The sequence below is a fragment of the Hemiscyllium ocellatum genome, assembly GCF_020745735.1.
Source record: "Hemiscyllium ocellatum isolate sHemOce1 chromosome 27 unlocalized genomic scaffold, sHemOce1.pat.X.cur. SUPER_27_unloc_8, whole genome shotgun sequence".
Taxonomy (NCBI): domain Eukaryota; kingdom Metazoa; phylum Chordata; class Chondrichthyes; order Orectolobiformes; family Hemiscylliidae; genus Hemiscyllium; species Hemiscyllium ocellatum.
The window spans coordinates 337317-409405 of record NW_026867517.1 but is presented as its reverse complement, the minus strand read 5'-3'; the positions used below and the strand labels follow the sequence as shown (position 1 = coordinate 409405).

The window sequence follows — 72089 nt, the reverse complement described above, 5'->3', positions numbered from 1 at the left end:
TTAATATTAGATTAGATTAAATTCCCTACAGTGCGGAACCAGACTCTTTGGCCCAACCAGTCCACACCGACCCTCCGAAGAGTAACCCACCCAGACCCATTTCCCTCTGACTAATGCACCTAACACTATGGGCAATTTAGCATAGCCAATTCACCTTACCTGCACATCTTTGGGCTGTGGGAGGAAACTGGAGCACCCAGAGGAAACCCATGCAGACACGAGGATTGGAATTCAGTATTTTGGGGCAAGATTTAAATCTATTGGCCAATATTGAGTATGTTTTTGTCTCCAGGCAACACAGATACCTAGCTGTTCAAACAAATGTTAAATTGTTACCTTGTTCAGAACGCTTGGTGCTATTTCAGAGTTGGTGCTACTCGCTTTTCAACTCTCTTAAAAGGTAGAATACACCTCTACACCTTCCAACAGAACCAATTTTTCAAGACTAGGAATCGGCCACTCACCCCTAATAGGTGAAAGTGAGTACTGCAGATGCTGGAGATTAGAGTCAAGAGTGTGGTGCTGGAAAATCACAGCAGGTCAGGCAGCATCCGAGGAGCAGGAAAATTGACATTTCGGGCAATAGCCTCATTCACTCCGAACAGCCTGTCCTCAACTGCACATAGTTCAAAGCAAGTTTGAGAAAGATGGCTGCAGCTTTGTCTTAATATAAAATTGAACATGCGTTCAAACCTTAATGCTGTTTCTGAATATATTATTTTAGCTATTCTCAATTTGAAAGATTAGTCATTTCTTGTGCACCCCCATCTCCCAGGCAGTGACATCACCAACCATTCTCTCTCTCTCTTCTGAGAAGAGCTTGATACAGCGATCAGAGAGAGCTCGAGGCATGAGAAAGTTTAGTGGGGGTTGGAAGAGAGACAGAATGGACAGGGTGACAGAGTGTGGGGGCCATTGAGAGACTGGGGGGAACAGAGGGTGGTGGGGGCAGAAAGGAAAGACTCGGGGGTCAAAGGATGGAGGAAGAGAATGAGGGAGAGAGAGAAAAATGAGGGGCAGAGAGTTGCAGGGCGAGAGAGAATGGATCGGTGCAGAGAGTGGGGAGAGAGACAGCACAATTCCCACCTTCCCCAGGACTGGGACAGTGTCCCATGAACTGGAACCTACTACTCCCACAGCAGTCATTTCTCAATCTACATTTGGCTGAAGCAGAAGAAGTATATAATCCCTGCAGAGCCCATTTCACCTATCAAATTCACAACGACCTTCCACACAGCATCGCACCCAGACTCATCCACTTACCTGATAGCCCTGCAGTTTCCCATGGCTAACCCACTCTAACCTGCACATCCCTGGACACTTTAGCACAGCCAATCCATCCGAACGTGCAGATCTTTGGACTGTGGGAGGAAACCGGAGCACCCAGAGGTACCCCATGCAGACAGAAGGGGGAGAACATACCAAAGTTCACAGTCACGAGAAGGTGGAATCAATTCGCTTCTAACAATTCTCCCACACCTGCAAAACCCTGAACACTGTGGGTAATTTAGCAGGGCCAATCCACCCTAACCTGGGCAAAGATAAAAATCACTTGACACCAGTCCAACAGATTTATTTGGAAGCACTAGTCTTTGGAGCTCTGCTCATTCATCAGGTGGTTGTGGAGTAAAAGATCATAAGACACTGAGTTTACTGCGAAACACTACAGAGTCATGCCACTGAAATGATACATTGAAGAAACCTGGATTGTAAAGTCTTTCATCTTTTAGAATGAGTTGCCGGTGTTATTAATATGTAAATCCCAGAACCTCTTAAAAGACACCTACTCGAGATAATTTAAGGTTTTATAAGAAAAGGTGACAACTCAACTCAGACAATGCATTAAAGGTGTGAGGCCAGATTCTGTATGTATCCCAGTTTTTGAGTCAGACTGGTTCTATTTCCAAAGTGGAATTTATAAAATATTCCATGTATTGTCTGCCTGCAGATTGCATTTTGCTCAAAAAATGCACAATGTATCTGCAAGTACAAATTCACCCCATAGACCTGTGTGTGTGTGTGTGTGTATGCGCGCACACATGAGAGAGAGAGAAAAACTTTAGTTCCATACTGTATATCTCTATGTCTATTGCATAACAGATACTTTTATTTCTGTTGATGAAAATATTGTTATAAATCACAGCTGGGTACTAATACTCAAATGTAAGGGAGAGAGAATTCTTCAATTAGGGCACTACAAGAATCCTAGCAGACCCCTATTTCTGGTTTACTTGCCAATGAACAGACACAAACACCTATTTAATTCTAATTTTTCGCCTTTTTTGTTATATTTTCTGGTATTATGATACTCAGTGTCTGGATGGTTTACAGGCTGGGAGACTGTAGGTTGGACTTTGATTGACTGAATGTTTTATTGTTCCGGAAGGTGTCGAAGGAGGTTAAAGCTTCAGCAGAAATGAAGCACAGCTGAGAACAGACAACAACTGTGTGGGAACAGAAAGATCAACCAAGGACAAAGAAACCAGGACCTGAAATCTGAGCTGAAACCGGACTGCCCTGTGGTCAGTGCTTTGATTAGCAGTGTCAACCCTCTACCTTAACCTAGCTTCCCATTTGACTTGAATGCCACATCTCCCCTCAATATTTAGGATCCAATCCTTGTCATCCTGAAGCTATGTCTCTGTAAGGAGTCTCAGATCATAATTATTCTCTTCAATGTGTGCAGTCAATTCATTCACTTTTGTTACGTTGCAGCGCTATTACGACAAGGGTAACCCCCTCTGCTAAATTAAACCAGCAATATAGAGATGATTCAACCCATGCAGTAATATGTAAAAGTTCGAGGGGCAAATAACTATCCCAAAGGTAAATATTTAAATTAAAAATTAACAACTTTATTCTTTGTGTCCAACAGAGAATATTAGAACTCACAAAAATGCCCGGTTTTATAGTCCAAAACATCGGATCATTTTATTGGTGTTAATATTATGAAAATACTTAATTCAAACTTGATTGGACTTTGGTATTTTGGGGCAAACTTTAAACGGATTGGTCGAATTTAAATTTATTTGTGCCTCATGGCAACCCAGTTGCTCTATTTGTGTTGATCAAATATTACATTCCCATCTTGTTTAGAACATTTTATTCTGCTCAATTTTTTTACTCTCTTAAAGTTGCAGTACCTCTACCTCTTCATAACAAGCACACATACAGATACTGACCTTTTAGTTTTATTGTTTGTAATCTTTTGAATCCAGTTTTAATTGCTGGTACATTTATTCTCCTTGTTCCTTTCTATTGTTCTCTAATGTCCATTTTCCACATCACTACATTGCTTATCTACCTTGATTTGGATTGGCCTTGCTAAATTGCCCTTGGTGCCCAGGGATGTACAGGTTAGGTGTCTTAGCCAATGGGAAATGCAGGGTTATAGTTCTGTAGTAATAGAAGCAGGAGTAGGCCATTGGGCCTGTTGAGCCTGCTTTACCATTTATTAAAATCGTGGCTGATATATCCATCATCTCAGCTCTTCTTACTTTCATTATCCCGACCGCCCTTGATTCCCTGAGGGTTGGGGGCGGGAGCAGGATGCTCTTTGGAGGGGTCAGAATAGACTTGATGGGCTGATTGGCCTGCTTCCACACTGTAGGACTTCTATGATTTACCGCAGTTGGGTTTGCCTCAGATCACAGCTCCCAGAATCTCCAACCGTCTGCAAATCGAAAGACAAGTCTCCCCCCCCCCCCCCCACCTCGTATGTATGTTATCTAAATGCTTAATCATTTCTAGTGAATACAGCCCATGCCTCCCGCTGCTGCCAGTAATCTTTACAATGTTGATGAAACAATGCCATTCCTGCAGTACTGTAAACCGTAAGGCTTCTAACAATACCAGTTACTCATTCACTGCTCCTGATGGACAGCATTGGAAACAAAACGAAGAAGGCTGACAGAAATGAGCAGTTTAACTCAAAAATCCACCGAGCCCTTCACTGGGCACCCCAATCAGCACACTGTCCTTACTGCTGGTCAGCCTTAAAGCACTTCACCCCCACAGTGCAATGAATTCACACATACCACCAAAATCCTAGACGTACTCATGTACTCAGTTGCTGTCTCACCAATTAAATATTTCATTGTAACTTTTGCTTCCAGTAAAGGCAAAACATCTTTGAAAGTTGCTCTGAAAGTCCAGTCTTCACAACAACCCTTCTGCTTTCACACAAGATGATTAAAGTCATACAGCACAGAAACACAGCCTTCGGTCCAACTCATCCATGCTGACCAGATATCCTAAACTCATCTAATCCCATTTGCCAGCATTTGGCCTGTATCCCTCTAAATCCTTCTTATTCACATACCTACCCAGATGCCTTTTAAACGTTGTAATTGTCGCAGCCTCCCCACTTCCTCTGGCAGCTCACTTCAAACATGCACTACTCCCTGTGCGAAAAAGTTGACCCTCAGGTCCGTTTTAAATCTTTTCCCCTTTCACGTGAAACCTATGCCCTCTAGGTTTGGAGTCGCCTACCATGGTGAAAAGATTTTGGCTATCCAACCTATCCATATCCATTATAAACTTCTGTAAGGTCACCCATCAGCTTCCAATGCTCCAGGGAAATTATCCCTGGCGTATTCAGCATTTTCCTATCGCTCAAACCCTCCAACTCTGCCGACATCTTTGTGAATCTTTTCTGAACCCTTTAAAGTTTCACAACATTCTTTCAGAGGGCGGCAACTGGAATTGCACACAGTTTTCAAAAGTGGCCAAACATGACCTCCCAACCCCTGTAATTTTTTTTTAATTGGGTAATGCTGCGTGATTCCCCAGTTTGTATTTTTTTCTTTTTTTATTTAAAATAAACCCCCACACTACCGCCTAACTGCGGTAGCGCTTATTTAGTGCCCAGCACCCATGGTGTGTGTGTGTGCAGGTGAGAGACACAAGGTGCACAAATCTTGATTCAATTTCCACCACCAGGAAGATAGGAAACCCCCTCACATCAAAGGGCAATGATGTGTACAGTCTCCTGTTTATTTTTTTTTCTTTTACTTTTACTTTGGTCCAGTGACAAGCACTGCCCTTCACAAAAGGAATCTCCTGCTTTTCTTTTCTCTTGCCCCTGCATTATCGCCTAACTGCGGTGTGCTTATTTTTTCAAATTTCGGATTACTACTTCCAAATTTCATCAAGGCTCATACTATGAGCCAGGCACGAGGTGAATGTGCAAACTTCACGCAGTCAGCGACCTGAGGCGGGAATTGAACGTGGGTCTCTGGCACTGTGAAACAGCAGTGATAACCACTGTGCCACCATGCCGCCCAACCGCTATACTCAATGCTCTGACCAATAAAGGAAAGCGTACCAAATGCCTTCTTCACTATCCTGTCTCCCTGCAATTCCACTTTCAAGGAATTATGAACCTGCAAGGACACTTTGTTAAGCAAAACTCCCCATTAACGATGTAAGTCGTGCCCTGATTTGCCTTACAAAATGTGACACCTCACATTTATCTAAATTAAACTCATTTTGCCACTCCTTAGCCCATCAGCCCATCCGATCAATTCTAATTTATATTGAACTTCGTTTCCTTTCTCATCCCCTAAAAGCTGAGAATCTCCATCTCACACACACTTCCTCCAGTCTGTCTTTGCTGAACCTAATTCCTGCTGTAACTCATCCGGAAGGGTGTGGTTCATACTGATTAACAGGCCCACAGTCGGGGGAGGTGGAGATCTAATTGAAACAGACAGAATTCTGACTGGCCTGGACAGAGTTCAGGGGAAGATGTTCCTATTGGTAGGAGAGTCTAGGACCTTGAGGGCACAGCATCAGAGTAAAAGGAATATCTTTTAGAACAAAGATAAGGTGAAACATTTTCAGCCGGTGAGTGGTGAATATGTGGAATTCATTGCGACAGAAGGCTGTGGAGGCCAGGTCACTGAGTAGATTTAAGATGGAGGTAGATGGTTCTTGAGTATCAAGGGGGTCGAGGGTTACAGGGAGAAAGGAGGAGAATGGGATTGAGAAACTGATCAGCCAGAACTTAATAGTGGAGCAGCCCTGATGGGCTGAGAGGCCTAATTTCTGCTCCTGTGTTTTATGGTCTCTTGCTGTCCTGGACTAGGAGTGTGCAAATTGGGAGCAGGAATAGGCCATTTAGCCTGTCGGGTTTGCACCAGCATTGAACAGATCATAAGTAGATATGATCAAAAGGGTAAAAACAAGGACTGCACATGCTGGAAACCAGAGTCTAGATTAGAGTGGTGCTGGAAAAGCACAGCAGGTCAGGCAGCTCCTCGGATGCTGCCTGACCTGCCATGAAAATACCTACATTCAGGTTAATAGGCTGGAATTTTTTCCACTGGAGCAGAGGAGGATTATAAAATCGTGAGGGGTATAGATGAGGTGAATGGCCAAAATCCTTTATCTAGGCTGGGGGTTCAAGACTATGCAGCAAATCTTAGAAGAAAGAGAGGAGGAAGATTATAAAGGACATGAGGGTCGCCATTTATTCCCCCCCCCCCCCCCCCCCCAAGAGAGTGGTTTGTGTGTGTGGAATGAATTTCCAGACAAAGGGGTGGATACAGATACAGTTAGAACATTTAAAGACATTTGGATTAGTACATGAATGATGAAGTTGATTTTAAATAAATGTAAAGCACTGGATTTTGGAAAAGCAAATCAGAGCAGGACTTATATACTTTATGGTAAGGTCCTGGGGAGTGTTGCTGAACAAAGAGACCTTGGAGTGCAGGTTCATAGTTCCTTGAAGGTATGCTTTCCTTCATCGGTTACAGCACTGAGTAAAGGAGTTGGGAGGTCGGTGAACCTCTAAGGGGAGCCTTTTCACACAGTAGTGTATATATGAAATGACCAGCCAGAGGAAGTGGTGGAGACTGGTATAATTACAGAATTTAAAAAGGCATTTGGATTGGTCTATAATAAAACGGATATGGGCCCGGGGCTGGCAAATAGACAACATTAGGATAACTGGTAGGCATGGACAAATTGAACCGAAGGGTCTGTTTCTGTGCTGTACTTCTCTATGACTCCAATATAAAAGATTCAGAGGGATATAGGTTAAACACAGGCAGGTGGGTCCAGTTTAGTTTGAGAACATAGTCAGCGTGGATTAGTTGGACTGAAGGGTGTGTTTCTGTAACTGATTTGTACTGATCTTGCCTCCCCCATAACCATCACTTCTTTGTTGTTCAAAAATCAGATGAACTCAGCCTTGGATATATTCAGTTACTCCCAAACTGCAGGAAGGCGTCCCCACTTCTCAACTCAATTCCTCTTGCTAATATCCCACTTGCCTTGCTCACTACTTGCAGCACCTGTCTGACAACTTGCACTGTCTGGATTAGAAGGACGCAGAGGCTCCTTTGTACATCCACACATCATTTCTGATGAAAGGCTCGAACCTGAAATGTCAATTCTCCTGTATTTTCCATTGAAAAAAAGACCTGGACTCACTTTCCCAGAGTCTCTCTCCTCCCTGGATTCACTCCGTTTCCCTTCAGTTCCTCCAAGTCAACAGCTGAACCCCGGAATGGAAAAGGGGTTGAGAAAAGTGCGTGCTGTACTCACAGATGTTGGAGAGAGGAAGGAAGTTGCAGTCTGGGGTGAAGCTCAATCTTCATTCAGAGAGAGAGGAGCAGCAGCAGCAACTTCAGAAGTTCGTGGTCCTACTTCCGCATCCAGACAATGGGTTTGCCGTGATTGGCAGGAGGACCAGTCTCCATCCGGTCCTTCAGAGCTTCTCATTGGTTCATCAAAACAAGATCACGGAGTGTTTCCGCTTTTTGCGTGAGTATGCGTAATATTTTGCTGACACCGTGGAACATGCGCACTGCGTTGCTGACACCGAGTAGCATGCTCAATACGGAGATGTTGGCATTACTGACAGATTTTCAAAGATAAAAATCACACAATGCCACGTAGTCGCCCAACAGGTTTATTTGGAATCACTAGTTTTCGAAGCGCTGCTTCTTCATCGGTTGGTTGTGGAGCAGAATCATAACACACAGACTTTATAGCAACAGGATTGTAGTGTCATGGGATGGAATATTAAACAACTTCAGCTGACCTCTACCACCTTTTAGAATGACCATGTTAGTTTTGATTCCTACGTATGTAAATCCCAGAACTTTTCAAAAGTTATGTTCTCAAGATAGCTTTTAACAATAGGTATCATCTCAATCAGATAATGCATTGAAGGTGTTAAGTTAAAGTCTGTTTGTGTCCCAATGTTAGGTCAGACGGATTCTATTTCTATCGTGGTATTACAGAATCTTACGTGTATGCGTTTTTGTGCAAAATAAAATGCGATTCTGCAAGTACAAATTCAACCCACAAACTTGCATGTGTGTGTGTGTGTGTGTGTGTGTGCAGGGGAAACCGAGTGATCATGTGTGTGTGAGAGAGTATAATGGGTTCTAAGTCTATGAGAGGGTGTGTGTGCGTGCGTGCGTGTGAGAGAGAGAGAGAGAGAGTGTGTGTAATGGGGTCACCTGCAGTGTGACATGAACCCAATGTCCTGGTTGAGGCCATCTCCATGGGTATTGAACTTGGCTATCAGCCTCTGCTCAGCCACTTTCCTTTTTTTGACTATCCTGAAGTCTGCCTTGAAGGATGGTCACCTGAAGGTCCAAAGCTGAATGTTCTGGACTGCTGTAGTGTTCCCCGACTGGGAGGGAACGCTCCTGGCTGGTGATTGTTGTGCAGTGTCCACTCATCTGTTGCTGTAGCCTCTGCTCGGTCTCACCAATATACCAAGACTCAGGGCATCGTTGCCTGCAGCGTATGAGATAAACAATGCTGGCTGAGTCACACGAGTACCTGCTGCACTCATGGTGGGTGGTATCCCCATGTGTAATGGTGGTAATCGTGTCAACACTCTGATACGTCTTTCAGCATCTGCCGTGACAGAGTTGTATCGTGTTGTCCTGAAAGCCAGGTGGTTTTCTGCAAACAATTATCTGTTTAAAGTTTGGTGGTTGTTTGAATGCGAGAAGTGGAGGCGTGGGGAACGTCTTGGCGAGGTGCTCATCCTCATCAATAATGTGTTGCAGGCTGCGAAGAACGTGGCGAAGTGTTTCGGTTCCTGAGATGTACTGGACAACATAGGGTACCATTTTGGTTGCAGCTCATGTCTGTCTCCTAAAGGATGTCATTACAGTTTCTCGTTGTGACACATTGGAACTGGCAGTTGATGAGTTGAGCATTGTACCCCGTTCTTATGAGAGCACGCTTGTGTACTTCCAAGTGTCTGTCACGTTCCTCTTCACCTGAACAGATCCTGTGTATGCGAAGGGCTTGTCCAGAAGGGATGGCTGTTTTAATATGTTTCACTAGAGAATTGTAGCACTGTCAGGTTATCCATGGGTTTGCGGGATAGAGAAGTGCTGAGATCCCCATCCTTGATAGAGCTGCATGTGTTCAAAAATGAGACAGATACTAAATAGTGTGGCGAGTGTGATGGTGGGATGAAACTTGTTAATACCACAGGATCGTTGTTTCAGTGACTCCTCACCATGGGTCCAGAGGAAGAAATGTCATCAATATATCTGGTGTATAGTGTTGGTTGGAGGTCCTGTGCAGAAAAGAAGCCTTGTTCGAACTTGTGCATGAAAGCGTTGGCATACTGGAGTGCAAATTTGGTCCCCATGGCTGTTCCATGTGTCTGGATGAAGAACTGGTTGTTAAAGGTGAAAATGTTGTGGTTGAGAATGAAGTGGATGAGTTGTAGGACAGCGCTGAGAGATTGGAAATTGTTGGTATTGAGTACTGAGGCTGTTACCGTGATGCCATCATCGTGAGGAATGCTGGTGTAGAATACTGACACGTCCACGGATTCAACTAGTCTGTGGATGCTGAGCTTCTGGAAGGATTGGATCAGAAGTCTTGATGAATGCTGTCAGTTCATGGTTGTATTCTTTGGTCAGATCAGCTGGTAGTTGCCTGTCGTGTTCCTGTTCAGTTGTTTGTACACTTCCTTGCAGAACTGAAAATGTGTGGCTGGAATAGCGCAGCAGGTCAGGCAGCATCCAAAGAGCAGGAGAGTCGACGTTTCTGGCATGAGCCCTTCTTCAGGAATGAGGAAAGTGTGTCCAGCAGGCTAAGACAAAAGGTAGGGAGGAGGGACTTGGGGGAGGGGCATTGGAAATGCGATAGGTGGAAGGAGGTCAAGGTGAGGGTGATAGGCCGGAGAGGGGGTGGGGGCGGAGATGTCAGGAAGAAGATTGCAGGTTAGGAAGGCGGTGCTGAGTTCGAGGGATTTGACTGAGACAAGGTGGGGGGAGGGGAAATGAGGAAACTGGAGAAATCTAGGTTCATCCCTTGTGGTTGGAGGGTTCCTAGGCGGAAGATGAGGCGCTCTTCCTCCAGCCGTCGTGTTGCTATGGTCTGGCAATGGAGGTGTCCAAGGACCTGCATGTCCTTGGCGGAGTGGGAGGAGGAGTTGAAGTGTTGAGCCACGGGGTGGTTAATCCGGGTGTAGGTTGGTGGGGTGATAGGTGGTAGGGTTCTGTCCTGGTGGCGATCGGAGGGGCGGGGCTCAAGGGCGGAAGAGCGGGAAGTGGAGGAGATACGGTGGAGGGCATCATCGATCACGTCTGGGGGGAAATTGCGGTCTTTGAAGAAGGAGGCCATTTGGATTTTACTGTATTGGAACTGGTCCTCCTGGGAGCAGATGCGGCAGAGACGAAGAAATTGGGAGTATGGGATGGCATTTTAAAAAGACATGAGGGGCACCTTTTTATTTTAAGATAGAGAATAGTTCTCATGTGGTATCAATGTCCAGAGGAGGTGGTGGATGCAGGTACAGTTACAGTGTTTAAAAGACATTTAGATAAGTACATAGAGTCATAGAGATGTACAGCATGGAAACAGACCCTTCGGTCCAACCCGTCCATGCCGACCAGATATCCCAACCCAATCTAGTCCCACCTGCCAGCATCCGGCCAATATCCCTCCAAACCCTTCCTATTCATGTACCCATCCAAATGCCTCTTAAATGTTGCAATTGTAATAGGAAAGGTTCAGAGAGTCTGGGCCAAACACTGGCAGGTGGGACTAGTTTAGTTTCAGAACACAGTCAGCATGGACTAGTTGGACTTAATGGTCTGTTTCTGTGCTGTATGACTGTAATTGTTCTATACTGGTCTTAAAACCAGTTTCTTACCTTCCCCAATACTCATCCACTTCTTTGTTCTTCAAAGTCAAATGAACTCAGCGTTGAATACATTCAATGGCTGACCTAACTGCAGGAAGACATTTGAACTCAACTTCTCTTGCTAATATATCACTTGCACTGCTTGCTGCTCCTGTCTGACAACAGACAGTGACTGGTGTAGAAGGATGCTGAGCTCCCTTTGTCCATCCACAAATCATTCCTGATGAAGGGCTCGTGCCCAAAACATTGACTCTCCTCCTCCGCAGTTGCTGACTGACCTCCTGTGCTTTTCCAGCGCCACACTTTTCAACTCTGATCTCCATCATCTCACTTTCATCACATCTCAACATATCACCATTTAAACAATGCAACTCCTTTCTGCGTTTTTTTAAACATCAAAGGCTATAGATTGTGTTACTGCATTTGCCATGTGTTTGCAAATTGAGACACAGACCTGGATCAACTTTTCCAGAGTCTGTCCGCATCCCCCCAACCACGATTCACTCTTTCCTTTCAGTTGCTGCAAGTTAACAATTGAACCCCAGAATGAAACAAAAAATGGAAAAAGTGGTGATAAACAGACTGTTGTACTTACAAAAGTTAGACAAAGGAAGGAAGTTACAATCTGTGGTGAAGTTCACAGAGGAAGGAGCAGCAGCAGCTTCAGAGCTCACGGTCCAACCTCCACATTTCGACAATGGCCGGCTCTGATTGGCAGGAGGACCAGACTCCTTCTGCAGTTTCTGCAGGCACCAAGGAATATGCGCAGTGCTTTGCTGACACCGGCGGTCATGCGCAGTGCTTGCTGACACCGCGGAGCATGCTCAGTATGCAGGAATTTGTTACAATTTTAAAGTTAAAAATCACAAAACACCTGGTTAGAGTCCAACAGACTTATTTGGAAGCACTAGCTTTCAGAGCGCTGCTCCTTCACCAGGTAATTGTGGAGTATAACATCGTAAGACAGAATTTATGATCTTATACACCACAACCCCCTGATGAAGGAGCGGCGCTCCGAAAGCTAGTGCTTCCAAACAAGCCGATTGGACTGTAACCAGCTGTTGTGTGATTTTTAACTTCGGACACCCCAGTCCATCACGGGCAAGTCCAGGTCATGACAAATTTTAAGTATCCAAATGCGAATACAAGAGAAAAATACCAAAGCAATGTTTTGTCGAAATGTTTTTCCCCTGGGCCTCGACATGTTATTCCTTTTGCATTTTGTCTGGCTGCTCAATGTTTCTGTCTTTTCCCCAGGGTAGAGGTATTCCAAAACTACAGGGTATAGGTTTAGGGTGAGGGGAAAAGATTTTAAAAGATTTAAGAGACTAGGAATATAACATTCATCCCTTACAGGGCGAAAGTGAGGACTGCAGATGCTGGAGATTAGGGTCGAGACTGTGTGCTGGAAAAGCACAGCAGGTCAGGCAGCATCTGAGGAGCAGGAGAATCGATGTTTTCGTCAAAACTCTTCACCAGAAAATAGCCATGGGGAGCTGCAGGGTTGCAGCGTAATCGAGTGGGTCTGGGTGGGATGCTGTTGGGAAGGTCGGTGTGAATGGCCTGCAGGGATGATGTGCCTTAGCCATGCTTATATTGAGAAATGATTTCCCCAAATCTGCTGTGGGACGAGTGGGTTCCAGTTCGTGGGACACTGACACCAGTCCTGGGGAAGTTGGGATTTGTGTTGTCTCTCGCTTCACATTCTGCCCCTTGTCCATTTTCTCCCCACCCACTGCTCCCCTGCCCTTTCGCCCCTTTTCACACTGCACCCCGATTCTCTCCCCAACCCTCTGAACCCCAGTCATTCTCTACTCCCCAACCACTGTACCCTCTCCATTTCTCTCCCTTCTCCACCACCACCAGTGCCCCCGCCCGTCCTTTCTCGTGCCTCAGCCCTCTTTGATCTAGTGGCCGAGCAGAGGCTGATAGCCAAGTTTAGAACACATGAGGATGGCCTCAGCCGAGACCCTGGGATCATGTCACACTACAAGAGACCCACCTACACAATACACTCTTACACACACAAGCACACTCTCTTACATACTCACACGCTCGTGCAGACTCTCACTGATAGACATGCTCTCTCTCAGACACACAGTAATACATCCCCACACATCATCTCACATGCTTATACACCATCACACACATACACACACATACACACACACACACACACGCTCTCTTTCATGCATGCACTCACATATAGAAGTTTTGGGGTGAACTGCGTTTGCGGGATTGTATATTTGGAAATAGAACCAGTCTCACTCAAGATTAGGATACAGAGAGACCGTATTCATGCATTGTCTGACCTGAGGTGTTACCATCTTTTATTGAACCTTAGGTTACCTGGAGAATGTGACTTTTAAAAGGTTCTGGGGTTTACAGATTAATGAACCGAAATCTACAACCCGTTTTAAAAGATGAAAGACTCAACAGCAATCTAGGTTTCTTCAATATATCATTTAAGTTACATGACACTATAATCTTTTATTCTATATTCTGTGTCTTATGATCCTCCTCCACAGAAACACAGGTCCAAGGAGATCTGTCCCAACTTTCCAATCTACCTTCATTGCTGACACTCCTCAGGCACGGCACCATTCACGTCAACCTGTTCATACCCTGAGACCAACGAGCCACATGCCATGGGTGCAGCCAGCTCCAGAAGCAGCTGAGACTTGCTCAGTCTGAAATACATTGTATATTGCTCCCAGAATTTCAAGCAGCAACGAGTTTCAAGAACATCTGCATCTCAATCTGTCTCCCTGTTCCCAGGACACTGCTGTTTGTCCCGTCCCCAGGGACCGGCTCTCTCCACTAGCGGATAATTGAACCATTTTGTTTCTACTTGCAAGCTGTGCTGGTGGAAGGCAGAGCCCATTCGCTCTTCTGCTCGCTCTCACTATCACATGGGGTAGGAGACGTCATTGACACGAATGCATAAAATGGTAACTTTGAACTTGTTCCAAAGGTCTGTTATGGGAGAAATGGCAAGGTGATGTGCTATCGGGACAGACAGAAATGGAGACCGGAGAGTCTTCCCTCAGGTAAATTGATACGAGTGCCTTCTTGTGCAGCCTGTTTGGTGTTCAGAATTTGCCTTGACACAGCAATCCTGCAGAAAGTATTATTACACGGGCGTCTGTTTCTTTACCGCAGGAAATGGACAAAAACAGCAAGTCATGTGTTTCAACTTCACCAGTTTATTACCATCTGAGAGAAGAGGTTTCACACTTGAGGTCAGAATACACCGACAGAAGAGGACAAGACAACTCAGAGCTCCACAAGGGAGCCAGCGCAACTGTGTAAATCTGACCCGAACCACTCTCTGCACGAAAACGTCCTTTGTAATGTAATTTAACCTTCCTTTCCTCAAGACTCTGCCTAATTGTTAGCGATCCTTTCAGGCGTGGTACCATTTTCACTGTATTATTTTCTCTGTCTCGACCCCTCATGTCTTGGAAAACTTCAAATTGGCCAGATTTCGAACTTCTGTTCTTAACATAGGAGAACAGGAGAAGACCACGCAGGTCTCCACGAGTGTATCAAAACGACTGTGCACATTGGGCCAGTATATCACTGTGATATATTTATGCCCAAGCTCTTTTCGGAAGCAGATGAGAAGGCGAGGTGCAGAACAGAGCGCAGTTATAAGGGAAAGCTGCTAAAGACGACATTGAGTGAATAGGAGAGAGTGGGTTATGGTCCCAACACGCACCCGTTGTGCCAGGGGTTACAATTCTGGTCCACTCTTCCTTCACTCGCAACACCCCACACCCACCTCCCATAGTGCCAAGTCGCTTTCGCCTGCAACCGCCGAATGTGTAACACCTGCCCATTTACCTGCTCCCTCCTGAATATCCAAGGGCTCAAACATACCTGCCCAAGTGAAGCAGCACTTTTGCCACAACCTAGTCCACTGCATTCGCTGCTCACAGTGTCGTTTCCCCAATGTAGCATGAAGCATAAACTGGGTGACTGCTTCGCAGAACATCCCGGTTCTGCCCGCAGGAAAAAGGCCCTGACCTTGCGGTTGCCTGCCACTTTAACACATCACCCTGTTCCCTGGCCAACATCTCTGTCTCAGGCTTGCAGCAGTGTTCTAGCTCCAGATGAAAGAACAACACCTCATTTTCCACTTGGAGACCTTACAGCCCTCCGGCCTTCAATATCGAGTTCCATAACGTTAGGGCCTGAACTCCCCCATGTCCTTGACCCCTATCACACAAACGACTCCTTGTTATCACCTCGTCTGCTATGACACACTACGTATTGTTAGCCACTAACAGTCTCCATGAACAGCTATTCGCCCTCTCACGCGGATCGTTACTCACTCCTACGTCCTTCCTATTGTTCTCTCCCTGAGCTGGCGGCAAACACAGCAATGTACATTGTAGACTCTGAGCCAGCTGAAACTTGCTCAGTGTGAAGTACATTCCACATTGCTCCAAGAATTGCAAGCAGCAAAGCGTTTCCAGAACTTCTGCGTGTCATTCTGTCCCCGGGGTGCTGATGTTTGTCTCATCCCCAGGAACTGGACTATCTCCACTGCTCGATAATTAAACCAATTTATTTCTACTTGCACGTTGTTCTGGGGGGGGTGGGGCGGGGTGTAGGGTGGGGGCGGGTAGAGTCTCTCTCTCTCTCTCTCTCTCTCTCTGAAAACCTTGGGGTGAGAGGTGTCAGTTGCATTAATGCGCGGAACATGAACAACTTTGATTGTGAACTTTCTCCAAAGGTCTGTTATCGGAGAGATAGAAAGATGCTGTGCTGGCAGGACAGAGAGAAATGGACACCGAGGACTCTTCGCCCAGGTCAATTCACATTGTTGTGCATCCTTGTTGGTGTTCAGAAATCGTCTTCACGCGGCAATCTTACGGAAAGTCTATTGCAAAGAGGGCATCGCTTTCTTTGCTGCGACCGCGCAGCAGTTAACATCTGAGCCCCAAGTGTCCCTGATGAAGAGAATCGGAGTGAAACCTTCACTCACTGAGAGTCCTCCCCACGGCCCTGAGCTGAGGGACTGCAGGCAGTCCAACACGGAAGGGACGGTTAAAAATGAACCAATTTTGCTCCCACAGCCTCTCTGTCCCAGAGACAGGCAGTGGGACGGCATAAACAGGTAGCACCATTCTCGCGCAGACACAAGCCGTTCAGCCCATCGAGTCCACGGCGACTGCCTGTCTCTCTCCCTCTCTCTCTGAGGTTATTCACAATCGGTTGTATCCGTCCTAATAGTGGGGGAACTGTGTCTGAGTCGTGATCCGGTTTTTGACATGCTTGTCATTCACGTCTGAACCAGGGGAGCGAATTACTGCAGGGAATGGACGAAAACGCAAGACATTTGTTTCAACTTGACCAGCTGATTGGCATCGCAGAGAACTGGTTTTGCGATTCAGTTCAGAGAAAACCGCCGAAGAACAGAATGCCACTGAGACTTCTAAAACCACGCTGCTTGAATGGAGTGGAGTTGGCGAGTGCACGGATATGCTACATGCCATTCAGAAGAGAGCGCTGATCCAAAGGAAAGCAGCTCGAGGTAGCATTGAACAATAGCAGAGGATGGTTTCGATCCATCGACCGCTGGGTTATGGGCCCAGCACGCTCCCGCTGCGCCACTCTGCTGCCACGTTATAGCCTGCTGCCCACAGAACACTTCAGGTTTTCATCTGGCACGCGGCATGCGCGTTCGAGACTGATGTCAAAGACCTCCGCTGCTGTCGTGTAATATGCAGTTTCGCAGACGTACGGAGGCTGTGTAAATAGAAACGTTTTTACTAAATTCCCACATTCTGTTGGTCGAACTGTGATTTCACACTGAATCACAACATGTGTCGCAGCGCAGACGGAGGCCATGCGGCCCACCTTCGCTCTGCTGGTTCTATACTTAAGTCAACGTGTGTCTCTATTCGTTTCATTCTCTCGCCTTCTCAGCGTAAATCTGCACATCTGAACGTGACCACCGAATTCCCTTTAGTGTCCATTGAATCTTCCTCTTTGTCAATGCCAGACAGGGACTTACTGACCCTAGTCACTCCCTGTACGAAAACGTTCTTCCACCCGTGACTTTAAAATTCTGCCACATCGTTGTGGATCCTTTCAGGTGTGGGAGCATTTTCACAACATTATTTCCTGTTTCTAGGTCCCTCATGACTTGGAAAATTTCGGTTCTCCGAGGAGAGCTGTCCCAATTTTCCAATCTACCTTGATTGCTGACATTCCCCAAACACCGCACAGCTCACGTCAACCTGTTCGACACGACATCCAACCATTTCACTTCCCTGTTTTCTGCCTTGTCCGTACTCCAGACAGCCCAACCTCGTTACACCAAGGTGCTTTTTGAGAAAATTAGTCATGGAGTTTTGCCCAAGTCGAGTTTTAGTGAAACCACAGGCTCCTCTGGGGTTTGAACCCGGGCCCTCTCGCCACTCATCACAGTAAAGCACCCAAAGCGAGAGTCATACGCCTAGACGAACGAGCCAGAGAGCGGGCGCGCGATGGCTACCCTACACCACTCGAGTGACCTGAGACATGCTCACTATGAAATACATTTGAGATTGCTCTAAGAATTGCAAGCGGCAAAGAGTTTCTCGAACAGCTGCTTCTCATTCAGTCTCCCTGCTGCTGTTTGTCACGTCCCCAGGAACCGGGCTCTCTCCACTGGCAGATAATTCAACCATTTTGTTTTGAAACTCTTCTTTGACACCCGTGCGGCCAGTGACAAGCATTACCCTCCTCACCATGGGATACAGAGAACAGGAGAAGACCACGCAGATCTCCACGAGTGTATCAACTCGACTGTGCACATTGGGCCAGTATATCACTGTGAAATATTTATGTCCAAGCTTTTTTTCGGAAGCAGATGAGAAGGCGAGGTGCAGAACAGAGCGCAGTTATAAGGGAAAGCTGCTAAAGACGACGTTGAGTGAATAGGAGAGAATGGGTTATGGTCCCAACACGCACCCTTCGTGCCAGGGGTTACACTTCGGGTCCACTCTTCCTTCACTCGCAACACCCCACACCCACCTCCCATAGTGCCCAGTCGCTTTCGCCTGCAACCGCCGTATGTGTAACACCTGCCCATTTACCTGCCCCCTCCTGAATATTCAAGGGCTCAAACATACCTGCCAGGTGAAGCAGCACTTTTGCCACAACCGAGTGCACTGCATTCGCTGCTCACAGTGTCGTTTCCCCAATGTAGCATGAAGAATAAACTGGGTGACTGCTTTGCAGAACATCCCGGTTCTGCCCGCAGGAAAAAGGCCCTGACCTTGTGGTTGCCTGCCACTTTAACACATCACCCTGTTCCCTGGCCAACATCTCTGTCTCAGGCTTGCAGCAGTGTTCTCGCTCCAGATGAAAGAACAACACCACATTTTCCACTTGGAGACCTTACAGCCCTGCGGTCTTCAATATCGAGTTCCATAACGTTAGGGCCTGAACTCCCCCATGTCCTTGACCCCTATCAGAAATCGTCTTCACGCAGCAATATTACGGAAAGTCTATTACAAAGTGGGCATCCCTTTCTTTGTTCCTACGGCGCAGCAGTTAACATCTGAGCCCCAAGTGTCCCAGATGAAGAGAATCCGAGTGAAACCTTCACTCACTGACAGTCATCCCCACGGCCCTGAGCTGAGGGACTGCAGGCAGTCCAACACGGAAGGAACGGTTAAAAATGAACCAGTTTTGCTCCCTCAGACCTCTCTGTCCCAGAGACAGGCAGTGGGACGGCATAAACAGGTCGCACCATTCTCGCGCAGGCACAAGCCGTTCAGCCCATCGAGTCCACGGCGACTGTCTGTCCCTTGTCTCTCTCTCTCTCTCTCTCTCTCTCTAAGGTTATTCACAATCGCTGGTATCCGTCCTAATAGTGGGGGAACTGTGTCTGAGTCGTGATGCGGTTTTTGACATGCTTGTCATTCACATCTGAACCAGGGTAGCGAATTACTGCAGGGAATGGGCGAAACAAAAGACATTTGTTTCAACTTGATCAGCTGATTGGCATCGCAGAGAACTGGTTTTGCGATTTAGTTCAGAGCAAATCGACGAAGAACAGAATGCCACTAAGACCTCTAAAACCACGCCACTTGGATGGAGTGGATTTGGCGAGTGCATCGACATGCCACATGCCATTCTTGTAAGTCGATGCAAATGCAGCTGGCAGAAGAGAGCTCCGATCCAAAGGAAAGCAGCTCGACGTGTGATTGAACAATAGCAGAAGATGGTTTCGATCCTTCGACCTCTGGGTTATGGGTCCAGCATCAGTGCAGACCGCATCAGGAGCAATGGATACAGGAAATGATGTGTGTGGAGGTGCAGGTGAATCTATGATGGATGTAGAAGTCTCCTCCAGGGCATTGGACAGAGGTAAGAGGGGAGCTGTGGGCGCAGGTTTTCCAATTCTTGCAGTGGTGACAGAAGGTGCTAATATTGGAGAGTGGGTTGAGTTTGGAAGTGGATAAGATACGCTGGAGGACATCATCGACCATATTGTAGTGGAAATTATGGTCTGTGAAGAAAGAGGCCATCTGGTGTGTTCTGTGGTGGAACTGGTCCTTCTGGGAGGAGATGTGGTGGAGGCGGAAGAATTGGGAATAAAGGATAGCGTTTTTACACGAGGCAGGATGGGAGAAGGTGTAGTCCAGGTAGTTGTGGGAGTTGGTGGGTTTGTAGAAGATGTCCGTGTTGAATCGGTCACCGTTAATGGAGAGGGAGAGGTCAAGGAAAGGGAGGGAGGTGTCTGAAATGGTCCAGGTGAACTTGAGGTCAAGGCGGAATGTGTTGGTGAAATTGATGAAGTGTTCAACCTCCTCGTGGGAGCACGAGGTGGCACCGATACAGTCATCAATGTAGCTGCGGGAGACTGACTTTTCTGCGTACCCGACGAAGAGACAGGTATAGCTGGTGCCCACGCCTGTGCCCATGGCTACCCCTTTGGTCTGGCAGAAGTGGGAGGATTCAAAGCATAAATTATTGAGGGTGAGACCCAGTTCAGCCAAATGAATGAGTGTGTCATTGGAGGGGTACTAGAGGGGACTCCAGGAGACGAAGAAATTTGAAGGCCTTGGAGCCTCAGTGCCAGCCAGTGATGTCCATGTATTTTAAACTGCCTGTCTCGTCTTGGTCAACCGCCCTCGCATCATAAAGACCATTGTGGGCTGTGACTGGAGATTGACCAATTGGAATTCCTGGAGGGCCGGAAGGTTGTTCAGTCTTCCTGTCAATCAGAACCCCCTATTGTCTGATTGCAGAAGTTGGACCATGAGTTCCTGAAGCTGCTGCTGCTGCGCCTCTATCTCTGAATGAAGATTGAGCTTCACCCCAGACTGCAACTTCCTTCTTCTGTATGATATCTGTGAGTACCACACACTCTTTTCTCACCCTCTCCTTTTCCTTTTATTTTCACATTCTGAGGTTAACTTGTTGACTTTGCAGGAGATGAAAGTGGGGTAGAGTTTAGAGGATGAGAGGGCTTGTTCCAGCTGCTCATGGTATTGATGAGACCAGAGCTCAAATATTCTGTGCATTTCTGGGTCATTTCCTTCAGGAGGGAATTGGAAGTAGTTCAGAGAAAGTTCACTCGACTGATTCCTGGCATGAAGAGGATTGTCTTATGAAGAGAGGTTGAGCAGATTGGGTAAGCAGTCACTGGCTTTGAGAAAAATGAGGGGTGACATCATTTTTTAAACCAATAAAACTCTCAGGGTCGTCTCATCAACACAGGTTCTGATAAAATGCTTCCGAGTCAGAAAGTCTAGAGCTCACTTACACAGATTACAAATCAGGGCTCTCCCAATATCATGCAGAAATGATGGATTTATTCTCTTGTTAATGTGTGGATTGCTTCCCCACAGAGAATAATGGAGACTGGCCCATGGAATGTCTTCAAGGCTGAATTGAACATAACTTTGAGGACAGGGATATGAAAGGTTATAGACAGCAGGCAGGAAATGGAGTTAAGGCTACAGCAGCACAGACATGATCTTGTGGAATTGCAGAGCAAGCCCCATGAGCTGAATGGCCCACTCCTGTCCCAGTCTCTTCCAGCCTGTGTCCAGGGCAGGAGAAGGCGAGCATAGATCAGTCAGTCAACATTTTTCTGCATTTTTAGGAGAACGGGAATGAGGGTGATAATAGCTACTGCAGAGTAAGAATGGAGGGAGACTGCAGCATTAAGATTCAGATTTTTTAGGGAAGGAGAAAAGAAAGAATGTTCCACAGAAACCAGAATTGTCTGTTTTGAATTTCTATACTGTGTAGACAGCAATGTCTTCTATAATCTCCTTTTACAGGATACGGGAAAGGGAGGATTTACAGCCAGAAATCTCAAAACAAGGTCTGATAGAGACAATCAATTCATTGGCACGGGAATATCATCGACCTTTGTATCTAGTAGAATTTTTTTAAATTTCTCTCTTGTCCCGTCTACTTCACAAGGTTTCAAACATCAGTGAGACTAAGGTATGCATACCTGAGTGAGAGTGTTCCAATGAACTGAGTGTGGGAAGAACTTTAAGCGGGTACACAGCTTGAAATAGCAACACCCCATTTGCAGCAGCAATACATGCAACACGTTCTGTACATGAGTGGTCTTTCAACCGATTGTCAAAGTTGGAGAGAGACAAGGATTCCCACATCATGGAGAAATCGTGGGAGCAAAGCAATATCTTCGCCCTTTCCATTCCTCATCCTGGGAGGGAGAGAGAAAGGGAGGAAACACTATTCACTTTTTGCAACTGAAGTGAATCCAGGGAGGGAGCAGACTCTGCAAAGGTGTCAGATGCTCTCTGTTCGTCTTAACGGTATATTATTTTTCCCCCTCAGTTTGACACGTTTATTTAAATACAATTTGCATTATGGAAAAAGATTGCTTCTTTCCTCATGTTCAGAATTAAAAGGGTAATTACTCATGGAGCAGAATCTAAGGGATTGGCACGTTGATATAAAATGTAGACATATGTTGCTTCATATGGTGTATATATGATATTATTCACTTTCGTAAAAGCTTTGTGGCTATTATTTTTCACATTCTAATCTAGCCCTGAAGTTATATTCTGTATTTCGTATCTTTTTTTATTGAATAGGACAGCAGAAAGTCATTCAGCAACTTCACTGGTTCGTTTTTCTCATGTAGCCTTGACATTTCATTTTCATTGTCCTTGATTCCTCCCACAATATCTCCTGCATATAAACCGACATTTTCCCAATCACCATCAGTTCTGTGGAAGGGTCACATGCAACTCCTGTTTTTTTGTTTCTGATATGCAGCATCCGCAATTCTTTCAGATTTTTATTGAGAGAGAGTTGGAAATTGTTCCGAGAGACAGAAAGAGAGGGGGAAGAGACAGAAGAGACATGAACTGTTGATCTCAGTTGTTACTCATAACATAAAATCATTGTAGTGCGATCACTTCCCTTAAACATGAATAGAGGCCACCCAGAGTTTGGGTAAATGCTCAGCTCCCCCCAGTGTGAGAATGAAAACACAAGCTGTTCATCACGGGGTTTAAACACACAGCCTCTTCGTTCAATTGGTGACAGTGCGATGTGAATAATGTCATACAGATGCTTTTACAACATAATCTGGAGATTACCAGTTGTGTGTTTCAATCTATCAGGAGGTCCCAGCTCCTCCTGTCATAGCAGAGTGACAGCGAGTTAATGTATGTTATTTGTTAACTTCCATGGAGCAGTTTCTCATTGGCCCTTTCGTTTCTTGGTCCAGAAAGAGTTATTGCTGACTCATGAAGTTATCAAAGTTCTGGAGCTTACAGGACCACACCACATTTCTCTCTGCCTCCCTCAGGAATAACGATTGCTCCTGAGATACTCGCAGTTCCTGACATTCCTTGGTATCCCCAAATACAATCCATATGTCAGGAAATCACTGGTGCTGCACTGACACCAGATAGTCACTGTTGGAACAGAGGAATTATGGGGAGAAAATGAAGAAATCCGAAGTGCAAAGAGACTTGGGAGTTCAAGTCCAGGATTTTCTCAATGTAAACTTGCAGGTTGAGTTGCACTTTCGCCTGCAACTGCCGCATGTGTGACACCAGCCCATTTACCTATTCCCCCCTCGCTATCTAAGGGGCCAAACTTACCTTCCAGGTGAAGCGGCATTTTACCTGCACTACCCACAACCCAGTCAACTGTATTTGCTGCTCACAATATGGGCTTATCTACATTGGGGAAAATGAAGCATAAACTAGGTGACTGCTGCACAGAACATCTACGTTCTGCCTGCAAAAAAGACCCTGAGCTTCCAGTTGCCTGCCAATTCCACACCCCACCCTGTTCCCTGACAAAACATCTCTGTCTCAGGTTTGCTGTATTGTCCCAGCGAAGCTCAGCACCAGCAGAACGAAGAGCACCGAATATTCCACTTGGGGACCATACATCCCTCCGGTCCCAATATCGAATTCAATAATTCTAGGGCCTGAATTCCATAGTATCCTCGTCCCTAACACACACACCAAGCCTTGTTATCACATAGTCTGTCATTACATACTACCTATACTTAGCCACGAACAGTCTCCATTAACAGTTGTTCACCCTCCCACGCAGATCGTTATCAACGTCTTTTTCTGTCCATCAGTTCTTCCTTCGCTTTGGGCTCTGTCCTGATCTCCGCCTTCCTCCCACAATATCTCCTGCATATAAACCGACATTTTCCCAATCACCATCAGTTCTGTGGAAGGGTCACATGCAACTCCTGTTTTTTGTTTCTGATATACAGCATCCGCAGTACACCAGAACTGCGAAAAGAGGAAGAGGAACACCTATACAAGGTATTCGCCAAAAACGGATACCCACGCAACTTCATCACCAGATGCCTAAGAGATAGACCACGGAACGAGGACATGCCACAACCAAAAGGACTAGCCACACTACCATACGTCAAGAGCGTCTCAGAACTGACAGCCAGACTACTGCGACCCTTAGGACTCATAACAGCACACAAGCCAACTTCCACACTCAGACAACAACTCACTATAATAAAGGACCCAATAGCCAGCGCGAGCCAAACTAACGTAGTTTACAAAATACCATGCAAGGACTGCACAAAACACTATATAGGACAAACAGGAAGACAGCTAACAATCCGCATCCATGAACATCAGCTAGCCACAAAACGACACGACCAGCTATCCCTAGTAGCCATACACTCAGACAACCAGGAACATGAATTTGACTGGGAAAACACTACCATCATAGGACAAGCCAGACAGAGAACAGCCAGGGAATTCCTGGAGGCATGGCATTCATCCACAAACTCCATTAACAGACACATAGACCTGGACCCCATATACAAACCACTACAGCTGAAACTGACACCCGGAAGCGGCAAGAACATTCATCAACAGACACATCGACCTGGACCCCACATACAAACTACTACAGCTGAAACTGACACCCGGAAGCGGCAAGAACAAACCAATATAAATACCGGAAGAAACATCAAAGTAGCGCTTCACACGAGGCTCCAACAGCACTGATGATGTTCCCTAGCCAGGGAACGAAATGTTTGCAGCAAAAACTTCCAGCTCGGCGAACAGAACCACAACAACGGACACCCGAGCTACAAATCTTCAACAAATTTTAAAATTATCTTTATTCAACAGAAGGAGCGGAAACTACAGTCTGACGGCCCCTCTCCACAATAACGGTGAGCCTGAATTTTATAAACTGTGTCAGTAAAATCCAGTAAAACGAGTGAACAGTCCTCACTCTCTCGACGGAGCAGGTCGGGGCTGCTTGGCAGTGTCTGTTTGTAGACGCAGTTACGTGTGTTTCACAGTTTAACATTAATTTTTTTTTTTATCCATCAATGTAAGTTTTTGTGTCCATGGCTCCCGATGCGATCTCTATAACATTGGGGAGACTGGAGAGTCAAGTCACATCTGCGGGACTCTCCTGCGCGCATTTATAGGAAGAAAAACCTACCCAGGTAAGCTTGCGCTACACCAGCTTCCGGGTCCGCTCCACGCTTTTTTCCAATAAAGGCGTGCAGGAGCGTCCCGGAGATGTGACTTGACTCTAAGTCTCCCCAATGTTATAGAGATCGCATCGGGAGCAAGGGATACAAAAAATTACATTGATGGATGTACCGGTGAAAGTCTTCTTACTGCCGCAGCCCGGGTTCGATTCCCGGGCAGCGAGGCCATTTTCAGCAGAGCTAGACGGGCGGCTCTGTGTCTCCCTGGTGGTCTAGTGGTTAGAATTTGGCGCTTTCACCGCCGGGGCCCGGGTTCGATTCCCGGTCAAGGAAGCAGGTTTCAGCTGGCCTACGGGCTGTTCATTCCTCTGTAATGCGTTTTACAGTTGTTTATTGATCTTCACCGTACGTGGGTGCTACCGTATGATGTAACTCGTTGAAATCACATCCTGAGGCAGATTTGTTTGCATGTGTTGGGATGATTGCTTCTGCAGCTACAAACGGGTGAACAGTCCTCACTCTCTCGACGGAGCAGGTCGGGGCTGCTTGGCAGTGTCTGCTTGTAGACGCGGTTACGTGTGTTTTACAGTTTAAATTTAATTTTTCTTGTGGCCCTTCATTCTACTTAAAGTTCAACAGCCCTCAAACCGAAATTCCCCAGGTACTTTTGGGAGAATTTCTTCCAGGTGTTCGCTAAATATATCTCTGAGAACTTTGTAAAGTTTGAACATTGTGAGTGTTGACATTTTGTACTTTTGCGCGAAATCACAGTTCGAAAAAAACAGAATGGCGCAACTTAGACAGAGTTTATACTTGCAGGACGGCGATATGTCTGCGGGTGCATGATGGGAGCATCACCCACAAGGGAAACCATCTCTCCTATTCACTCAATGTCGTCTTTAGCAGCTTTTCCGTATAACGGCGCACTGTTCAGCACCTTGCCTTTTCTTTTCTTTCCCAAAAAACTTTGACATAAATATTTCACATTGATACACTGGCCCAATGTGCACAATTGAGATGACACACTGGTGGAGGTCTGAGTGGTCTTCTGTTGTTCTCTGTACCCTATGTTGCGGAAGGCAATGCTTTTCAAGGTTCACTCCGGTGTCAGAGAAAAGTTGCGAAACAAAACGGTTTAACTTTCTGCCTGTGGAGGGAGCCCGGTTTCTGGGTCCGGGACAAACAGCAGTAGGGAGACAGAATGAGAAGCAACTGTTCCGGAAACTCTTTCCCGCTTGCAATTCTCAGAGCAATGTCAAATGTATTTCACACTGAGCAAGACTCAGCTGGTTAAAGAGGTGGAGCGGGGGTGCTTGTGTGCTCTCGGTGTGGCTCGTTGGTCTCTGGGTATGACTCTCGCTTTGGGTCTTCGACTACGTAGACTTGCGCGAAATCCAGGAGGAGCCCACGTTTCCTGACTTGTGCAAGAGTGCCCGGTTAACTTTCTCAAAAAGTACCTTCGCTAAAGTGCGGGCTTTTGCCCGAAACGTCGATTTTACTGCTCCTCGGATGCTGCCTGAACTGCTGTGCTTTTCCAGCACCACTAATCCAGAATCTGGTTTCCAGCATCTGCAGTCATTGTTTTTACCGCTTGGAGTACAAGTTGGGCAGAAGGCAAGGAAGTGAAATGATGGAATATTGCATTGACGTCAGTGGTGCCGTGTTTAAGGAATGTCAGCACTGAAGCAAGATTGGAAATTTGGGACAGCTCTCCTCGGAGAAGAGAAGTTTGAAATCTGGCCTGGTTGAAGCTTTCCAAGTCATGCAAAGTTTAGACAGAGAAAGTGATGTAGTCAAAATGCTCCCACGCCTGAAAGGATCGGCAACAATTCGGCAGAGTTTTAAAGTCATGAGGAAAAGAACTAAAAGTGACATTGGGAAGAACGCTTTCTTACAGGGAGTGGTTGCGTTCAGTAAATCCCTAACTGACACTGACAAAGAGACAGATTGAATAGACGCAAACGGGAATTCGGTGGTCATGTTTAAAGTAACACTGTGCAGAATTACATGGAGAAGGAAAGAGAATGATACGAATAGAGACTCACGTTTACTTACTGTGTCGAACCAGCAGAGCGAAGGTGGGCCGCATGGCCTCCGTCTGTGCTGTGACACATGCTGTGATTCAGAATGGAATCACAATTCGACCAACAGAATGTGGGAAGTTAGGAAAAAGTTTATATTTACACAGCTTCCATACATCTGCGCAACAGCATATGATAGGACAGCAGTGGAGATCTTTGACATCAGTCTCGAAGGGACCTGTGGAAAACACTCGGCGTGCAGGAGCAGAGTGGCGTAGTGGTTGTGTGCTGGGCTCATAGCCCCGAGGTCAATGGGTTGAAGTCATCCTCCGCTGTAGTGCAATGTCTCCTTGAGCGGCTTCCTTTTGAACCGGGGCTGTGCTATATTCTATATCTTGCCTTTGCACCTACTGCCTGAGTGTCTGAATACCCTGTATCATACCGATACTCTCGGGAAACTCACACGATTCAAGTAACATGCTTTATGGTAGTCTGAGTGGTCTTCTCCTGTTCTTCGTCGGTTTCCTATGAACTGATTCGCAAAACCACTTCTTCTCAATGCCAATGAGCTGATAAAGTTGAACCGCATGCCTTGTACTTCCATCCATTCCCTGCATTAATCGCCACGCCGGGTCGGACGTGAATGACAAGACGATCAGTATGTTAGAAACCGTATCACCACTCAGATACAGTTCCTTCCTATGAGGACAGATATCACTGATTGCGAATCACCTCAGAGAGAGGCAAGTGGCAGAGAGTCGCCGTGGACTCGATGGGCTGAACGGCTTCTGTCTGCGCGAGGATGGTGCAACGTGTTTATGCCGTCCCACTGCCTGACTCTGTGACAGAGAGGCTGAGGGAGCAAAACTGGTTCATTTTTAACCGTCCCTTCCGTGTTGGACTGCCTGCAGTCCCTCAGCTCAGGGCCGTGGGGATGACTCTCAGTGAGTGAAGGTTTCACTCGGATTCTCTTCATCTGGGACACTTGAGGCTCAGATGCTAACTGCTGCGCGATCGCAGCAAAGAAAGCGGTGCCCACTTTGCAATAGACTTTCTGCATTTTGCTGCATGAAGACGAATTCTGAACATCAAGCAGGCTGTACAACAATGTACGCATATGAATTTACTTGAGGGAAGAGTGCTTGGTGTCCATTTCTCTCTGTCTCGCCAGCACAGCATCTTTCTATCTCTCCGATAATAGACCTTTGGAGGAAATACATATTCAAAGTTACTCACTTCCCACGCATTAGTGTAAGTGATTTCTCTCACCTCAAGTGATTGAGAGAGACAGCAGAAGAGCGAATGGACTCTTCCCTCACCCCAGAACAGCTTGCAAGTAGAAACAAAATGGTTTACTTATCCGCCAGTACAGAGAGTCCAGTTCCTGGGGATGAGACAAACATCAGCGCCCCGGGAACAGAATGACAAGTAGATGTTCTGGAAACGCTTTGCTGCTTGCAATTCTTGGAGCAATGTGGAATGTATTTCACGCTGAGCAAGTTTCAACTGGCTCTGAGTCTCCAGTGTACATTACCCCCTGAGTTTATATTTGCACATCGGTGATATGTCTGCACAACAGCACATGACACTGCAGCAGTGAAGATCGTTTGATTTCATTCTCGAACGTGCAAGACACACGCCAACTGAAAAGCTGAATACTTTTCACTGAGTACTCGGGAAAGCTGCCGTGCAATGCAGGAGAATGGCACAGCGGGTGCATGTTAGGATCACAACCCAGAAGGGAAACCATTTTCACTTCTTTACTCAATGTCGTCTTCAGCAGCTTTCCCCTATAACGACACTCTGCTCACTCCTTTACCTTGTCATCTGCTTCCCAAAACTTCGTGTATCTGAGCTCAATGTGTCACATCGATACACAAGTCAAATTTACACAGTTATTCTGGCACGCTTGTGGAGCTCTGAGTCGTGTTGTCCAGTTTTCTGTCGGTGTGTTCGGATCTCAAGTGTTAAACCTCTTCTCTCAGATGGCAATGAACCGGTGAAGTTGAAATACATGACTTGCTGTTTTTGTCCATTTCCTTCGGTAAAGAAACCGACGCCCGTGTAATAAAAGAGTCTCTGTAGGATTGCTGTGTCAAGACAAATTCTGAACACCAAGCAGGCTGCACAAAAATGCACTCATACCAATTTACCTGAGGGAAGGGTTTCCATTTCTCTGGGTCCCAACAACACAGCATCTTTCAGTCTCTCCGTTAACAGGAGCTTTGGAACAAGCTCAAAGTTGCCCATTTCCTACGCATTTCTGTAACTGACTTATCCTGCCTCAACAACTAGTGAGAGAGAGAGCAGAAGAGTGTGTGGGCTCCGTCTTCCACCAGGACAGCTTGCAAGGAGAAATAAAATGGTTCAATTATCCACCAGTGGAGAGAGCCCGGCGCCTGGGGACGGGACAAACAGCAGCGTCCTGGGAGCAGGGAGACAGATTGAGAAGCAGGTGTTTTTGAAACTCTTCCCTGCTTGCAATTCTGGGAGCAATGTACAATGTATTTCGTACTGAGCAAGTCTCAGCTGCTTCAGGAGGTAGCTGCACCCATGGCTGGTGGCTCGTTAGTCTGGCATATGATTCTAGCTTTGGGTCTTCTCGCGAATGCAGACGTGTGAGAGTTCCCGGATTCCAATCCCAGGCGAACCATCATTTCTTAAATTGACCAGAGCAAAAATACCCGATCAATTTTCTCAAAAAGCCGCTTTGTTAAATAAGATCGGACTGCCTGAATTAGGGACGGCGCGGAGCTGCCATTGCGGTGAAGACGGCGAAGGGAAACACTTGCTCAAAGTGAAAACAAGTAATCCAGGTTTTTCGCCCACGCAATCCGAGTCTGAATGAATCTTCCACCTGTATTACGCTCAATTCTGAGGGTGATACTTCAGGAAGTGGGGAAGTGAAGTGATTGCAGACAGCACTGAACAGGTTGAAGTGAATGGTGCCGTCCTGAGGAATGTCAGCAACGAAGGGAGATTGGAAAGTTTGGGGCAGCTCTCTTTGGAGAACAGAGGGCTGAAAGCTGGCCTGATTGAAGTTTTCCACGTCATGAGGGTTTTAGACAGAGGAAATAATGCAGTGAAAATGCTCCCAGGCCTGAAAAGATCGATAACAATTTGGCAGAGATTTAAAGTCATCAGGAAAATAAGCAAAAGTGACATTAGGAAGACCGTTTTCGCACAGGGAGTGGGGCCAGTAAGTCGCTGTCTGACAGTGACAAAGAGGCAGATTCAATGGACACAAAAGGGAATTCGGTGGGCATGTTCAATGTAACAATGTGCAGATTTACAGGGAGAAGGCGACAGAATGAGACACGTATTTACATATTGTGTTGAACCAGCAGAGCTAAGTTGGGCTGCATGGCCTCAGTCTGCGCTGTCACACATTTTGTGATTCTGAGTGAAATCGGAGTTAGACCAACAGAACGTGGAAAATTTGACAACGGATATATTCTGCCCAACAGGATACTCCATCACAGAAATGAAGATGTTTTGACATCATCCTCGAAGGTACATGACACAATGCAGATTCAAAACCGAGTATTCATTTGAATCACTGAGTAATTTGTTTACAGTTATTCAGTTGAGGTGAGTGGAGTTGCGCATTGGGAGCCATTCCAGTTGATCTGTCGAAGCCGTTTTCTCCTGTGTGATAGTCCCACCAGCACTCCAATTTGCTGTGCTTCCAGTCAGTAGATGCAGATTACTGTCCCATACTGATACACGGGCCACGATGACCCAACTGTGGTGACAAGCCTGTGAAGGTCTGAGTGCTCTTCCCCTGTTCTCTGTCGGCCTGCTATGATCCGAGTCATCAAACCTCTCTTCTCCGAGAGTAGGAATAAACTGGTGAAGGTGAAACACATCAGTTTCGGTGTGTTCCATGCGCAGGAGGCCCTGCTGTAATTCCCCACGCTGTTTCACACAGCAGCATCCTCTCGGTGAATTACACTTGGCAAAAAAAACCTATTAAACCAAATCAGTGTCCGCCACTGGATTTTACTGACACCGTTTATAAAATTCAGGCTCACCGTTAATGTGGAGAGGGGCCGTCAGACTCTGTAGTTTCCGCTCCTTCTGTTGAATAAAGATAATTTTAACAGTGTCCAGTGAGAGGAAAGGATTTGTTGGTGGTGGTAAACATTTCTATCTGAACTCGCTGTCACTCTGCGATGACAGAATGAGCTGGGACCTCCTGATAGATTGAAACACACAACTGGTAATCTCTAGATTATGTTGTAAAAATATCGGTATAATGTTATTCACACCGCGCTGTCACCAACTGAACGAAGCGGCTGTGTGTTTAAATCGCGGGATGAACAGCTCGTGTTTTCATTCTCACATTGGGGGGAGCTGAGCATTTACCCAAACACTGGGCACACCAACTCCCTGACACAGCGTTCACAAGTCATAACTGTCAGCAAAGCTTCATGTATGATCGAAAGTTTCCGCAACGAAGGTTTGGCTCAACAGATATCGGCAGTGAACGTAATCCTTCCTTGATTTGAAATGTAGGAAGAAGACTTTTAGGGAGCCTGACACGATTTGAACACGCAATCTACTGACCTACAGTCAGACGCGCTACAGTTGCGCCACAAGCTGACAGGGCATTAGTCTCGTCTTTTCATGCTTAAGGGAATTGATCGCACTACAAGGATTTTACGTTATGAGTAACAACGGAGATCAACAGTTCATGTCTGTTCTGTTTCTTCCCCCTCTCTTTCTGCAGAGGGTGGGATCAGACTCTCCCCGGTGTCTCCACAATGAATGTCCCAGGCATTATTAAGGAAAAGTAAAAGTGATAGACGACAATTGTAATTCTAGGCGGGGCAGGCTGAATTATGAATTCACTAATAGCCTCCCCTAAGCGATGCCGCAGTCCCCGCTCTCGCCTGTCTCTGTGGCGCAAGTGATCAGCGCGTTTGGCTGTTAATCAAAAGGTTGGTGTCTCGAACCCCCCTAGGGGCGCTTAGTACGCTGCTCTTCGCGGCTGTGTGCACTTTAATGGGCTCAGACGAATGTTATCCAAACGGAAACCTCCTCCACAAAGGGGTTTTTGAATTGTATTATTGTCTAACGAAAGGGACTGCGGATGCTGAGAACCCGAGACAAAAACAAGAGAAACTCGGCAGGTTTGACAGCACCTGTTGGAGAAAACGGAATTCTGAAATGCTGAGTCTGATTCTCGTTCCATAGATGTTGCCTGACCTTCTCCGTTCCTCCTGAAATTTCTAGATTTGTTTTTAACTGAAAGTTCATTTCATCTTTTGCGATGAAACACCTCGACTCGCAGTGTGCAGATATTTAACCCTTTCCAATCACTGAAGTGAATGGATTCAAACAAACTCTGCGATGATTCACTGTTTCTCAGCTCCGCTTTCAGACAGATCTGGGAAGTGAAGCTGTCAGTGTAGTTCTGTATTCGTGGGCCGAGTGGTTAATGCGATGGACTTGAAACCCATTGCGGTTTCCCCACGCAGGTGTGACCCCTGCCGACTACAAAATGAGAAATGTCGTCGAAAAGAAAGGGAGCTTGCTCCCTGGCTTCTTCTTTAAGATTCAAGTCAGTGGAGGGGGAAAAATATTTCACTCACATTGGGACTGGTGGGAATCTGCAACCCACTGCCTGTTCGGGTGGAACAAGCAGATACCCGCAGAGCTTCTTTTGAGGCTATGAGCCAAGTGTCTGCAAATGAGACTTGAACAGTGAGGGACATGAAATCGTGATCGAAATGAAGCAGGCACCTGAGGACAAGGGTGTTTCCTTTGCCAGTGAAAGATACTGCTTCACAAAGTTGGTTCTGTGGAAGGGAAGCAGTGACGGTGATTATCTTTGGTTGTTGACCTTGTGAATGTTCCCATTGCTGCGCATGTCCGTGTTAACGTCAGAACTCTGCAGCATGGTGGCGTTAAATACGCACAGGGCCCGGGCGCAATGGATGACGCATCTGTCTCCACCTACCTGTTTGAAATGCAGCTCACAGCTTCTTCACACACCCCAATTAATCTTTCTCATTGTCCTGAAGCCGGCATACGGTTTGAATTCCCGATCTGCGGGAATGAGAATCTTTTCACTGTCTCGCGTCAATAAATGTCACTCGGAACATCGAAGTCACGTCACAGCGGAAGCTGAGATAGCCTCACACGCTGCTCACGGGCACATTTTACTTTCGGGTAAAAAATGAGGTCTGCAGATGCTGGAGATCACAGCTGAAAATGTGTTGCTGGTTAAAGCACAGCAGGTTAGGCTGCATCCAAGGAAAAGGAAATTCGACGTTTCGGGCATATGCCCTTCATCAGGAAAGGGCACCTGCTGTGCTTTAACCAGCAACACACTTTCAGCACATTTTACTTTCCCCAACTCACCGCCCCAACCACTGCGGCTCCTGGGAGTGGAAAGGAAACAATCACCAAAACCCAGTCTTAGTTTTGTGAATCTTCAGAAAATAAGCAAACCTTCATCCCTTCGGATTTTCTATCCTGGGCTGACAGGGATGGGTTTTGTCACTCTTTTGTCGGATATTGCAAGTGGTTGTTTTGCAGAAAAGCACCACAATGCAATCTGATTAATCAGGACCTGGATATTTTCGGTCTTTGAATGTAAGTGTTGTGCTCCAGAACTTTGTTGTTCACAGTTTATAATACTTTTCTCCCCAGTCCCCTGTATCACTTGTCGAAAATGCTTAATTTACGTCTTGTAATCCTTTCACTGTCTGCTAATGAGGATAGCATTTCCGTCTTTTACCTAAGTTATGTTGACCTTGCATACCTCAAGCCTCAAGCTAATTTCACGAGAAACCTTCTCCAGTTCAAAAGTTAATAATGGCTCTGTTTCTCGTCACGTATCCAATTTCAGATCGATATTGTTAATGTTCCTTTTATTCCTTCAGATCTAGGTTTCGCTCACAGGGTAAGAACAGACCTGTCACCAAATACATTTACCAATGTACCTTCATCCTTTCGATTGTAGTAGCATCATGAACACTTCCCATCAAAATAACTCGAGAGACTTTCATCACAATTTTCTGTGAACAGTTCTACATCAGCTTTGCTGAATGAACCCCAAATTTCTTGATGTGGCTCCTTATTTTCGGCCCAGATTATTAATCTCCCTACGCACGGAAATGGATCCTTCCCACCCGCTCTGACCCTCATAATGTGTGTAGTTCAATTCGATCTCCCATCAGCCTCTTCTGTCCTGATCAAATCCAGGGGAACAGGAAACGTTGGGACTATGGCGCAGACAGGACAAGTCCAGTACTCACCTTTCCTGTTCGAGCAATTCCATGAGAAATTTCAGACCACAACTTTGGACGTGTAGTTGTGGCTGAACACTTAAAGAGCTGGAGTAGAGATCCTTTGGGGTTCCCCCATCCCCGCCTCCCCCCGCCCATGGTGGTAACCTGCTGACTATGCTTTCTTCGCTGGCGATTTTAAATGACTTCCTGTTGGTTGCATTATCGCTCAAACTTCACAAAACCCGTCTCAATAAAGTCACGTTTTCTCATGTCTGGGAATTGATTGCCATGCAGGAAACTCGAGTTCTGAACAAACAAGGTACCAGACTCAAAACGTCAGCTCTGTTTACCTTTCCACGGATGCTGCTCGACCTGTTGGCTTTCTGCAGTATCCTCTGTGTTTATTAGACACAAGTGCTGCTTTTCATTCAAGAACTTCAATTCCTGTCCTCTGGTAACTGACTCTGGTCAGTGGCAATTGGTTCTTCTGATCATTAATCTGCCCATTCCCACCGCTTCTTCTCCCATCATTACCAACAGCCCCAGGAAATCTCCAGTTAACTTTCTTTGCTCCAAAGCGAACATACCCAACCTTGGGAATGTCTCCCCAGAATAGAAATTTCTCATCCCTGGACAAGAAGCACGGCGTACACTTGGGAAGAGATTTTGGCAACATATTGTCAGTTTCCCCACGCAGGATTTTTTGCAGAAAAGCACCACAATGCAATTTGATTAATCAGGACCTGGATGTTTTTGGTGTTTGAATGTAAGTATTGTACTCCAGAACTTTGTTGTTCACAGTTTATAATACTTTTCTTCCCAGTCCCCTGTATCACTTGTCGAAAATGCTTGTAATACTTTCCTGGCTGTTAACCGGAAGGTTGGTGGTTCGAACCCATCCAGGAGCGCTTTATTTGCTGCTCTTCCTCGGCTTTGACAATGTGTGCTTTCAATGGGGTCAGGAAAATGTTCCCCGAACATCTACATTCTGCCTGCAAAAAAGACCCTGAGCTTCCAGTTGCCTGCCAATTCCACACCCCACCCTGTTCCCTGACCAACATCTCTGTCTCAGGTTTGCTGTATTGTCCCAGCGAAGCTCAGCACCAGCAGAACGAAGAGCACCGAATATTCTACTTGGGGACCATACATCCCTCCGGTCCCAATATCGAATTCAATAATTCTAGGGCCTGAAGTCCATTGTATCCTCGTCTCTACCACACACACCAAGCCTTGTTATCACATAGTCTGTCATTACACACTACCTATTCTTAGCCACGAACAGTCTCTATTAACAGTTATTCACCCTCCCACGAGGATCGTTATCAACTCCCTTTCCTGTCCAACAGTTCTTCCCTCGCTTTGGGCTCTGTCCTGATCTATCATTTACTGCATCCGCCTTCCTCCCACAATATCTCCTGCATATAAACCAACGTTTTCCCAATCACCATCAGTTCTATGGAAGGGTCACCGGCAACTATTGTTTGTTTTTTGTTTCTGATATACAGCGTCCGCAGTTCTTTCAGCTTTTTATTGAGGTAGAGTTGGAAATTGTTTTGAGAAACAGAAGGAGAGGTGGAGAGACACAACAGACATGAACTGTTGATCTCAGTTGTTTCTCATAACGTAAAATCATTGTAGTGCGGTCACTTCCCTTAAGCATGAATAGAGGCTCCAGTCTCCCCGTGAGCTTGTGGCGCAACGGCAGCGCGTCTGACTCCAGATCAGAAGGTTGCGTGTTCAAATCACGTCAGGCTCATGGAAATCAGTTCCTTATATTTCCAATCAAGAAAGGATTGCGTTCACTCCGGCTATCTGTTAAGCCCAGTCTTCTTTCCGGGAACTTTCAATAATACGTGAAGCTTTGCTGTCAGTTTGATTTGTAAGCACTGTGCCAGGGAGGTGGTGTGCCCAGTGTTTGGGTAAATGCTCAGCTCCCCCAGTTCATCGCTGGATTTAAACACAGCCGTCTATCTCTGGGCAGCCACTTCTTTCAGTTGGTGACAGTGCAGTGTGAATAACATAATACCGATAAGTTTATTACATAATCCAGAGACACCTAGCTTTGTGTTTCAATCTATCAGGAGAATGACAGCAGTTCAGATAGAAATGTTTCCCACCAACAACAAATTATTTCCTCTCACTGGACACAGTTAAAATTATCGAGGAGAAAGTGAGGTCCGCAGATGCTGGCGATCAGAGCTGAAAATGTGTTGCTGGAAAAACGCAGCAGCTCAGGCAGCATCCAAGGAACAGGAAATTCGACGTTTCGGGCATAAGCCTATCATCAGGAATTCGGGTCTACGGGCTATCCGTTCTTCTTAAATGCGCTGTACAGTTGTTTATTGATCTTCGCCGTTGCTGGGCGCTGCAGTGTGAAATAGCTCGTTGAAATAGCATCCTGATGCAGATTTGTTTGTATGTGTTGGGATGATTGCTTCTGCAGCTTAAGTACTTGGTTTGCGTGTGTCGTTTCCTGGAGACGCTGTTTTCAATTTACCATTGACTGTTCGCTCTACTGTGACATCTAGAACAACAACACTTTTTGTTGTTCTCTTTTGTGAATTTTATGCCAGTAAGAAGATTGTTGATGGTGTTGTAGGTTTCCTCTAGTTGTTCCATTATCTCTGCATTATTGCTTCTGTTAGGAATCCTGATATTGGTGGTTTCATGGGTGCTCCGTTGATTTGTTTGTTAGTCTTGTTACTGAATAGGAAGTGGGAGGTAAGGCACAGCTCCATGAACTTGACAGTGTTATCTTTGCTGATGACGTTGGTGCTGTTTGGTGTTTGTGTCTTTGGTTCTTCAAGTAGTGTCTTCAGTTTTTTTTGGTCACGTTGATGTTAATGGATGTGAACAGGGCTGTATGTCAAAGGACAGTATTATTCCATCCTCTTTTATCTTGTTGTCTTTGGTGTTCAGGAATTCTTGGATGGAGTAACTGGAGTGGCGTGAGTCTTCGACTTGGTGTTTTAGTCTTCAGTGGAGGTCTTTGACTAGTCTGTATATTGGTGTTCCAAGTGGTGAGACTGTGGCCTGAGGGGGGCTCCTGGTTTGAAGAGGAGGAGAACAGCAACAAAGTGCCATTCCTAGATGTCACAGTAGAGCGAACAGTCAATGGGGAACTTCAAACTAGCGTCGACAGAAAAACAACACACGTAAACCAAATACTTAACCGCAGAAGCAATCATCCCAACACCCACAAACGAGTGAACAATCCTCACTCTCTCCGCGGAGCAGGTAAGGGCTGTTTGGCACTGTCTGTTTGTAGACGCGGTTACGTTTGTTTCACGGTTTAAATTTAATTTTTTTTCAAAAAAAGTGCGGAGCGGACCCGGAAGCTGGTGTAGCGCAAACTTACCTGGGTAGTTTTTTTTCCAATAAAGGCGCGCAGGAGAGAATGTATGGAGGTAAACTTCATTCCAGTGACAATAACATGGAACAAACTGCCTACAAAGATGCTGGAAATGGAGCTGAATCAAGGATATGAAAATGAAATGTTAAGGCTGCTTGAGAAAAGAAAGGCAGAAAAATTGCTGAATGACTTCCTGCTGGCCTACTAAATAAAAAAAATGACAAAAAAGGACGTAACTGCATTACTACATTAGTAGGTGAATAATAATTACAAAGAAACTTTTACAACAGCCAACAATATCAGATATACATCATATAGAACAAAGAACAAAGAAGTTTTACAGCCCAGGAACAGGCCCTTCAAGCCTGAGCCGATCCAAATGTACTGTCTAAACCTGTTGTTCAATTCCTAAGTATTTGTATCCCTCTACTCCCACCCATTCATGCATTTATCCAGACGCATCTTAAATAAATCTACCGTGCCTGCCTCTACCACCTCTGCTGGCAATGCGTTCCAAACGCCCAGCACCCTCTGTGTGAAGTAAAACTTGTTTTCGCTTTGAATAAGTGTTGCCCTTGTCGCGTTCATTGTAATGGTAGCTCTGCTCCATCCCTGACTCAGGAAGTCGGATCTCGTTGAACGAAGCTGCATTTTGAGAGAATTGATTGGCCGTTTTCGCACGAGATAATGTAAGAAGCAAGGGCTCGTCCGGGATTTGAACCCGGGATCTCTCGCACGTCCACGCAGCAGGAGGCCCGAAGCGAGAATCATACCCCTAGACCAACGAGCCACATACCCCAGTGGCCCTGCCATTTTTTAGCACGTGCCAATCCCTTTAATGCTGCTCAGATCCATGATAATCTATCCTTTTAGTTGTGAACATGAGTAAAGAAGCAATCCTTTTCGAGAGTGCAAACTGTACACGTGCCAAACTAAGTGAATACACAAGGAAAATAGCTTTAAGAGAGATAGAAAGTATTTGAGCACCTTTGGAGTGTCTGCCCCCTCCCTGGATTCACTCCAGTTGCTACAAGTGAACATTGTTTCACCCACCCGGACCTCCCCTCCCCCCTCGCTGCTGGAGGATGGTATATGGAAAGCGGGAGACATTGCTTTGCTCCCAGATATTGCCCAGAGGGAGGACGTTTCACTCTGAAACTGACGGGGCTGCATCCGCATTGTGACGTCAACAATGGAGGCGGGCCGGACAGCTGCCCTGCAGTTGAGGCACGTGTGGAGGGGAGGACACTTTGCAAATCCCACTCTCCTCCAAGTCAATGCGATTTGAGTTCAAGCAAAGCAAGGGATTTAAATTTATTTTAGAAAACCTCATTTGTGCCGTGGGAAAACTCCTGCCGCGGGAAATGCAGTGTTACAGATTCATAGTAACAGAAGCAGGAGGAGACCATTTGGTCAAGCCTGCTTCGTCATTCATTAAGATCACAGCTCCACCAACCTGCATTATCCCGACTATCTTTAATTCCCCTACCACGCAAATACCCATCCAACTGTGTCTTCAATATACTTCATGAAGCTGTCTCAACTGCTCTCTTGGGCAGATAATCCCATGGAGTCTCACAGAGTGACACAGATGTACAGCACGGAAACAGACCCTTTAGTCCAACTCGTCCATGCAGCCCAGATATCCTAACCTAATCCAGTCCCATTTGCCAGCACTTGGCCCAAATCCCCATAAAACCTTCCTATTCATCTGCACAACCAGACGCATTTTAAATGCTGTAATTATACCAGCCTCCATCACTTTCTCCAGCAGCTCATGCTGTACATGCATCACCTCTGCGTGAAAAGGTTGCCCCTGATGTCCCTTCTATATCTTTCCCCTCCCCTCCCTAAACCTATGCCCTCTAGTCCTGGACTCCCCCATCCCAGGTAAAAGAACTTGTCTATTTGCCCTATCCATATCCCTCATGGTTTTATAAACCTCTATACGGTCACCCCTTAGCCTCTGACGCTCCAGAGAAAACAGTCTATTCAACCTCGCCCTACAGCTCAACCCTCCAACACTGGCAACATCCTTGTAAATCTTTTCTGCACCTTTTCTAGTTTCGCAACATCTTTCCAATAGGAAGCAGACCAAAATTACATGCAATATTCCAAACGTGGCCTGACCAATGTTCTGTACAGTGGCAACATGAGCTCCCAACATCTATCCTCGATGCTCTGACCAACAAAGGAAAGCACACCAAAAGCCTTCTTTACTATCCAATCTACCTGCGTTTCTACGTTTAAGGAACTATCAACCTGAACTCCAAGGTCTCTTTGTTCAGCAACACTTCCAAGGAACGTACCATTAAGTGTAAAAGTCCTGCTCTGATTTGTTTTTCCAAAATGCAGCACCTCATATTTATCTATATTAACCTCCAAAAGCCACTTCTCAGCCCATTGGCCCATGATCAAGGTCCCGTTGCAATCTGAGGTAACCTTCTTTGCTGTCCACTCCACCTCCAATTTTGGTGTCATCTATAAACGTACTAACTATCCCTCCTCCGTTTACATACAAATCATTTATATAAATGACAAAAAGTAGGGGACCCAGCATCAATCCTTCTGACACACCATTGGTCAAAGGCCTTCAGTCTGAAAAGCAACCCTCCATCACCACCCTCTGACTTCTGCCTTCGAGCCAGTTTTGTATCCAAATGGCTAGTTGTCCCTGCATTCCATGAATTCCTGAAGAAGGGCTCATGCCTGAAACATCGATTCTCCTGCTCCTTGGATCCTGCCTGACCTGCTGCGCTTTTCCAGCAACACATTTTCAGCTTCCATGAGATTAAACCTTGCTCACCAGTCTCCCATGAGGACCCTTGATGAACGCCTTCCTGAAGTCCATATAGATCACGTCTATTGCTCTGCCCTTATCAGTCCACTTTGTTACTTCAAAAAACTCAATCATGTTAGTGAGACATGATTTCCCGAGCTTAAAGCCATGCTGACTATGCCTAGTCAATTCTTGCCTTTCCAAATACATGTAAATCCTATCTCTCAGGATTCTCTCCAACAACTTGCCCATCACGGATGTCAGGCTCACCGGTCTACAGTTCCCTGGCTTTTCCTTGCCACCTTTCTTAAATACTGGCACCACAGTAGCCACTCTCTAGCCTTCGGACACCTCACCTGTGACTATGGATGATACAAATATCTCAGTGAGAGGCCCAGCAATCACTTCCCTAGTTTCCCACAGAGTTCTAGGGTACTCCTGATCAGGTCCTTGGGATTTATCCACTTTTATGCATTTCATGATATCCAGCAATTTCTCATCTGTAATATGGACATGTTTTCAACATGTCAGCATCTACTTTCTCACATTCTATATCTTCCATGCCCTTCTCCACAGTAAACACTGATGCACAATATCCGTTCAGTATTCCCCCCCCCCCCCCCCCCGACCCATCTACTGCAGCTCCACACAAAGGCCGCCTTCCTGATCTTTCAGGTGCCCTATTATCTCCCTTTTATCCTTTTGTCCTTAATGTATTTATAAAAACCCTTTGGATTATCCTTAACTCTATTTGCCAAAGCTATCTCATGCCCCCTTTTTGCCCTCATGATTTCCCTCTCAAGTATGCTTGTACTGCCTTCATACTCTCAGGATTCACTCGATCTCTCTGTCTATACCTGACATATGCTTCCTTGTTTTTCTTAACCAAAATCTCATTTTTTTCTAGTCATCCAGCATTCCCTACATTTTCCAGCCTTTCCTTTCACCCTAACTGAAGTATACTTGTCTGGACTCTTGTTATCTCATATCTGAAGGCTTCCCATTTTCCAGCAACCTGCGAACATCTGCCCCCAATCAGTTTTTGTAAGATCTTGCTTAATACCTGAATCTTCCTCCAATTTAGAACTTCAACTTTTAGATCTGATATATTATTTTCAATCACGATTCTAATGTTAATAGAATTGGGGTTGCTGGCCTTAGGTTTTGCACCCTCTCCAGTAGGTACATCCACATTGTGAATTAGAAAATTTCCTTGTACACACTTAACATATTCCTCTTTTTGGCAGATAGGTAAATGGGCAGGAGTTATGCCTTGGGTCCACACTTCATTCATTCCCATCAACCCTACCCCCATTCTTACCCCAATAGTCCAACGCCACTTTCCTCTGCAACTGCCGAATGTGTGACGCCAGCCCATTTACCTGTTCCCTCCTCACTAGCCAAGCGCCCAAACTTACCTTCCAGGTGAAGTGGTACTTTACCTGCACTTCCCACAACCAGTCTACTGCATTTGCTGCTCACAATGTGGTCTCATCTATATTGGGGAACCGAAGCATAAACTGGGTGACTGCTGCACAGAACATCTCCGCTCTGCCCACAAAAAAGACCCTGAACTTCCAGTTGCCTGCCAATTCCACACCCCACCCTGTTCCCTGGCCAATATCTCTGTCTCAGGTTTGCTGTATTGTTCCAGTGAAACTCAGCACCAGCAGAACGAAGAGCACCGGATATTCCACTTGGGGACCATACATCCCTCCGGTCCCAGTATCGAATTCAATAATTCTAGGGCCTGAACTCCATGGTATCCTCATCCCTCCCATACACACCAAGCCTTGTTATCACATCGTCTGTCATTCCACACTACTTAGCCACGAACAGTCTCCATTAACAGTTATTCACCCTCCCACGCAGATCGTTATCAACTCCTTTATCTGTCCAACAGTTCTTCCTTCGCTCTGGGCTCTGTCCTGATCTCCGCCTTCCTCTCACCATATCTCCTGCATATAAACCGACATTTTCCCAATCACCATCAGTTCTGTGGAAGGGTCACCGGCAACTCCTGTTTTTTTTGTTTCTGATATACAGCATCCGCAATTCTTTCAGATTTTTATTGAGAGAGAGTTGGAAATTGTTTCGGGAGATAGAAAGAGAGGGGGGAGGAACAGAACAGACATGAACTGTTGATCTCCGTTGCTACTCAAAACGTAAAATCATTGAAGTGCGATCATTTCCTTTAATCATGAATAGAGACCTCCGGCCATCCGCGAGCTTGTGGCGCAACGGTAGCGCGTCTGACTCCAGATCAGAAGGTTGCGTGTTCAAATCACGTCAGGCTCACTGAAGTCGACCATTTATGTTTCAAACCAAGGAAGGAGTATGTTTCCTCCGTTTTTCTGTTGAGCCAAATCTTCTTTCCGGAAACTTTCGATCACAGTGAAGCTTTGCTGTCAGTTTGATTTGTGAACACTGTGTCAGGGAGGTGGTGTGCCCAGTGTTTGGGTAAATGCTCAGCTCCCCCCAATGTGAGACGTAAAACACAAACTGTTCATCACGCGGTTCAAACACACAGCCGTTTCGTTCAGTTGGTGACAGCGCGGTGTGAAAAACATTATACCGATATTTTTACAACATAATCTAGAGATTATCAGCTTTGTGTTTCAATCTATCAGGAGGTCCCAGCTCATTCTGTCATAGCAGAGTGACAAACGAGTTCAGATAGAAATGTTTCCCACCAACAGCAAATCCTTTCCTCTCACTGGACACAGTTAAAATGATCTTTGTTCAACAGAAGGAGCGGAAACTACAGTCTGACAGCCCCTCTCCACATTAACGATGAGCCTGAATTGTATAAACGGTGTCAGTAAAATCCAGTGGCCGACACTGATTTGGTTCAATCGTTTTTATTTGCCAAGCGTAATTCACCGAGAGGGTGCTGCTGTGTGAGACAGCGTGGGGAATTACAGCAGGGCCTCCTGCGCATGGGACACACCGCAACTGATGTGTTTCACCTTCACCAGTTTATTCCCATCTCAGAGAAGAGAGGTTTGATGATTCGGATCATAGGAGGCCGACAGTGAACAGGAGAAGAGCACTCAGACCTTCACAAGCTTGTCACCACAGCTGGGTCATCGTGGCCCCTGTATCAGTATGGGACAGTAATCTGCATCTACTGACTTGAAGCACAGCAAATTGGAGTGCTGGTGGGACTATCACACAGGAGAAAACGGCTTCAACAGATCAACTGGAGTGGCTCCCAATGCGCAACTCCGCTCACCTCAACTGAATAACTGTAAACAAATTACTCAGTGATTCAAAGGAATACTCGGTTTTGAATCTGCATTGTGTCATGTACCTTCGAAAATGATGACAAAACACCTTCATTGCTGTGATGGAATATCCTGTTGGGCAGAATATACCCGTTGTCAAATTTCCTACGTTCTGTTGGTCTAACTCCGATTTCACTCAGAATCACAAAATGTGTGACAGCGCAGTCTGAGGCCATGCAGCCCACCTTCCCATTGCTGGTTCAACACAATATGTAAATAAGTGTCCCACTCTGTCGCCTTCTCCCTGTAAATCTGCACATTGTTACATTGACCATGCCCACCGAATTCCCTTTTGTGTCCATTGAATCTGCCTCTTTGTCACTGTCAGACAGCGACTTACTGACCCCACTCCCTGTGCGAAAACGGTCTTCCTAATGTCACTTTTGCTTATTTTCCTGATGACTTTAAATCTCTGCCAAATTGTTATCGATCTTTTCAGGCCTGGGAGCATTTTCACTGCATTATTTCCTCTGTCTAAAACCCTCATGATGTGGAAAACTTCAATCAGGCCAGCTTTCAGCCTTCTGTTCTCCAAAGGCAACTGCCCTAACTTTCCAATCTCCCTTCATGACTGACATTCCTCGTACACGGTACCATTCACTTCAACCTGTTCAGCGCCGTCTGCAATCACTTCACTTCCCCGCTTCCTGAAGTATCACCCTCAGAATTGAGCGTAATACAGGTGGAGGATTCATTCAGACTCGGATTGCGCCGGCGAGAAATCTGCAAGACTTGTTCTCACTTTGAGCAAGTGTTTCCCTTCGCCGTGTTCACTGCAATGGTACCTCTGTCCCATCCCTAATTCAGGCAGTCCGATCTGATTTAACAAAGCGGCTTTTTGAGAAAACTGATCCGGCATCTTTGCTCAGGTCAATTTAAGAAATGAGGGTTCGCCTGGGATTGGAACCCGGCACCTCCCACCCGTCTGTATAAGCTGGAAAACCCAAAGCTAGCAACATACCCCAAGACCAACGAGCCAAGAACCATACGCACGCTCAGCTCCTGAAGCAACTGGGAGTTGCTCAGTCCGAAATACATTGCACATTGTTCCCAGAATTACAAGCAGCAGAGAGTTTCAAGAACATCTGCTTCTCATTCTGCCTCCCTGCTCCCAGGACGCTGCTGTTTGTTCCGTCCCCAGGAACCGGGCTGTCTCCACTGGTGGATAATTGAACCATTTCGTTTCTACTTGCAATTCTCCCGCCGACAGAGGCGGTTCAGCCCATCGAGTCCACCGCGACTGTCTGCCACTTGTCTCTTTCTGAGGTGATTCACAATCAGTGATATCTGTCCTAATAGTAAGGGACTGTGTCTGAATGGTGATACAGTTTCTGACATGCTGATCGTCTTGTCATTCACGTCCGGCCCGGCGTGGCGAATTACTGCAGGGAATGGGCGAAACTGCAAGGCATGTGTTTCAACTTTATCAGCTCATTGGCATCTCAGAGAAGTGGTTTTGCGAATCAGACCTCCAAAAGCATGTTACTTGAAGCGTGTGAGGTTCGCGAGTGTATCGGTATGATACAGGGCATTCAGACACTCAGGAAGTAGGTGCAAAGGCCAGATACAGAACAGAGCACAGCACCATTACAAAAGGAAGCTGCTCAAGGAGACATCGAACAACAGCAGAGGATGGTTTCAATCGATCGACCTCTGCGTTATGGGCCCAGCCCGCTCCCGTTTTCCCCAGGTCCCTTCAGCTTTTCATCTGGCACGCGGCATGCACGTTCCAGACTGATGTCAATGACCTCCACTGCTGTCGTGTAATATGCTGGTGCGCAGACGTATGGAGGCTGTGTAAATAAAAACTTTTTTCTAACTTCCCACATTGTGTTGGTCGAACTGTGATTCCACACTGAATCACAGCATGTGTCACAGCGCAGACGGAGGCCATGCGGCCCACCTTCGCTCTGCTGGTTCGACACAGTAAGTAAACGTGTGTCTCTATTCGTATCATTCGCTTGCCTTCCCCGTGTGTTTCTGCACATTGTTACTTTAAACATGACCAGCGAATTACCTTATGCGTCTATTGAATCTGCCTCTTTGTCAATGTCAGGAGATTTGCTGATCCTAACCTCACCTTCCTAGTCTCTCTTTTAGTTCTTTTCCTGATGACTTTAAAACTCTGCCTATCCTTTCAGGCGTGGGAGCATTTTAACTGCATTACTTTCCCTGTCTGGACCCCGCATGACTTGGAAAACTTCAACCAGGCCAGATTTCAAACTTCTGATCTCCGAGGAGAGCTGTCCCAATTTTTCAACCTGCCCTCATCGCTAACATTCCCTAAACACGGCACCACTGACGTCAGCGCAACATTCCATCATTTCACTTTCTGCTCAATTTGTACTCCAAGCAGCCCAACCTACTTTAGCGAAAGTGGGTTTTGAGAAAGTTAAGCGGGCACTCTTGCACAAACCAGGAAACGCAGGTTCATCGGAGATTCGAACCCTGGATCTCCTGCAAGCCTGCACAATAGAAGACCCAAACGGCGAATCATACCCAGAGACCAACGAGCAACACAGACACTGCTCAAGCACCCCCGCTGTTCCTCTTCAGCCAGCTGGGTCTTGCTCAGTGTGAAATACATTTGACATTGCTCTGAGAATTGCAAAGAGTTTCCAGAACAGCTGCTTCTCACTCTGTCTCCCTGCTGCTGTTTGTCCCGGGTCCTCTCTACTGGTAGAAATTTAAAACATTTTGTTTCTAAACTTTTCTGTAACACCGGAGTGACCAGTGATGAGCATTGCCCTCCTCAACACAGGATACAGAGAACAACAGAAGACCACTCAGACCTCCACGAGGCTGTCATCTCAACTGTGCACATTGGGCCAGTATATCAATGTGAAATATTTATGTCGAAGTTTTTTGTGAAAGAGATGAGAAGGCGAGGTGCAGAACAGTGCGCCGTTAGACGGGAAAGTTGCTAAAGACGACATTGACTGAATAGGAGAGATGGTTTCCCTCCTGGGTGATGCTCCCATCACACACCCGCAGACATATCGCCGTTGTACAAATATAAACTCTGTCTAAATTCCCACATTCTGTTTTTCCGAACTGTGATTTCGCTCAAAAGCACAAAATTTCAACACTCGCAATGTTCAAACTTTAACAAAGTGCTCATAGATATATTTAGCGAACACCTGGAAGGAATTCTGCCAAACGTACCTTGGGAATTGCGGTTTGAGTGCTCTTGAACTTTAAGTCAAAGGAAGGGAAATTTGCCTCGAGGCTGTGTAATGTGGAGATGTGTTCCCCATCTAAACTGATAGTGGTTAGCCATCCCAGTGCTTCCCGATGCAGGGCTGCCCTGACCCACAGGGAGGTTTCTTTGGTAAACTGTCCCGGGGACTTCCAGTCGCACCATGACGTCACAGGGCGAGCCCCTGGTGATGGCCTGCAGCTGCTGTGACGCAATAATGGCGCTGGCCCCGGAACATGAATACGAATTAGTTCATGAGTCACGTGGTACTGAATCATTCTATGGAGTGTTCTTTCAACTTCACGGATTTATATATGAGAGGAGGTAAATGGGCAGGGTTACACCTCGGGTCCACTCTTCTTTCACTCTCAACACCCCACACCTACCTCCCATTGTCCCAAGGCACTTTCCCCTGCAACCGCCGAATGTGTAACACCTGCCCATTTACCTGCTCCATCCTGAATATCCAAGGGATCGAACATACCTTCCAGGTGAAGCAGCACTTTACCTGCATATTTGTCACAAACTAGTCCACTGCATTCGTTGCTCACAGTGTCGTTTCCCCAACGGAGCATGAAGCATAAACTGGGTGACTGCTTCGCAGAATATCTCGGTTCTGCCGAAAATAAGGCCCTGAGCTTCTGGTTGCCTGTCACTTTAACACTCCACCCTGTACCCTGGCCTACTTCTCTGTCTCAGGCTTGCAGCAGTGTTCCAGCAAAGTTCAGCCCCTGATTGATGACCAACGCCTCATTTTCTACTTGGAGATCCTATAGTCATCAAATCTTCAACATCGAGTTCAATATTGTTCGGACCCGAACTCCCCCATGCCCTTGACCCGACCACACCCACACGAGGCCTTATTTTTACATCTTCTGCTGTTACACACGACTAATCGTTAGCCAGCAACAGTCTCCATTAACAGTTAGTCACCCTCCCACACAGATCGTTATTCACTCCTTTGGCCCTCCAATGTTCTCCCTCTGAACTGGTGGCAAAGAGAGCAATGTGGACTGATAGCCCTGAGTCAGCAGTTTGTCCCATCTCCAGGAACCGGGTTCTCTGCATTGGCGGATTATTAAACCATTTTGCTGTTGCGTTGATGTGAGGAGACTGTGTAAATATGAACTTTTCTAAATTCCCACCTTGCGTTGGTCGAACTGTGAGTTCACTCTGAATCACAACACGTGTCACGCGCATTTGGAGACCCACCTTAGCTCTGCTGGTTCTACACAGCAAGTAAATAAGAGTCTCTATTCGTATCATTCTCTTACCTTCTCCCTGTAAGTCTCCACATTGTTACTTTGAACATGACCACAGAATTCCCTTTTGTGTACGTGAATCTGCCTCTTTGTCACAGTCAGACAGAGATTTACGCATCCGAACCACTCCTTGTGCCAAAATGTTCTTCCTAATGTCACTTTTACTTTTTTTTTCCAAATGCCTTGAAATCTCTGCCGATTTTTTGGGAAATTGAAATGATTCTCATTCCTGCACATGAGGCTGAAATGACTTAATTTCTAACGTAAAGGACTGCGGATGCTGAGAATCCGAGACAGAAAGATGAACTGCTGGAGAAACTCAGCAGGTTTGGCAGTACCTGTGGGAGAAAACAGAGTTCTGAAATATTGTCTCTGATTCTCTTTCCACAGATGGTGCCTGACCTGCTGAGTTGCTCCTGCAATTTCTGTTTTTGCTTTTAACTGAAAGTTCATTTCATCTTTCGGTGTGAAACAACCAGACTCTCCATTTGCAGACATTTAACCCTTTCGTAACCTGTGAAGTGATTGGATTCAAACAAACCCAGCAATAATTCACTCTTTCTCAGCTCCACAGGCAGAGAGACCTGGGAAATGAAGCTGTCAGTGTGGGTCTTTATTCGTGGGCAGAGTGGTGAATGTGACGGACGTGAAATCTATTGCGGTTTCCCCAGGCAGGTGTGACCCCTGCCGACTACAAAATTGGAAATGTCGTCAAAACGAAAGGGAGACTGTTCCCCGGTTTTTTCTTTAAGATTCAAATCAGTGGAGGGTGAAAGATATTTCACTCACATTGGGACTGGTGGGAATCTGCAACCCACTGTCTGTTCGGGTGGAACAAGCAGATACCCGCAGAGCTTCTTTTGAGGCTTTGAGCCAAGTGTTTGGAAATGAGACTAGAACAGTGGGGCTGGAAATCGTGATCGAAATGAAGCAACACCTGAGGACAAGGGTGTTTCCTTTGCCAGTGAAAGATACTGCTTCACAAAGTTGGGACTGTGGAAGGGAAGCAGTGACGGTGATTATCTTTGGTTGTTGACCTTGTGACTGTTCCCATTGCTGCGCATGTCCGTGTTGACGTCAGAACTCTGCCGCATGGTGGCGTTAGATACGCACAGGGCCGGGGCGCAATGGATGACGCATCTGACTCCACCGAACTGTTTGAAATGCAGCTCGCAGCTTCTTCACACACCCCAATTAATCTTTCTCATTGTCCTGAAGCCGGTTTGAATTCTTGATCTGCAGGAACGAGACACTTTTCACTGTCTCACGTCAGTACGTGTCCCTGAGAACATCAGAGTCACGTCACAGCGCTGTCAGAGGAGGGGAAGCTGAAATAGCCCCACAAGCTGCTCACGGGCACATTTCACTTTCCCCAACTCACCGCCCCAACCCACTGATCCTGGGAATGGAAAGGGAACAAACACCAAAACCCAGTCTCATATTTGTGAATCTTCCGAAAATAAGAAAACTGTTCATCCCTTCGGATCTTCCATCCTGGGCTAACAAAGGGTGATTGTAAATGGTTGACCATTCAGTGTCGATTCTTTTTGGCTGAAAATATCTTCCTTATCTCATCCCAGCATTTCTTGCCACAGATAACTGTGCGGGTAAAAAATGAGGTCTGCAGATGCTGGAGATCACAGTTGAAAATGTGTTGCTGGTTAAAGCACACCAAGTTAGGCAGCATCCAAGGAATAGGAAATTCGACGTTTCGGGCATAAGCCCTTCATCAGGAATGAGGAGAGGGTGCCAGGCAGGCTAAGATATAAGGTAGGGAGGAGGGACTTGGGGGAGGGGCGATGGAGGTGTGATGGGTGGAAAGAGGTCAAGGTGAGGGTGATAGGCCGGAGTGGGGTGGGGGCGGAGAGGTTAGGAAGAAGATTGCAGGTTAGGAGGGCGGTGCTGAGTTGAGGGAACCGACTGAGACAAGGTGGGGGGAGGGGAAATGAGGAAACTGGAGAAATCACCTACCACCCCACCAACCTCCGTATACAGCGTATCATCCGCCGTCATTTCCGCCACCTCCAAACGGACCCCACCACCAGGGATATATTTCCCTCCCCTCCCCTATCAGCGTTCCGCAAAGACCACTCCCTTCGTGACTCCCTCGTCAGGTCCACACCCCCCACCAACCCAACCTCCACTCCCGGCACCTTCCCCTGCAACCGCAGGAAATGTAAAACTTGCGCCCACACCTCCTCCCTTACTTCTCTCCAAGGCCCCAAGGGATCCTTCCATATCCGCCACAAGTTCACCTGTACCTCCACGCACATCATCTATTGCATCTGCTGCACCCGATGTGGCCTCCTCTACATTGGGGAGACGGGCCACTTACTTGCGGAACGCTTCAGAGAACACCTCAGGGACGCCCGGACCAACCAACCCAACCACCCCGTGGCTCAACACTTTAACTCTCCCTTCCACTCCACCGAGGACATGCAGGTCCTTGGACTCCTCCACCGGCAAAACATAACAACACGACGGTTGGAGGAAGAACGCCTCATCTTCCGCCTGGGAACCCTCCAACCACAAGGTATGAACTCAGATTTCTCCAGTTTCCTCATTTCCCCTCCCCCCACCTTGTCTCAGTCGGTTCCCTCAACTCAGCACCGCCCTCCTAACCTGCAATCTTCTTCCTAACCTCTCCGCCCCCACCCCACTCCGGTCTATCACCCTCACCTTGACCTCCTTCCACCTATCATATCTCCATCGCCCCTCCCCCAAGTCCCTCCTCCCTACCTTTTATCTTAGCCTGCCTGGCACCCTCTCCTCATTCCTGATGAAGGGCTTATGCCCGAAACGTCGATTTTCCTATTCCTTGGATGCTGCCTAACCTGGTGTGCTTTAACCAGCAACACATTTTCAACAGATAACTGTGCGGCAGAGTTCATGTGTATATTTCCTTGAATGATATTTTGTAACTAACATTCGTTTGCTAGTTGTTTGTATCGGGTATTTCAGGTTCATTAGCCGCTGTTCAAGTGTGTTGGTAGATTTGTGGGCTACCATGATGCTGAGAGGTTTGAGTTGTCTGGACACCATTTAACAGATGTATTTAATGTAAGGTAATGTGGCTAGGGTTTCTGCACAAGTTGTGTCTGCTTGTGTCAATTTGTTGATGAGAAATCGGCACACTGGGTTTATTGGTCGGCAAAGGTGAGGACTGGAGATGCTGGAAGCCAGAGTTTAGATCAGAATGGTGCTGGAAAAGCACAACGGGTCAAGCAGCACCCGAGGAGCAGGAACATCGAAGTTTCGGGCAAAAGCTCTTTATCAGGAATAGACGCAGGACGTCTCCAGGGTGGAGAGATAAATTTAGGTGGGGGGTGTGCTGGGGCGAAGGTAGCAAAGAGTAAAATAGGTGAATGGTGGTGGGGATAGAGGAGACAGGTCAGAGAGGAGGGTTTAGCGGATAGTTGGGAAGGGAGATTGGCAAGGAGGACAGGTCATGAGGTCAGTGCTGAGCAGGAAGGTTGGAACTGAGGTAAGGTCGGGGGAGGGGAAAGGAGGAAACTGGTGAAATCTACATTGATGCCCTGGGGTGGAAGTGTTCTGAGGCGGAAGATGAGGTGTTCTTCTTCCAGGCCTCCGGTGGGGAGGGAGCGGCGGTGAAGGAGGCCCAGGACTTGCATGTCCTTGGCAGAGTGGGAGGGTGGATTGAAATGTTAGGCCACAGGGCGATGGGGTTGATTGGTGCGGGTGTCCGGGAGAAGTGACTTGACTCTCGAGTCTCCCCAATGTTATAGAGATCGCATCGGGAGCAATGGATACAAAAAAATTACATTGATGGATGGACCGGTGAAAGTCTTCTTCCTCCCGCAGCCCGGGTTCGATTCCAAGGCAGCGAGGCAATTTTTAGCAGAGCTACAAAACAGGTCTATGTCTCCCTGGTGGTCTAGTGGTTAGGATTCGGCGCTCTCACCGCCGTGGCCCGCGTTCGATTCCCGGTCAGGGAAGCAATTTTCCCCGGGTCTGCAGACTATCCATTCTTCTTAAATGCGCTGTATCGTTGTTTCCTGATCTTCGTCATTCCTGGGTGCTGCAATGTGAAGTAGCTCGTTGAAATAGCATCCTGATGCAGATTTGTTTGTATGTGTTGGGATGATTGCTTCCGCAGCTTAAGTACTTGGTTCGCGTGTGCTGTTTTCCTGTAGACGCTGTTTTGAATTTACCATTGACTGTTCGCTCTACTGTGACATCTAGAACAACAACACTTTTTGTTGTTCTCCTCTTTTGTGAATTTTATGCCACTAAGGAGATTGTTGATGGTGTTGTAGGTTTCCTCTAAGTTGTTTCACGTTGTGGTGACAAAAGTGTCATCACTGTAGCCGACCCAAAGTTTGGGTTGGATCTTTGGAAGGGCTGTTTGTTCGAAACTCTGCATTATTGCTTCTGTTAGGAATCCTGATATTGGTGGTTTCATGGGTGCTCCGTTGATTTGTTTGTTAGTCTTGTTACTGAATAGGAAGTGGGAGGTAAGGCACAGCTCCACGAGCTTGACAGTGTTATCTTTGCTGATGACGTTGGTGCTGTTTGGTGTTTGTGTCTTTGGTTCTTCAAGTAGTGTCTTCAGTTTTCTTTGGTCACGTTGATGTTAATGGATGTGAACACGGCTGTATGCCAAAGGACAGTATTATTCCATCCTCTTCTATCTTGTTGTATTTGGTGTTCAAGAATTCTTGGATGGAGTAACTGGAGTGGCGTGAGTCTTCGACTTGGTGTTTTAGTCTTCAGTGGAGGTCTTTGACTAGTCTGTATACTGGTGTTCCAAGTGGTGAGACTGTGGCTTGAGGGGGACTCCTGGTTTGAAGAGGAGGAGAACAGCAACAAAGTGCCATTCCTAGATGTCACAGTAGAGCGAACAGTCAATGGGGAACTTCAAACTAGCGTCGACAGAAAAACAACACACGCAAACCAAATACTTAACCACAGAAGCAATCATCCCAACACCCACAAACGAGTGAACAATCCTCACTCTCTCCGCGGAGCAGGTAAGGGCTGTTTGGCACTGTTTGTTTCACGGTTTAAATTTCAATATCTTTTTCGAAAATAGCGCGGAGCGGACCCGGAAGCTGGTGTAGCGCAAACTTACCTGGGTAGTTTTTTTTCCCAATATAGGCGCGCACTTCCCACAACCCAGTCGACTGCATTTGCTGCTCACAATATGGGCTCATTTACATTGGGGAAACCGAGGCATTAACTGGGTGACTGCTGCACAGGACATCTACGTTCTGCCCGCAAAAAAAGACCCTGAGCTTCCAGTTGCCTGCCAATTCCACACCCCACCCTGTTCCCTGACCAACATCTCTGTCTCAGGTTTGCTGTATTGTCCCAGCGAAGCCCAGCACCAGCAGAACGAAGCGCACCGGATATTACACTTGTGGACCATACATCCCTCCGGTCCCAATATCCAATTCAATAATTCTAGGGCTTGAAATCCATAGTATCCTCGTCCCTACCACACACACCAAGCCTTGTTATCCCATAGTCTGTCATTACACACTACCTATGACTGCCACGAACAGTCTCCATTCACCCTCCCACACAGAACGTTATCAACTCCCTTTCCTGTCCAACAGTTCTTCCCTCGCTTTGGGCTCTGTCCTGATCTATCATTTACTGCATCCGCCTTCCTCCCACAATATCTCCTGCATATAAACCAACGTTTTCCCAATCACCATCAGTTCTATGGAAGGGTCACCGGCAACTACTGTTTGTGTTTTGTTTCTGATATACAGCATCCACAGTTCTTTCAGCTTTTTATTGAGGTAGAGTTGGAAATTGTTTCGAGAAACAGAAGGAGAGGGGGAGAGACAGAACAGACTGAACTGTTGATCTCCGTTGTTCCGCAGACGTAAAATCATTGTAGTGCGATCACTTCCCTTAAGCATGAATAGAGGTCCCAAGCTCCCCGTGAGCTTGTGGCGCAACGGTAGCGCGTCTGACTCCAGATCAGAAGGTTGCCTGTTCAAATCACGTCAGGCTCATTGAAGTCAATTTTGGATACTTGTGGGGAAGACGACTTAGCAGAGGGAAGCAATGGGTTTCAGGCCTATGGCACGGAGCCTGCTCCTGTTGCTCAGAAGTGAAGGTTGGAGAAGAGCAGAGCAATAGTTCTGGGGCACCGATAGGCGGTTTTGTGGGGGCGAGAGAGACTCACGATTGGTATGTTGCCTCCCAGGTGCAAGGATAAGTGACGTCTCTGATCGTGTTTTCCGGGTTCTGAAGGGGGAGAGGGAGCAGACCGAAGTCGTGGTCCACATTGGCATCAACGACATAGGTAGGAAGAAGGATGAGGATGTCAGGCAGGCTTTCAGGGAGCGAGGTTGGAAGCTCAGAGTTAGAACAAACAGAGTTGTTGTCTCTGGTTTGTTACCCGTGCCACGTGATAGCGAGTCGAGGAATAGTCAGAGAGAACAGTTAAATGCGTGGCTACAGGGATGGTGCAGGAGGGAGGGATTCCGGTATCTGGATAACTGGGGTTCTTTCTGGGGATGGTGGGACCTGTGTTGTGGTTCTGTTCGCCGAGCTGGAAATTTGTGTTGCAAACGTTTCGCCCCCTGTCTAGGTGACATCCTCAGTGCTTGGGAGCCTCCTGTGAAGCGCTTCTGTGATGTTTCCTCCAGCATTTATAATGGCTTCTCTCTGCCGCTTCCGGTTGTCAGTTCCAGCTGTCCGCTACAGTGGCCAGTATATTGGGTCCAGCTCCATGTGTTCGTTGATAGAATCTGTGGATGAGTGCCATGCCTCTAGGAATTCCCTGGCTGTTCTCTGTTTGGCTTGCCCTATAATAGTAGTGTTGTCCCAGTCGAATTCATGTTGCTTGTCATCGGCATGTGTGGCTACTAAGGATAGCTGGTCGTGTCGTTTCATGTCTAGTTAGTGTTCATGGATGCAGATCGTTGGCTCTCTTCCTGTTTGTCCTAGGTAGTGTTTTGTGCAGGCCTTGCATGGGATTTTGTACACTACATTGGTTTTGCTCATGCTGAGTATTGGGTCCTTCCTTCTCGTGAGTTGTTGTCTGAGAGTGGCTGTTGGTTTGTGTGCTGTTATGAGTCCTAGTGGTCGCAGTAGTCTGGCTGTCAGTTCTGAAATGCTCCTTATGTATGGTAGTATGGCTAGTCCTTCGGGTTGCGGCATGTCCTCGTACCGTTGTCTTTCCCTTAGGCATCTGTTGATGAAATTGCGCGGGTATCCGTTTTTGGCGAATACATTGTATAGGTGTTCTTCTTCCTCTTTTTGCAGTTCTGGTGTGCTGCAGTGTGTTGTGGCCCTTTTGAATAGTGTCTTGATGCAACTTCGTTTGTGTGTGTTGGGGTGGTTGCTTACATAGTTCAGGACTTGGTCTGTGTGTGTGGCTTTCCTGTATACCTTTGTGGTGAATTCTCTGTTTGGTGTTTTCTGTACCATCACGTCTAGGAATGGGAGTTGGTTATCCTTTTCTTCCTCTCTCATGAATCGGATTCCTGTGAGTGTGGCGTTGATGATCCGGTGTGTGTTCTCTATTTCTGTGTTCTTAATGATTACAAAAGTGCCATCCACATATCTGACCCAGAGTTTGGGTTGAATTTGCGGTAAGACTGTTTGTTCTAACCTTTGCATTACTGCTTCTGCTATAAGTCCAGAGATCTGTGAGCCCATGGATGTTCCGTTGATTTGTTCGTATACCAGTTGTTGACTGTGAAGTGTGTTGGGAGGCACAGGTGCAGTAGTTTAAGTATGCTGTCTTTGTTGATAGGTTCAACGTCCTGTTGTCTGTTCTGTATGTCCAGTAGGTTGGATATTGTTTCTCTGGCTAGGGTTTTGTCGATAGAGGTGAACAATGCCGTTACATTGAAGGAGACCATGGTTTCTTCCTTGTCTATGTGTATATTTCTGATGATGTCCAAGAATTCCTGTATTAACTGTATAGAGTGTCTGGATCTGCTGATCAGGTGTTTCAGTTTCTGCTGTAGTTCTTTAGCCAGTTTGTGTGATGGTGTCCCTGGTAGTGATACTGTGGGTCTGAGTGGGATGCCTGGTTTGTGCACTTTTGGTAGTCCATGGAATCTGGGGGTGTTGTTGCTTTCAGGTTTCATTCTTTGTAGGTCAGACCTGGTTATCTGTCCGTTGTTTTGTAGATTCCTCAATGTGGTGTTTATCCTATTGGTGAGCTGTGGGGTGGGGTCAAACTCCCTCTTTTGGTAGGTGTTGGAATCTGCAAGTAGTTGTTGCGCTTTTTGGATATACTCTGCTTTGTCCAGGATGACCGTCATTCTGCCTTTGTCTGCTAGTAGTATGATTATGTTCTTATCGTTTCTTAGTGATTTTAGTGCTTCTCTCTCCTTGGTGTTGAGGTTATGTGTTTGTCTTTTCCTTGTTATCAGAGGTGCGATACTTTGCCTCACTGTTTGTTGTGTCTCTTCTGTCAGTCCATTGTTCCTGAGTGTGCATTCTAGTGCTGCTAGGAAGTCTGCTGTCTTGGCGTCCCTATGGTTGTAGTTGAGTCCCTTGGCCAGTATTATTCTTTCCGTGTCTGTGAGCTGTCTGTGGGAAAGGTTTTTAACCCAGGTGTGTGTTGTGGTGTCCTCTTCGTTGTGTGTTAGTTTGGCAATTTTTTCTGTTCGTGCCGTTTTTTTGCGGTGTGTGGTCCTGTTCTGTCCTATGGTGACGGCCTGTTCTATGGTCCGGGTCCATTCCTGATTGGTGGTTTTGGAAATTAACGATTTTTGGCGCACAATTTCTTGTCTGTATTTTTGAAGGCTGTTGTGAGCATCTGTAATCATTACCTGGATCATCCTGAGTCCGTTCTGTCTGGCTGTGTCCCTGGCTTGTGGATTGTTGACTGGTGGGACCTTTATAAACAGGATGGTTTATACCTGAACCTGAGGGGTACCAGTATCCTTGGGGGGAGGTTTGCTAGTGCTCTTTGGGGTGGGGGGGGGGGTTAAACTAACTCTGCAGGGGCATGGAAACATAGACTGTCGCTTTAGGGTGTAGGACCTTGAGTGTTGGGAGGTTAGGAACATGGCATCAATCTCGAAGGAGGGTGCCTGTAAACAGGAAGGTGACTTGAAGTGTGTATACTTCAATGTGAGAAGTATACGAAATAAGGTAGGTGAACTTGCAGCGTGGGTTGGTACCTGGGATTTCGATGTTGTGGCTATTTTGGAGATATGGGTAGAACAAGGACAGAATTGGCTGTTGCAGATTCCAGTGTTTAATTGCTTTAGTAGGGTCAGAGGTGGGGGTAAAAGAGGGGGTGTGTGGCATTGCTTGTCAAGGATAGTATTACAGTGGTGGAAAGGACGATGGATGAAGACTCGTCATCTGAGGTAGTTTGGGCTGAGGTTAGAAATAGGAAAGGTGAGGTCACCCTGTTAGGAGTTTTCTACAGGCCTCCTAATAGTCCAAGAGACGGAGAAGAAAGGATTGCGAGGAGGATTCAGGAGAAGAGTGAAAGTAATAGGGTGGTTGTTATGGGGGCTTTAACTTTCCAGATATTGACTGGGAAAGCTATAGCCCGAGTACGTTAGATGGGTCGGTGTTTGTCCAATGTGTGCAGGAGGGTTTCCTGACACAATATGTTGACAGGCCAACAAGAGGTGAGGCCATAATGGATTTGGTTCTGGGTAACGAATCAGGCCCGGTGTTAGAATTGGAGTTAGGTGAGCACTTTGGGGACAGTGACTACAATTCGGTGACTTTTACTCTGGTGATGAAGAGGGATAAGTGTGCACTGCAGGGCAAGAGTTATAGCTGGGGGCAGGGAAATTATGATGCGGTGAGGCATGACTTAGGATGCGTGGCTTGGAAAAGTAGGCTTCAAGGGAAGGGCACAATCGATATGTGGAGCTTGTTCAAGGAGCAACTACTGAGCGTCCTTGATAAGTATGTACCTGTCAGGCAGGGAGGAAAGGGTCGTGTGAGGGAGCCGTGGTTTAATAATGAATTGGAATCTCTTGTTAAAGCGAAGAGGGCGGCCTATGTAAAGATGAGGCGTAAAGGTTCAATTGGGGTGATTGAGGGCTATAAGGTAGCCAGGGAGGATCTAAAGACAGAGCTAAGAGCAGCAAGGATGGGACATGAAAAGTCCTTGGTTGGTAGGATTAGGGAAAACCCAAAGGCTTTCTGTAGGTATGTCAGGAATAAAAGAATGACTAGGGTAGGAATAGGTCCAGTCAAGGATAGTAGTGGGAAGTTGCGCGTGGAGGCTGAAGAGATTGAGGAGACACTTTTCGTCAGTATTCACTCAGGAACAGGACATTGTTGCCAATGTGAATATTGAGTCACAATTAATTAGAATGGATGACTTTGAAGTATGAAGGGAAGAGGTATTGCAAATTCTGGAAAGGGTGAAAATAGATAAGTCCACTGGGCCTGATGGCATTTATCCTACGATTCTCTGGGAAGCAAGGGAGGAGATTGCAGAGCCATTGGCCTTGATATTTATGTTCTCGTTGTCTACAGGAATAGTGCCAGAAGACTGGAGGATAGCAAATGTGGTTCCCTTGTTCAACCCTGGTCTTTCAATTGATATCCTTCAGAAAAATTAACAAAGTAAGTGTGCTGTTAAATTAACATAGCATAGGCACCAAATTCCTGTAAACTGCCAGATGCCTTCTGATCACACGTTATCCAGGACACCAAAACTGAAAACTGTCATGCAGACAGTCAGCCAGCCTTAAGAATCACCTAAGTGAAGCTTTCCTCCATACACAATGACCTAGAACAAGATGCTGTCAAAGGTGCTGCAAATGGAGCTGAATCAAGGACATGAAAATGAAATATCAAGACCGCTTGAGAAAAGAAAGCCATTTAAGTTGTTGAATGACTTCCTTCTATTCTATTAAATGAAAAAGAGGACAAGAAATATAGAATGTTATTAGAAGGTGAAAAATATTAGTTATTAAACTTTTACAACAGTGAATAATATTAGATATATTCAAAATGAAGCAACACATATGTACTTTTTATAACAATGGCTAATCCCTTAAATGCTGCTCAATTCCATGAGAAACTACCCTTTTAATTGTGTACGTGAGGAAAGAAGCTATCCATTTCTCGGGTGCAAATTGTATTCAAATGAGTGTGTCAAATTAAGGAAAAAAGTGAAAATACATTTAAGAGGGACAGAGAGCATCTGAGCACCTTTGCAGAGTCTTGTCCCTCCCTGGATTCACTGCAGTTGCAATCAGTGAACAGTTTTCCCCCATCTCTCCCTCCCAAGATGAAGAATGGAAAAGGGGAGACATTGCTTTGCTCCTCGGTGTTGTCTAGAGGAGGGAGTTTTACTCTGAAATTGAATGAAGATAGAGCTTCATTCCGGACTGCAACTTCCTTCCATTGTCCAACACGTGAGTACGGCACTTTCTGAGGAGGGGAGGCTTGTCAGGATAGATGCCAATAAAATGCTTCCTTGTCAGAGAATCTAGAACTCGATGACCACAGATTGTAAATAAGGGCTTTCCCATATCAGGCAGAATGAGGAATTTATTCTCTCTTCTTTATTGCAATGCTCTCACACAGAGAGTAATAGCGACAGGCTCTTTGAATGTATTTAAGGCTGAATTGAACTGAATTTTGAGTGACAGGGAATGAAAGGTTATTGAGTGCAGGTAGCAAATGAAGTTAACACTACAGCAGGACATGCATGATCTTCTTAATTGGAAAGTAAGCCTGATGAATGGCAGTGGCAAGAGATTTAACACGTTCCATGTGTGAGTGGTCCTTCAAACAGTTGTCAAAGCTGGACAGAGACATGGATTCCCACATCATAGAGAAACCGTGGAAATATGAGGACTGTGGGAGGGAATTCAAAATTCCATATTTGCTTGAACGTCATTGCCATGATCACACTGGGGAGCAGCCTTTCGCCTGTTCCATTTGCAGCAAGGGCTTCATTCATTTATCCACCCTGGTGATCCACCGGTAGAGTTTCACGAGGAAAAGACCTTTCATCTGCTTCGTGTGTGGGAAGGAGTTCATTTATTTATCACCCTGGTGACCCACCAGCCGGCTCACACCGGAGAAAGGCCGTTAGCCTGCTCTAAGTGCATGAACGGATTCACCCAGTCATCTGCCTTGCTGATCCACCAATAGGTCCATACCAGGGAAGAGACCATCTTCCTGCTCTGTCTGCATGAAGGTATTCATTAATTTGTCTGCCCTGCTTATGCACCTTCGGGTTCACACCAGGGAGAGACTGTTCTCCTGCTCCATGTGCAGGAAGGGGTTCATTCACTTATCCACCCTGGTGACCCACCAGCAGGTTCACACCGGGGAGAGGTCATTCACTCGGTCCAAGTGTGGGAAGGGATCCACTAACTCCTCTGACCTGCAGACAAACCGGCACATTCACACCAGGGAGAGGCTGTTCACCTGCTTCGTCTGTGGGAAAGGGTTTAGCCATTCATCCATCCTGCTGGTGCACAGGTGCATCCACACTGAGGATAGACCGTTCTCCTGGTCTGTGTATGGTAAGGGATTCACAGATTATTCCAGTTGCAGAGACACCAGCGGGTTCACACTGGGGAAAGGCCTTTCACCTGCTCCACGTGCGGAAAGGGATTTAGTCAGTCATCCCATCTGCTCAGACACCAATCCAGTCACACCAAGCAGAGCACGTTTGGATTCTTTGTGGGTGTGACTTGTATTAGTATTCAAGATGAAGGTGAGTATTGCTGAAGCAGGACTGACTGCAGGTAGAGTAGGTGGCGGTGCATGGCTGATAGCATGGAGCAGAGGATCCGGAAAGAGAATTGTTGCTGAAGGTTTCGAATTTGTAGGTGTACTGGGTATCCTGATCAGGTTCAAACTGTGTTGGGCTGAACGTGGTCCGGAGTCCATGTGAGATCAGATGGTCCCGTAGGCAGTTCTGAGGAATAGCTGATTTTGATGAAGGGCTTCTGCCTGAACATCGATCCTGATGAAGGGCATATGCCCAAAACATCGATTCTCCTGCTCCTGGGATGCTGCCTGACCTGCTGTCCTTTTCCAGCAACGCACTCTCGACTATTAATACTCAAGAGTGCTTACATTCACTGGTCAGTTGAGCACCTATTAAGATACACTTACTGATTTGGAACATGCAGCGGAGTCGGGAGATATATACCTGTCATGTTTGACTCTGTGAAGAAATCTATCCCATGGAAAGATTGGCTCCAGTTTGTCCCTTCCCCAGGAGGCTGTCAGGACGATAACATGGGAAACAGAGAATGCTTGTACATTACTGAAGGTTGAACAAATTGGAAAAATGAGAGTTTCTGATAATGTCTTACAATCCTGGTGGCTTTTGGAGGTATTTTTGAAATTGTCATGGTCTGTGTGGCCCACTGATGTTCCCAGAGTCTAAGCCACACCACAAATGGCAGGATGGAGAAGAGAATGCAGACATGGGTTATATCCCTACCATAGAGTCATAGAACCTGACCGCATGGAAACAGACCTTTCCGTCCAACTCATCCATGCTGACCAGTTATCCCAAATTGGTGTGGCCACTTCTGAAATATTGTGTTCAATTCTGGCCTTCTTGCTATCAGAAGGATGTTAGAGTTGAAAGGGTTCAGAAAAGATGTGCGAGGATATTGCCAGGCTTGGAGGGTTTGAGCTCTCGGGAGAATCATAGAGCCTTAGAATCATGGAGACGTACATACGGAAACAGACCATTCATTCCAAATTGTCCATGCTGACTAGACATCCAAACCTTAACTAGTCCCATTCGCCAGCACTTGGCCCATATCTCTCGAACCCTTCCTAGTCATACACCCATACAGATGCCATTTTGAATGTTGTCATTGTAGCAGCCTCCATCAGTTCCTTTAATAGCGCATTCCATACATGCGCCACCCTCTGCGTGAAAAAGTTGCCCCTTAGGTCCCTTTTCTCACTGTAAACTTATGCCTGCTAGTTCTGGACTCCCCCATCCAGGGGAAAAAAAAACCTTGTCTATTTCCTCTATCCATGCCCCTCATTATTTTATAAACCTGTATAATGTCACCCTTCACCTTCTGACACTCCAGAGAAAGTAGCCCTATATTGGTCAGAGCATTGAGTATATGAATTGGGAGGTCTCTGTCCAATGGTCACTTACTGTTCCCTTCAATAATTCTATAATTGGAAGTATATGACATAGCTAAAGGACAAAAATACAACAGATAATTGTATTTGAATCTCGGAGGGTAGCATATTGAATATATAACCATTTAATAACACTAGATAGATCTCTGTCCCTTCTCAAGTTCCAGTCCTGATAAATGCCTTGCGGATCTGAAAGCCTTGAGAGACAGTGAGAATCTGAAATCCCTTCTATTTGATTCACTTCCTCTTTTTCCAGCTGCTGTATTGAATAGCTTTACCCCTCCCCCTCTCATTCCCCGTCTCCAGGCCAGGATGAGGAATGGAAAGGGTAGACATTGATTTGCTCCCAGATGTTTCCCAGAGGGAGGGAGTTTCCCTCTGAAACTGGCTTCGTCCCGCGTTGTGACGTTCACGATGGAGGGCGGGGCGTCGTGAAGGAGCCAATAGGAATCGCAGCGCCGACCGGTGATGTCGCTGTGTTCCAAGTCCTTTTGGCCAACGGCCCGTACGTCGCACAATGACATGAACCATACTTGGCGACTGACCAATTGCAAACCCTGGAGAACCAGAAAGGAGTCTGGTCCTCCTGCCAATCAGAGCTCACCTATGGTCTAAATGAGCTGGGGAAGTTGCTACTACTTCTCTGAATGAAGATAGAGCTTCACCCTAGACTGCAACTTCCTCTGTCCAACAGCTGTGAGTATGGCACTTCCTTTCTACACCCTTCCCATCCTTTTCAATGTCTTTTTTCATTCTGGGGTTAAACTGATATCCCTGCCCTACCTCAGCTCCTCAGACCACATCTCTGTTATGCTAATCCCAGTATACCGGCGTGTCAGACCGCTTCTGAAGCAGGTAAAACCTGGCCAGGTGGAGCCATTTCTGCACTTCAAGACTGTTTTGAGCGCATTGACTGGTGGGTGTTCAGGGAGGCCACAAATGATAGCGATTCCATCAATTTAGAGGAGTACATGGTGTCAGCGATTTCCTACATTAGCAAGTGTATTGACGGTGAAATTGTGTCCAAGACCATCACTTGTTGCCCCAACCAGAAACCATGAATGACTGCAAAGGTTTGTGCAGTGCTGAGGACCTGTGATTCTACCTTCGTAGCAGATGACAAGGCGGGCCTAACAACATTGAGGGCCAACCTGACCCGGGCATCAAAGAGTCAAAATGTGCATACACACAGAAAATACACAGCCACTTTCAGGACAGCAGTGATAAACTGAGCGTGTGGAAGGGCATCCAGGCCATCACTAACCACCGACCAGCATTGCCTGGTTGTGCTGGTGGTGCCTCCCCACTGCTGGATGAGTTGAACAACTTTTTATGAATAGTTTGAGGCGCAAAATTATGTGGCAGCGAGGAACTCCAACCCCTCCCCCTCCCAATTCAGTCTCTCACGACCAGACTGTGCAACAGTTTCTTCCCCCAAGCCATCTGACTCCTTAACACTGTATGATTGGATTCTTTTTCTATCTGAAATTTTTTGCACAACTTCGAATTGCTGCTAGAAAAATGTGTATTATTTATCATTCTTTTATTATGCTGTAACTTGTGTGTTTTGCACTCTGGTCCCTCGAAGTAGAGGAGATGACAGAAACATTGGAAGCTGCTGAGAGAGCGTTCTCAAAATTAATCCTGGGAATTGACGTGTTTGCTAATGATGCAATGTTGAGTAGCTTAGTTGAGCATTCTTTCGAGTTTGGAAGAATGAGAGATCTTAATGAATAAATATCAGAATCTTAGTGGGCCTGAAAGGTTAGTTGCCAAAAAGGTAGTGTTCATTTGTGGGAGAGTCTCAGACCAGAAGGAATAGCCTCTAATCTTAAGTGTTTGCATATTTATTATGGAGATGAGGTGGATATCTTCTCTCAGTGGGTAATGAATTACAGGGCTATTGAAGTTCTATCACTCAGTATAGTCAAGGCAGATGGTGGGCAGAATTTTAGTCAATAAGGGACTCAATAATAAGGCATGAATGTGGATTTTTGGATTATAATATTAGATATTATGCTAATAAATGGTGAAGCAGATTCAATGGGCTGAATGGATTATTTTGGTCAAAGGTTTTATAAACATCCTGTGGGATCTTGACAGGGCAGATATGGATAAAGTGCTTCAACCTATGCACGATATTCAGACCGAGGGTTCCACAGGAACCAGAATTGTCTGTTTTGAATTTCTATCCTGTGCAGATGGTGATGCTTCCTGTAATCTCCTTTTACAGGATATGAGAAAGGGAAGGAATTGCAGCCAGAAATATCAAAACAAGATCTGATAGAGACAATCATCATCAGCCTTTGAATCTGTCAGGATTTATTATTTCTCTGCTGCCCTGTCTGCTTCAAAAGGTTTCAAACATCAGTGAGACTGAGGCACACAGACCTGAGTGAGAGTGTCCCAGTGAACTGACTGTGGGAAGAGCTCTAAGCGGATACACAGCCTGAAATAGCAACATCCCATTTGCAGTGACAAGAGACAGAACACATTCCATGTGTGAGTGGTCTTTCAAACCTGGAGAGAGACCAGGACTTCCACGTGATGGAGAAACCATGGAAATGTGAGGATTGCAGGAAAGAATTCAAATTCCTGTGTCTGCTTGATTCCCATCATCGTGGTCACACCGGGGAGACGCCATTCACCTGCTCAGTGTATGGGAAGGCATTCGTTCACCTATCCAACTAGTGACTCACCGGCAGGTTCACACTGGGGAGAAGCCATTAATTTGCTCAGTGTGTGAGAAGGACTTCACCCATTCAACTTCTCTGCTAACTCACCAGCACATTCACACCAGCGAGAAGCCGTTCTCCTGCTCCATCTGCAGACAGCACAGATTCCTCCGCCCCACAGATACACCAGTGTGTTCACACCGGGGAAAGGCCATTTACCTGCTCAATGTGTGGGAAGGCCTTCAGTCGGTCGTCCCATCTGATGAGACACCTCTTCAGCCACATTGAGTAGAGAGTTTTTAAACATTTTATGTAGATGTGACTTGTATTAGTATTCAAGATAGCACACATTCACTGGTCAGTTGAGCATCTATTAAGAGTCTCTTAAGGATTTGGAACATGCAGTGACATCAGGAGGTATATACCTGAAATGTTTGACTCTTTGACAAAATCTGAGTTGGAAAGTGTGGCACTATAAGAAGTACAGCAGGTCAGGCAGCATCCGAGGGGCAGGAGAGTTGATGTTTCGAGCATAAGCCCTTCATCACATTCCAGTGCCATACTTTTTGACACTGACTTTCTAGTATCTGCAGTCCTCGCCTCCTCTGAGTCTGTGACAAAATCTGCCCCGTGTAAAGATCGGCTCCACTTTCTCCCTTCCCAGTGAGGCTGTCAGGATGATTAAATGAGTAAAAGAGAGAGCTCTTCCAGTACTGAAGTTTGGACAATTAAAATTAGGAAAAATAAAGTTTCTTACTGCGGCTACAATCCTGGTAGCTTATGTGAGAAATGCCTCAAGGTATTTGGACATTGTCAGAGTCTGGTGACCAACTGAGATCCATGGTTTGAACCACACAACAAGTGGCAGGATGGAGGGGGGACTGTAGACATGGGTTATGTCCCTACCATAGAGCCATAAAACTCCACTGCACAGAAACAGACCTTTCAGTCCAACACGTCCATGCCGACCAGATATCCCAAACTGATGAGGCCATTTCTGGAATACTATGTTCAGCTCCAGTCTCTCTGCTTTGGGAAGGATTTAACACTTAAACGATTCAGAAAAAGTTTACAAGGCTGTTGCCAGGGTTGAAGGGTTTGAGGTAAAGAGAGAGGATGAATAGGCTGGGACCGGTTTTCTCTGAAGCATCAAACGTTGAGGGGTGACCTTATAGAGGTTAAAAAATCATGAGTGGTATGTATAGGATGAATACTGATGTTGTTTCCCCAGTGTGGGCGAGTCCAAACCCCTCCCCCACCTCCCCTCCGGATAAGGAATGGAAAGAGGGAAACATTGCTTTGTTCCCAGATGTTGCCCAGAGGGAGGGAGTCTCCCTTTGAAACAGGTAGATAAGATAATGAAGAACATGTTTGTTATGCCTTCCTTTTTTGGTCAGAGCATTCAGTATAGGATTTGGGAGATCGTGTTGCAGCTGTACAGGACGTTGGTTAGGCCACTTTTGGAATATTGCATGCAATTCTGGTGTCCTTCCTATTGGAAAAAATGTTATAAAACTTGAAATGATTCAGAAAAGATTTACAAGAATGTTACCAAGGTTGGAGGATTTGAGCTATATTGAGAGGCTGAAAAGTCTGGGGCTGTTTTCCCTGGAGCGTCGGAGGCTGAGGGGTGACCTTATAGGGGATTATAAAATAAGGGGCATGGGTAGGATGGAAATATTGGAACACAGACTTTAACCTCATACTTTCAATGCATTATCTGAGCTGAGATGGCACCTATTGTTAAAGCTATCTTGAGAATGTAACTTTCAAAAAGTTGTGGGATTTATATATGAAGGAACCAAAACTAATGTGATCTTTTGAATTGGTGGGGGTAAAAGACATCTGATTCACTCATATCCTTTTTAGGGAAGGAAATTGCCGTTGTGGGAAAGGATTCACTCAGTTGTCCTAGCTGCATTCTTTACCCAGTCTGGCCTACATGTGACTTCAGACCCACAGCAGTATGGTTGACTCTTGATTGTCCCTCCTCCCCCCGGGGAGAAATTTACTTGAATGACAGCACGGTGTCTCAGTAGTTAGCACTGCTGCTTCACAGCACCAAAGTTCCAGGTTCGATTCCAGCCTCGGGTGACTGTCAGTGTGGAATTTGCACGTTCTCCGTGTCTGCGTGGGTTTCCTCAGAGTGCTCCGGTTTCCTCCCACAGTACAAGAATGTGCAGGTCAGGTGAATTGTCCATGTTAAATTCCCCATTGTGTTAGGTGCATTAGACAGAGAGAAATGGGTTTGGGTGGGTTACTCTTCGGAGGGTTGGTGTGGACTGGTTGGGCTGAAGGGCCTGTTTCCACACTGTAGGGAATTTAACTTAATCTAACCATATCCCTCTAAACCCTTCCTATTCATATACCTATCCAGATTCCTATTAAACATTGTAAATGCACCAGCCTCCACCACTTCGCCTGGCAATTCATTCCGTACACACACCACCCTCTGTGCGAAAAAGTTGCCTCTTCGGACCATTTAGTAAAAAATGAGGTCTGCAGATGCTGGAGATCACAGCTGCAAATGTGTTGCTGGTCAAAGCACAGCAGGTTAGGCAGCATCTCAGGAATAGAGAATTCTTAAATCTTTCTCCCCTCACCTTAAACCGATGCACTCCAGTTCACAACTTCATTTGCCCTGGTGAAAAGACTTACAAAAGTTGAGCAGCCAGACAAAATGCAAAAAGAATACAACGTCGATCCACAGGGAAAAATAAAATTGTGGCTCCAGCCATTTTTTTCTCCTTTTGGCCTTTAGATTCTTTACATCTGTCAGTAACAGTAGTCACCAAAGCGCACACTGCGCATGCTCCGAGGTGTCAGCGAGGAAGGCGCATGCTCACCGGTGTCAGCAAAGTAGTACGCATGCTCCTCGAAGTCCGAAGAACGGCACGCGACTTCCTCTCGATGGACCAATGGTAAAGCCTGGAGGACCGCATGGAGATTGGTCCTCCTGCCAGTTAGAGCACCCCTATTGTCTGAATGCAGAAGGAGGAGAATAAGCTTTTGTCGCTGCTGTGAAGATTGAGCTTCACCCCAGACTGTAACTTCCTTCTGTCAAACATCTGTGAGTACAGCACTTTCTTTTCTCACCCCCTTTTCCACTTAGTTTTCATTTTGGTGTTCAATTATAGTCATAGAGATGGACAGTACGGAAACAGACCCTTCGGTCCAACGCGTCCATGTCGGCCAGATATTGCAACCGAATCTAGTCCTGCTTGCCAGCTCCCAGCCGATATCCCTGTTCATGTAGTGTTGATTTGCAGCAGCTGAAAGGAAAGGGAGTGATTCTCTGGGGTGCAGACAGACTCTGGAAATGTTGGACAATGTGAGATTTAGATTTGCTTTATTATGCAACAAGAAGCTATTAAGATGTGCATGGTACCCTAGACATTTAATATACAACCAAACTAAATATGTGGTATGTCTTGCTACTTTATTTTATATATACTGGCTGTTTTATTTTAAGGAAATGTTAACGTTTGGGCTAATTTACGTAAAGATTGATCTTCTAACGATCAGTATTGCAATGTAAGCAGTTAGTAAGAAAAACAAGCTAGCTGGGGGCAAGGGGTCAGCTTTGAAAAATAACGAAACCTTGAGCGAGACAATACTTCTGCTAATATGGTGCAAAAACAACCAGATAAGAGTACAAGGTGCGAGACGGTTGCTAAGTTCAAGGGCTGAAAATATCATTAGACAGGGAAGTGGGTTATGCGGCTGGAGTTCAAGACAATGAGGACATGATCATATGCTTTCTCTGTAAGAAATGAGATCATTGTAAAGCAATGACCCTCGTGACCTCTAGGGGCCATAGGGGAGGCTCTAAATTGCTATATAAGAAAGATCGCTGTAATGCTTGGGTACGCTTTTCTTTGGGAAGGCGTCCAATTCTGCAGAATTTGTTAATAAAATCTTTGTTCTCTTGAATTTGTCCAGAGCGATTATTTAGAAGTGAATTTTCATTTCTAACAGACAAGGTCTGTGTCACAGTTGGCAAACACATGGCAAATGCAGTACCTCAATGTGAAGCTATAGCCTTTGTTGTGGCAAAAAAAGCTGAAAGGAGGTGCGTTTTTAAATGTGATACATTGGGATGTGGAGAAAGTGAGGATTGCAGATGCTGAAGATCAGAGTCGCAGTGTGGCATTGGAAAAGTACAGCTAAAAATGTGTTGCTGGTTAAAGCGCAGCAGGTCAGGCAGCATCCAAGGAACAAGGAATTCGACGTTTTGGGCAAAGCCCTTCATCGGATGAAGGGCTTTTGCCCGAAACGTCGAATTTCCTGTTCCTTGGATGCTGCCTGACCTGCTGCGCTTTAACCAGCAACACATTTTCAGCTCTGATCTCCAGCATCTGCAGACCTCACTTTTTATACGAAAAGTACAGCTAGTCAGGCAGCATGAGAGTTGATGTTCTGGGCACAAGCCCTTCATCAAGGATGGTGTGTAGATGTACAATGGGACCTCAGTGTCCTTCTGCACCAGTCTCTGCCAGTTGTCAGACAGGTGCAGCAAGCAATCAGTAAGGCAAGTTGTATATTAGCAAGAGGAATTGAGATCAGAAGTGGGGATGTCTTCCTGCAGTTAGGGGGTCATTGAACGTATTCACTGCTGAGTTCATCTGATATTTTGAACAACAATGAAATGGATGTTTATGGGGGATGTCAAGAAAATGGTTTCAAGACCAGTATAGAACTGTTCCAGTGTCAGACAGCACAGTGTCCAACCAGTCCATGCTGACTATGTTCTCAAACTAAACTAGTCCCAACTGCCAGTATTTGGTCCATATCCTCTGAATCTTTCCTATTCAGATACTTATCCAAATGTCCTTTAAATGCTATAACTGCACCTGCATCCACCCCTTCCTCTGAACATTGATTCCACACATGAACCACTCTCTGTGTAAAATGAAAAATAGTGTCCCTCATGTCTTTCAAATCTTTCTCCTCTCTCCTTCAAAATTTGCTCCCTCATCTTGAAACCCCCACCCAAGGGAAAGGACACCTGCCATTCACGTTAGCTATATCTGTTATGATTTAATCAACCTCAGTAAGGTCACCTCTCAACCTCCTATGCTCCAATGAAAAATGTCCCAGCCTATCCACCACAATGTAGGTATTTTCATATCCAGTTATGATCTGTGCAATACTGGTCCAGGCTCGAAAGACCAAATGTCCTAGTCCTGCTCCCAATTCTCACCCTCTGTGTCCAGGACAGCAAGAGAACATAAGACATAGGAGCTGAGATTAGGCCATTCAGCCCATTAAGTCTGCTGATAGCACATAATCGCAGCTGATAAGTTTCTCAGCCCCATTCTCCCGCTTTCTCCCCATAACCCTTGATCCCCTTGATACTCAAGAACCTGTCTACCTCCGTCTTAAATATTCTCAATGACATGTCATTTACAGCCTTCTGTGGCAATGAATTCCAAAGATTCACCACTTTCTGGTTGAAGAAGTTTCTCCTTATCTCTGTTCCAAAAGGCCTTCCCTTTACTCTAAGGCTGTGCCTTCAGGTTCTTGTCTCTCCTACCAATGGAAACATCTTCCCAACGTCCAGTCTGTCCAGGCCATTCAGTATTCTGTATGTTTCAATTAGAGTGTGGGCCTGTGTATCAGCATGAACCAGACCCTTCAGGATGAGATGCAGCAGGAATTAGGTTCAGCAAAGTGAGAATGGAGGGGGTGTGTGGAATGGAGATTTTCAGCTTCTAGGCAATAAGAGAGGAAAGAGAGTTTGCTATAAATGGGAATTGAGCAGATGGGTCATTGGGCCGAGGAGTGGGAGATTAAGTTTAATTTAGACAAATGTGAGGAGTTGCATTTTGGTCAAGCAATCCAGGCAGAACTGACACAGTTAAGGGGAGTGTTGCTGAACAAAGACCTTGGAGTGCAGGTTCATAATTCCTTGAAAGTGGAGTCTTGGGTAGCTAGGATAGTAAAGAAGGCGTTTGGTATGCTTTCCTTTATTGGTCAGAACATTGAGTATGGGAGTTGGGAGGTCATGCGGCAATTGTACACGAAATTGGTTGGCCACTTTTGGAACACTGCATTAAATTCTGGTCTCCTTGATATAGGAAAGATGTTGTGAAACTTTGAAAGAGGTTGGAAAAGATTTACAAGGCTGTTGCCAGAGTTGGAGGGTTTGAACTACTGGGAGAGGCAGAATAGGCCAGGGATATTTTCCCTGGAGCATCAGAGACTGATGGGTGACCTTATTGACATTTGTAACGGGCATGGATAGGGTGAATATCCAAGATCTTTTCCCCAGGATGGTGCAGTCCAAAACTAGACGGTGCATATTGAGGTGAGAGGAGAATAATTCACAAGTGTCAAAGATGTTTGCCCTGACTTGGAGCAGAAGTTGTAACAGTGAAATCTTTCATTTAAGAGCAAACAACTGAGTGAGTCCGTCTATCCCGGATTGTGGTGGAAAGTGGGAATTTGTTGCTGTTGGGTGAGACTAGACCTCAAGATTAGGGAGTAGCTTTCAAACAAAGATTAGGAGGAACTGTTTTTCCTGGAGAGTAGTGAATCTATGGAATTCTGTGCCCAGTGAAGCAGTAGAGGCTATTTCAGTATATTGAAGACACAGTTGGATGGGCTTTTGCATGGTTGGTGAATTAAGGGTAGCTTTGACAATGCAGCGAGGAGGAACTGCGGTGGTGGATTGATCAGCCATGATCTTAATGAATGGCAGAGTAGGCCTGACAGGACAAATGGCCTACTCCTGCTTTTATTACTATGGAACTATAACCCTGCATTTCCCATGGCTAACCCAGCTTCAGGATGACAAGGATTGTATTTGAATATTGAGGGGGTAGTCAAATGGGAAGCTAGGTAAAGGTAGAGGGTTGGCACTGCTAATCAAAGCATTGATCACAGGGTAGTCTGGTGTCAGCTCAGATTTTTCTCTCCTCTGTTGATCTTCCTGTTCGCTTAGAGTAAGGTGTTGGTCTGTCAGCTCTGCTGGATTTCTGCTGAAGGTTTGACACCCATTTTGCACCATTTGGAACAATAAAACATTGAAGTCAATCGAGACCCAACCCGCCATCTCTCAGCCTGTCAACCATCCAGATACAGTGTTGTCATAGCAGGGAATCAAACAAGAAAAACGAAACAAAATTAGA

The 72089-nt window shown here is 46.1% G+C and overlaps 5 non-coding genes across 5 annotated transcripts; 4 read left to right on the top strand and 1 right to left on the bottom strand.

Annotated features, from left to right (window-relative positions):
• Positions 1-36028: 36028 nt before the first annotated feature.
• On the top strand, positions 36029-36100 carry trnaw-cca (transfer RNA tryptophan (anticodon CCA)). Its single transcript has one exon. It is a non-coding gene; the product is annotated as a tRNA-Trp (tRNA).
• A 2296-nt stretch (positions 36101-38396) lies between these two features.
• Positions 38397-38486, bottom strand: trnap-cgg (transfer RNA proline (anticodon CGG)). Its single transcript is given in 2 exon segments — positions 38397-38432; positions 38451-38486. It is a non-coding gene; the product is annotated as a tRNA-Pro (tRNA).
• A 4215-nt stretch (positions 38487-42701) lies between these two features.
• Positions 42702-42773, top strand: trnaw-cca (transfer RNA tryptophan (anticodon CCA)). The gene has a single exon. It is a non-coding gene; the product is annotated as a tRNA-Trp (tRNA).
• A 9334-nt stretch (positions 42774-52107) lies between these two features.
• trnae-cuc (transfer RNA glutamic acid (anticodon CUC)) lies at positions 52108-52179 on the top strand. Its single transcript has one exon. It is a non-coding gene; the product is annotated as a tRNA-Glu (tRNA).
• Positions 52180-54138: 1959 nt separating this feature from the next.
• trnaw-cca (transfer RNA tryptophan (anticodon CCA)) lies at positions 54139-54210 on the top strand. Its single transcript has one exon. It is a non-coding gene; the product is annotated as a tRNA-Trp (tRNA).
• The last annotated feature ends 17879 nt before the right edge of the window (positions 54211-72089 follow it).